We start from the raw sequence: 72,089 nt of genomic DNA, 5'->3' as shown, positions 1-72,089 counted from the left end.
GAAGCTTACAGAACACCAAGTAGACTGGACTCCCTCCCCCCAAAAAAGTCCCCTCGCCTCATATTAATCAAAACAGTAAACATACAGAATAAAGAAAGAATATTAAGAGCTTCAAAGGAAAAAGGCCAAGTAACATATAAAGGCAGACCTATCAGAATTACACCTGACTTCTCAATGGAAACTCTGAAAGTCAGATGTACTGCAGACACTAAGAGACCACAAATGCTAGCCTAGACTACTATACCCAGCAAAACTTTCAATCACCATAGTCAGAAAAAACAAGATATTTCATGACAAAACCATATTTAAACAATGCCTATCCAAAAATCCAGCCCTACAGAAAATTCTAGAAGGGCTATTCTTTTATTTTTTGCACTTTTTTATTAACTATTTTTTTCATTTATTTTACGTCATGACCACAGTTTCTCCTCCCCTTCTCTCCAAATGGACTATTCTTGAAATATTGAGTTATGCAATCCTCCTGTTTCTGCCTTCCATGTAGCTGGGCCATAGCTATCTGCCATAGAACCTAGCTTGGAGCTTATGATGATTTTTTTTGTAAGTGCTGTATTAGGCAAGGATCTCTAGATTAACAGAATTTAAAGAGTGTGCATATGTTATAAAAGGGAATTTACTAGAATGGCCTTATATTATTAGGGGCTGGACACTCATTAACAATGACTACATGTGATCTGGAGACCCCAAGAACCCCAGCCTCTGCTCAGTTCATGAATCTCAATGCCTCAGCAGTTCTAGTCTGGTTCTGAAGACCTTGAAGATTCCTAGAGAGTTGCTGGTCTTTGTCCCACATTGAAGGCTGAGGGCAGAAACAGCAACAAAGAAGGACACTCTGAAAAATGTAGGTAGACTTGAAACATTGCTTTTTCCTTATACCTCCTTATGTCTAGGACCCAGTCAAAAGGTGCCATGTACTATGGAGGAAGTTCTCCTCCCCTCATGTCATACTTCCTGGAAATGTCCACTGAGACCCACTCAGAGGTGTGTCTCTTAGTTGATGTCAGATATTATCAAGTTGACAACCAAGATTAAACATCACAGAAGCTCACAGTTACTAAGAGCTGAGAGCAATACAATCTTATTGGTCAGTGTAAATGTCAGAAAACATGGGACTCACTGAGCAGTAGACATGGAAATTTGACACCCACCTGCAGTGTGATCACCAATCCCCAAAACAGCTGCTTTGAGAAGGTCTGGGCCTTGGAGAAGAGGAGAAAAGGACAGGAAGAAGATGAGGTGACAGAGGGAGGAAGGGGCACAGGTCCAGTAGGGTGGAGAGAAAAGTTGGCATCCATTGGGTCTCACACATACACATTGTCATGGATGCGTTGAGGTGTGAAACAAGTCAGGGTCCAGGCAGGGTGGGAACAAGAGCCAAACAGGGGTTCTCAGAAGTGTTGGGTGAATAGACTGATGAAGAATGAATGCCTGGATGCTTGAAAAATATAGCTAGTCTTGTCTCTTCAGAGCGTGTTTGGGCACTGAAGGCTGACCCCCTTTGGCCTCAGTACACCCCCAAAACAGACATAGCATGCTATAGCTCCATGTGGTTGTCCTCAGCCATCTTTAGCTCCAGGATGTTCTAGCTCAGGGTCTGAGTCCAGAACTCCATCCAGCAGGCTTTCAGAGCATGACCCACAGCTGGTTGGATGTCCAACTGCAGGCACTGTGCATCTTGGACAAACAAGGACCATTGAGGCAGCCTTTACTTTGGGGATTCCTGTAGATATAGACTCCCAGCACAGTGAGGCATTGGTCATTTTGAGTCCTACTGAGCCCAAGCCTCATTTCCTGATTTGGGTCAGGATAGTGTGTAGCTAGAGTTTTCCTGCCTGGCCCACAGTCAGAACAAATCTCTCTCACCTGCCAGTCCCACAGCCGCTCAGACCCAACCAAGGAAACACAGAGACTTATATTGGTTACAAACTGTATGGCCGTGGCAGGCTTCTTGCTAACTTTTCTTACAGCTTAAATTAATCCATTTTCATTAATCTATACCTTGCCATATGGCTCGTGGCTTACCGGCATCTTCACATGCTCTTTGTCATTGTGGCGGCTGGCAGTGTCTCTCTGACTCAGCCTTTCACTTCCCAGCTTTATTCTCCTCCTTGTCCCGCCTACATTTCCTGCCTAGCCAATGGCCAATCAGTGTTTTATTTATTGACTAATTAGCAACACATTTGCCATACAGAACATCCCACAGCAATAGTGAGTAGAGCATTATAGCGGGGTAGAGGCTTGGAGGTGGAGGTGTCCTGATGTAAGGAGTTCCCACCAGTGTCTGCTCTGTGTGTGGCAGAGTCATCTGGACTGTTTGTCCCTTCTTTTAAAGGTAGGCTTATATAGACAAAATGACAAAATGTTACCTACCTGCCAGAAAATGGGGAGATGATCAGTGACCAGCACCTACAAGAGACTCCTGTCTGAATGAGCTCTGGCATTGTGGAGAAGGTTTCCATGTGATGAAGAACCAACCCATGCATGTTGATGAGATCACTACAGATAAGGGGAGACCTGGATGGGAATCCCTTGACCAGGGAGGTTGAGTAGAACTCAAGAAATCTCACTGTCATTGCTGCTGGGCACTTCAGAGCAGCCTGTGGGTTCCCTCCAGTTCTTTCCTTTATGGTGTGAACAAAGTCTGTGATCTGGGAGGCCAGGGAAAGCCTTGCATGTGTGGTGGATTGAACCTGGACCAATGAATCTCTGAGTTCCTGCCACCCACTGGATGAGTTCTCAGGCTTAAAGAAGCACATCTTATCATGTGATGAGGGGATGGCGAAGCCTTACTCACTAACATTGACACCAATGATGCTCGGGAGGGGGTGAAAATCAGCAAAGACCAGCAGCTCCTGGGGTTCATGGGTAGGAAATCCTCACCCACCACACCAGGGGGGATATGGAAATGTGAAAGGCATTCAAGATCAGTGTGCGAAGGTCAAACAGGAACATATTTCCATGCACTCAGGTTCCTCAACTCTTGCTAATTCATTCCAGTACTAATTAAGTTAATTAAAACAGAGTTACACGTTTCCTCTCTGTTTCCTCTCTCCTAAGCCTCTCATGTAACATTGCCCAAATTCGTGACCTCCTCTTCTTTAACTATTATTAAGTATACATATAAATGAATAAAGATATAAATCCAACCTGCCAAGTCTGTTCACTGTGGCCTGCTGTGTTCTCCAGACCAGCCAGCAACTGAAGAGCCTTCTACCTCCTCTACCTTACCCACAGTGCTATGTTTACAAGTTTGTGACACCACCCCCAGATTAAACTTCTCTTTTTTGATATTTATTTATTTTTAATTTTTATTATTCATTGTGAATTTCACATCATGTATTTGGATCCCACTTATCTCCCCATTCCCTTCCATCCCCTTGCAACCTCCTCCCCTCAAACAAAACCAAATTTAAAAGAAAACCCCAAAACCAAACCAAACCAAACAAAACAAAACAAAATGGAAACAAAACCAAAATAGAATAAAATAAAAACAACCCCCCAAAACAAAAAACAACAAAAAGCAAAACAAAACAAACAAACAAAACAAAAAAAGAGAGAAGAATCTCGTCATAGAAGCTATAGTGTGGCCTGTTGAGTCACACAGGTTTTTTTTTTTGGTTTTTCGAGACAGGGTTTCTCTGTGTAGCTTTGCGCCTTTCCTAGGACTCACTTGGTAGCCCAGGCTGGCCTCGAACTCACAGAGATCCGCCTGGCTCTGCCTCCCGAGTGCTGGGATTAAAGGCGTGCGCCACCACCGCCCGGCTGAGTCACACAGTTTTTACCCTTTAGTCCATTCATCTTTGCTTGCAAGTGTTCATTGACAAGTCAGTCTACAGGTAGCTAAGGGCTAAGGGGGAAGGGTATCTTTTCCTCACTCAGGCCACTGCAAGGCAGACAAGAGGGGGCGGGGTCAGCTCTGTTGCTCTCAAGTCCTCAGGGCTGGCTGGCCTGTATCCCAGACACCCACCAGGGTCAACTCTAGTGTGCTGTGCAGATGGGGTGCAGAGCCTGCTCTTTCCTATGCTGCAGCCAGTGAAGGTCAGGGCTAGCTCTCCCACTCTTATGATCCCGGGGCCAGCTCTCTCACCTGCCCCGGGTGGTAATGGGTGAGGAGGGTAGGGCATCTTTCACTCTGCCACCACATGGCAGACAAGTGAGGGGGCAGGGTCAACTCTCCTGCTCTCAGGGTTGGCTTACCAGTCTCCCTGACCACAGGCTCAGCTCTAGTGTGCTGCCCAGGTGAGATGCATGCCTGTGGTGAGGGGTGGGGCTTTCCTGAGTCCGGGGGTGGGTTGGGGTGGGGTGGGGTGGGAGGTAGGGGGTTGGAGTGGGAGTGGGGAGACAGCGCTCCCCTGAGGGGAGGGGCTAGCGGTTCTGTTGCAGTATCTAGCAAGGGGTATGGCCAGCTATTCCAGGGCCAGTGAAGAGCAGGGCTGGCTCAGCACAGCATTAAATCTTTCTTTTTAAATAATCCTGGGCATTGTGTGTAATACCCCGCCACTCTGACATCCTTGTGGATGAGCTGGGTCTAAATGGATTCAAGTGTTTGGGACACAATTCTGTCTTCTTTCAGTTGTGGTGGTTCTGAACCCAGAAATCTGAGCAAAGAGTGTTCACAACAGCTGCCATGAGTAGCTGGGTAGATTCTCCTGCCTAGAAGTCCCTAGTGACCTTTCAGAACCATGACGAAAGCAGGTAAGAGACAAAGTAAGTGTGGCCTCCTTAGACAAGATCGGATCAGGAAGGTTCAACAAGAAGCCATCAGAGTTCACACTTCAGTGACTTGAAATGAGAGCCATCGAGGCTGCACACACACTCTGGGCACAGTACTGTCCTGGGACACCTTCTGATAAGGACCTGCAGATTCTATGGCAAGCCCAGAGTACATGACCTGTTCTGAGGAAGCCAGAGTGTGTCTTTGTTCAAGGTCAGGTACATGGGTAAAGGAAGCGGTAACCTCTCAGATCTGCAGTGTGTTGTGAGACTGGGGGGCTTCTGTGTGTCCCAAGACCAGGAAACTGGCCCAGGATCCTTATCTGGGCAAAAGGTGACACACTTCTTTACTTTTTATAATTATTACTTTTATTAATATCCAAGGGTCAGTAGCAGCTACAGCCATTGTCATGACCACAGCTACATAAAGAGGAGGTAAATGTCCCACAGTCCCTCTGTCCCTGTGCTTGATACCTCTGACTTACATGTCCAACACGCTTAAAGGCCCATCACACTGGGCTGGCTCTCCAGTGTTGAATGTCTTCAGGCATCATTGGCCCACTATGCTACAGGGACCACCCTGCAGGCTTTGGTCGAGGTAGTGCAGGTTCCTACAATGCCATCTATTATTTCATCTATGTGCATCTCCCTCCCTGGTCCCTTTACACCTGTCTTCCCAGTTTCCAGATCTCCAGAATCTGGTAGCTCTGATCCCACTCCTCATCTTTACCTCACAGAGGTAAAGATGTCTGCTCTGCCCACAGAGGAGGAAAAGCAGGCCCCTGTAGGCTTCAGCACTAGGTAGAAAGGAAATTGACTCAGGGGCATAATAACTTCCCGGGCCTGAGTTTGTGCTGCCATGGGATGCTGTTTGACCACAGGAAGCATGAATTGCCAGTCTAGCCCAGGCATGATTTGTACCCATAGGTGTGTGTGACTGAGGAGCCTGGGGGCAGGGGCAGGATGAAGTAGTTGTCAAAGGAGAACTGCAGTGACAGGCAGAGGTGACAGGAGCCTGTGCTTGTGATGCTGGGCAAAGCCTCCTCAGCTAGTTTTGGCCTTTTTAGCCCCCTGGAATCTGTACAGCATGGCCTCTGAAGCCTTTGTGGATACCAATCGCTCTCAACCCAAACCTGGAATTACCATGGTTACTGTCCTAGTCACAGGCTCAGTGTGGGTAGAGGGATGGAGAGAAGGAAGCAGAAATCTGTACCTGGAGGCTCTGTCTTCTCTAAGGAGGTACATGCTGAAGATTCAACAGAAGGAGGATGGGACAGACATTTGCTTTTTTTTTATTTTATGTTTGTGTGTATGAATGCTTTGCTCACAAGTATCATGTGCATGCCTGGTGACCACAGATTCCAAAAGAGGGCATTGAATCACCTGGAACTGGATCTATGGATGGTTGTTAGCTGCCATGCAGGTGCTGGGAACTGAACCCTGCTCCTCTGTAAGAACAAATGCTCTTAATTGATGAGCCATTTCTTTGGCCTGACTTTTTTTAAATTTAGTTATTTATAGCTTAGGACTACTTTGAGTAGGTCCCATGGGTTTTGGTATGTTTACCTTCACATTTGATTCTAGGAATTAAAAATTTTTCTTGCCCTGCCCAATTACACATCCATCATTCAACAGCATATTGTTTAGTCTCCATGAGACTGTGTGTTTTCTATGGTTTCTCTTGCTATGGGCTGGGAGTTTTATTCTATTGTGATCAAATAAGAGGAATTATTCCATTAAAATATTTGTTACAACTTGTGTTGCGCTCCAATATATGATTTATTTTGTAGAAAATATGGTGTTCTTCTGAGAAGAATGTGCATTCTTTTAATGTTTGAATAGAAGGTTCTGCAAATATCAAGTCCATTAGATCTATGATATAATTGAATACAGAGGTTTCTCTGTTTATTGTTCATGTGGTTCTTCTTAAGTGCCCATCCACTGTTCGTCTTGTCTCCATACTACTTCTGCACTGGTGGCAAGTCTCTACTGTGATCAAGTTCATACTCATTTAGATATATTTGACAGACATTTAACAGGCCCCTGCTGATTCCAACACTGGGACTCTCTGGGCTCTCAGAGCCTATGATAAAGCTGGGGACACAGTCCCGGGAATAGTAGTTTCAGAATCCTAGAGAACCCTGCCAGTACACATCACAGAGTACAGACCAGGATCTCCTACCTAGCCTAACCTGAATTCCTGAAGGAAATGATATGTGGATCAACTTCAGACAGCCTTCAGTGCCACCTGAGGACTGACTTTGGCTCTTTCTTTCCAGCTCTCAATATCCTAGAACACCCACAGGCCAGCACATCAGGCCTTCCTCCTTAGTGTTTTATTTATTAATTTTTTTCTAGCATGGCACAGCTATGGCATCTCCACCCTCCCCCTAGTTCTTCAGGTGTGTTATACATTTAGAGAGGCATTGGTGTCTACAGAACGGTCTTTATAATCACTGTTGGCAAAGACATGAGCCACTGGCATGCTCACACACGCATGGCTGGAGGAGACACAAAGTGGTTTCGTCATGTTGAAAGACAGGTTGACCTCTTCTTCAAAAGGTAAACACACTTGTGCTGGGACTCAGCAAATCTACTACTGTTGTAGCCTACTTGATAAAACCTACTTGAGTTACCAGGTGTCTCTTTATGCCTTTTCCTGTCTCGATGTAACCTTGTCCTTTGCTGCTATGGTATCTATTATCAAGTCAACTCAAACCTGCACTCTATAGTGAGGATATTAAGATTTTGACCCCTTAGAAAGCCCAAGTTATGGCCATCATTATTTATTCCACCTGCATAGGACTTATAGGACTGTGAGTGTTATCAATATTGCTTCTCACAAAAATAGAGCTAGTTGAGCTGAGAAGCCAAGTAGGGTTCTGTATTTATTTTGAGATGATGTATGAAAATGTAGTCATGATGGCCTAGGACTCTGACACACTTGCCTCAGCCTCTGGATGCTGGGATTACAGGTGTGCTCACCAGACCTTTTAATCAAACCCTTACAGGTAACTTCAAGCATAACTTTGTGTGCCCACATGCTTTAGATTCCTTTGGATAAAATTGTAAGCAAGGAACTGCAGGGTTTGTGACAAACCTGTGCTTGTTAACTTAGAAAGACTGTGCCAATCTGTCTTCTAAAATGACTGCATCATTTCTTACCCTCTCTAACCATGTGTGCACTGCCAGCTGCTTCACATCCTCACCTCTACTGGGACTTCCAGATCTTCAGTGTGATTGCATTGGATGGCCATCTGCTTATGTAGGAAGATGGTAAATGTGACTTCAACCTGGGCTATATAGTGAGGCCTTGTCTCAAAAAGCATGACCTCTCCCCACGAAAGAAGAGTCTGAACATGGGAGTGATACAGACATGCAGCTGCTGAAAGGAGAAAAGGAACTGAGGGTATACATGGAATGGACTCTATAATAACAGAAAGGAATCTCAAGGATATTGTGCTAGACATCAATGGTCCTCTTACAGAACATGACAGGAAGAGCTACAGTGTTCCTAAACCATATGCAGGTGCAAGATAAAGCAACAGAAAACAGTGCATGAGGGCCTGGAGGGATTCTTGAGATGGGACATGGTACCCATGAGTTCAGTCACTGAGCCTCTGCTTAGCATTCCCCTCATCTGTGCCCTGGTGTCCAGGACAGACAACACAGGAGTCTTGACTTTCATGCAAAGGTCATTGTGCCTGATGGCTGGTGTTCATCAATGAATGAAACAAGGGGACTTTGCCCTGGAAAAAGTAGTGAACAAAGAGGACAAAGTTGCCAGAGATAAAGGGATGGGGAGGTGCCAGGGTCTAAAGAACACAAGACTCACCCTCTTAATGACTGAGAAAATGCTTTGGGGAAACAAAAGGCATATTAAAGACAATTTGGCATCATTGCAAATGACAAGATACAAGACACTTTGAATTGATTGATATGAGAAGTTTAAGTACAACACTAACCAAGAGAGGTCTAAGAGTTGAAATTAAATGAGAATGAATCACATGGAACATAGAGAAGAGTCACTATGGTTCAGGAGGATTTGTTGTAAACAGGAGGACACTTCCACACATGGAGAAGGTATTAGTTAGGATACCAGAGACAGGCATATCTTCTGCTAGACATGTCTGCACATTCCTACCTCTCCCATCTCACATCCGTGATACACATCAGAGTAAAAGATCTTCACAGATATCATATGCTCACACAAATGTGGGCTTCACAGTGTCTGCAAATACACACTGGGAATAAGAGCAAATTTATTGTTAGAGGAAGCACAACTGAGCTTGCTGGTCAACCCCCACTCATGGCCCAGCTTGAGGTATTTGTGAGAATGTCAAATCAGGTTCTCATAAAAGTGGACCAATTGCAAATTGGGAAGGGAATAGATGAGATTCTCTCTATAGAGACAATATGCAGAGTCTTTCAGAGGCTGGCATGCTCAGTGGCTGATGCCAGAGAGGTCTAGGAGCTGAGTTCTGAAAGCCTGTGTGGCTTAAATTCATTTGCAGAAACCTAATTCCTAATGTGTTGATGTTAAGAGCTGAGACCCTTAGAAGGCCCAGAGTTCCATAGTCTGTACATTCTACCAGGAAAGGACACAGGGTATAATCTTTGGGCCAAATAGCTAGTCCTTGCCTCACAGTAGATGTGCTGGTAACCTGACCCTGTATTTCTTGGTTCACAGAACTCTGAATACATTTCTGCTGTTTAAAAATCACACAGCTTATGATTGTTTTTGTTTATGAGATGTAAGTCTTGCTCTGTAGTCCAAGATGGTCTGGAACTCCTAGGTTCATGCAATATTCCTGTCTCAGGTTCTGAGTAGCTGGGACCACAGATATGTATCACAAGACCTGCTGGTAGTTAGTGATCTATTTGGCACAGCAGACTGAGCTTGTGAAGATTATGGGATTTGGGGGCTCATGCATCCACATTCCACATTGTTACAAGAGGTTTTATTGAGTGGATCTAACAGAAGATTAGCAGTGTTTTGTGAAGGAGCAACATGTAGAGAGCTTGTCATACAAACTGGTAAAATAAATGAGTGTATAGGTTAGGAATGGTTATGTGAATTATAGGATCAAAAGGCTCTACAAAACTCAGACAAAACCCACCCTCCATGAAGCCCATATGCCTTTCTTCACACAGGGCACTAAAACTCTTTGTGCTTCTCCTGAGCCCCCTGTATCTCCTGGATCTTCTGGGGCAGAATCTTGGTCCAAAACTGCAGCCTTCTGGCCTTCAGGGCTCGGCCCACAGCAGGCTTGATGTCCAGCTGCAGGTACTGCTCATCATGGTCCAACATGGGCCAGTAGGGTAGACCCTCACTGTTGGGGTTCCTGTGGATATGCCAGTCAGTGGGAAAGGGTGAGGTCACTCTGATCCAAAGTCTGACCCCCTGATTTGGGTCAGCACAGTGGAAAGATTAGGACAGTGGTTAATGGGACTGATGGTTCAGGTGTCTTGATATAGGGATACAAGTTTCACCAACTAGTTTCTACTCCATGTGGGGGAAAGACTACCTCACTTGTTTTATGATTCCCTCTGAGAGGCAAGATCTAAAGAACAGTACCATAGCACTTATGAGTCAGGTCACTGTGAGGTGACCAGTAACCGATAACTACAAAGTATCTGTATAAATGTGCTATGGGGTAGAGAAGACTTTATCATGTGATGAAATGTCCATGCATGATAAGAAGGCCACCATCCAAAAAGGGAGTCCTAGATAGGGACCCACACCTGGAAGGTTGAAAGAGAGAGAGAGAGGTGTGTTCTCACCCATGTCTTGCAAAGTTGGCCCAGTACTTCATCATCCTCCTGTTCAGTAGCTCTTCCTCCTCAGTGAGGTCAACTGGAGTCATTAGAAAGACAAATGTCCAAATACATGCCACATCAGGCAACTCATGCTTCAGACTCACAATCCCAGCTGTTGTCTGATCCCAAACTATTGACTTTGCTACCTCCCTTCTTCACCATGTACAGTATCCAAGATCCATGCAAGCTTCTAGTTGAATACTTGCCCCAATGTACTGACATCTCCCCCATTACTGGCTAGACTGGGAAGGGTCCAGATATTATACTATATTTATATCATCTATTTCTATATAATCTATATCTATATATCTATATATACAGTTTTCTTCAAATGGACTGAGAGCTCAGGAGTCATTCAGAGAGCCATCTGGGACCTCACTCAGCTCAAGGGAAATTAGGAAGACTTACATTTCACTCCCCAGAAGCAGGACCCAAGGACAAAATTGACCTCATCAGTATGGTCAGCCTTCACATATGGTGGCCTGATATCCTTGAAGAAGCTGGGTGGATGTTGGAACTCATAGAAGTAGACAGGAGCATGGGAACCTGGATGTAAAGACATGTGGTGACATGCCAGCACTTTGCCTAGAACTGTTCTGACACACATTTGGTGACAACAGAACTTGGTATCAAGTTATCTGGAATCACAACAGTTGAATGTGGAGCTGCAGCATGGAACATCAGCTGTGGGAAAGCCCCCTGTTAAATAATGACTCTGCCCTCCACAGGTGAGTAGTTTCGTCAAGACACAGAGTATCACTGAGCTATTTTTTTCATCTGTACCTGGATAAGATGACACTCTCTCACACTCAACAGAAGGATTTACTAGAAACAAGACTCTCAGTTGTGAACCAACAATCAGGGAACCTGAATGGGTCTAACCTAGGCATTTTGCATATATGTCATAATTGCTTAGTTTGGTGTTTCTGCAGAACTCCTAACAGAGGGAGTGGGGACTACCTCCGACTCTGTTGCCTGCTTTTGGGACCCTTTTCCTCCTACGGGGTTCGTCATCCAGATTTAATAAGAGGAGAGGTGCCTAGTCTTATTGCAACTTGATATGCTATGTTTGGTTGATATCCCTGGGAAGCCTGCTCTTTTCTGAAGGAAAACAGAGGAGTAGTGGATGGGGCAGGGGTAGAGGGACTGGGAGGAGAGGAGGGAGGGAAAACTGTGCTTGTAGAGTAATATATGAGAGAATAAATTAATAAAAATAAGACTGAGTTGTCTGGAACCAGAGATCTGATCCAGACACGGGTCAAGCCTGGACACTGCAGAGCTCCCCTATGACCCACAGCTCTGAGCTTCCTTCCTCGACCTTGTCATAGATGTACTCACGCTGAAAATGTGCTACTTGGAGTGTAGGGATCACAAACATGAAGTCCCCCATCATCTCTGAGAACTGTATTTGGAGGGTCTGGGCATCTTCAGTGTCCCCCATGTACTCTTCCATTATCAGGTCACCACATTCAGGAGGCAGCTTCTACACCAAGGGGATTGGAAGAATGGGGTGACATAGAAACTAGGAAATGCAAAGGTGTGGTATGGGGAAAGCTTGGAGTGACCTCAGATAAACAGGTCTAAACACACACACACACACACACACACACACACACACACACACACACACACACACACACTTATTCCTGGGGATGCTCCTTGCAAGGGTTAGACAGGGGTACTTGCAGTTGTGACAATGCCCTGAGATTCTCACCATCTGTGCTGCTGTGCTCTTCAAAACAGCAGGCAGGGTCTTTCTGGTTATTTCCTTTATTTTCTGAGCAGAGCCTGTGGTCTGGGGTATGGAGAATGGTTTTAAGTGTGCCATGACATGGATATGGATCAATGAATCTCTGAGTTCCCATTGCCCACCCTATGAGCCCCCAGGCTCCCAGAAGGTTACAACCGAGTCTCACCATAGGGAGAAGCCAGCCATACTCATCATTGTTGACACCAATGATGCTGGGGACAGGGTGAAAATCAGCAGAGGCCAACAGCTCCTCAGGGTGCTTAGGAAAGAACTCCCCATCTACCACAGCAGAGATGGCCTTGAAGACCTGAGGGGCATTAAAATTCAATAGTGAGGGTCAATGAAATACATATGCCAATGTTAACTGAGTTACCTCCATCCCTTCTCCACTTCTAATTCATCTCAGGATGGTTTTTCCTCACCACACCTCTCCGATCTCACCCCTGAAGAGATCCTATACTTAGAATAGTCTATGTTGGTATTGATTTTACATCCAGGACTAAAAAGATACTAAACTATAGAGATTAGGTAATTTGTTCATAGTAATGAGCACTACCTATAACACAACTTGCTATCTGCCATCTTCCCAGCCACATAATTGTGCAAACCTTATTAATAGCCAGAATCTCTGCTTCACTCTTGCCTCGTAGGCAGAGCACCAGGGTCTCTGTGTCCACAGCTCCACAATCAGATAGATTGGCCACAATCTGTAAAGGGAAGAGGATGAGGATGCCTTGTCTTCCAGGCAGACAAGTTTTCCCAGTCTCAGAGGGTGCCATTGGCTCTAAATATCACAACATGCTGTATAATGTATGTGGACTGTAGTAAGAACAAAATTCTTGCCATTTTCCTTTTGCTCAATGGCAATACGCACCCTTCCCTTCCTCCCTCCCTCCTTTCCTCCCTCCTCCCCCCTCCCACCTTCCACCCAATTTGAGAAATACTCTCTTGTTCTGCTGCAGCCTATACCAGTCTAGCTGGTCTGTAACCTTCCAGGGATTATCTTGTCCCTGCCTCCAATCTCACCATAGGAAAACCTGGATTAAAGACAAGAAAAACCATACCTGGACATATATGTGTTCTGGGGAATTGAACTCAGATCCTTACTTTCACACAGCAAGCTCTCTTGCCTCATCTCCCAAACCCATACATACTTGATTTGCCAATGATGGAAGCTGCTAGGTACAGCTTTGCTGAACATACAACATATGCACCTTGTATAAAGCACTGTGGGGTGGGGTAGGGTGAGGGCTCTAAACTTGAGTCTTTAAGAAAGTACTGAAGAGAAGTTAGTTCCCATGGTTCTCATTTTCTCTACTGTACACAGTAGCAGAGTACTAGAGCTGGAGGGTTAGAGTGCACTCACTGTGTAAACCTCCTCAGAGAAGTTGGAGATGAGATCAGGCACCACGACCACTCCACTCTCCATGATGGCACCGTGGAAGAGTCCTTTGGACATGGGGGACACAACATGTGAAGACACACTTGCACCACCTGCTGACTCGCCGAAAATGGTGACCTGGTCAGGGTTGCCTCCAAAGTGGGCGATGTTCTGCTGGACCCAGCGTAGGGCAGCCACTTGGTCCAGGTAGCCCCAGTTGCCTCTGGCATGCTGGTCTCCAGTGCTGAGAAATGGAAGGGACATGGATCAAAGGGCTGTCTAGGTTCTTCTCAGATGCTACTGCCCAGCCATTACCTCACCTGAAGAAGCCCAGGACACCTAGACGGTACTGGATAGTGACCACCACCACATCCTCAGTGGCTGACAGCATGGATCCATCATACATGGAAGCTGCACCCATAACCAGAGCACCACCATGGATCCACACCATCACCTGGAGAAGTCAAGAGAGATGCCAGGAGGCTTCTATTGGGCACAAGCTCAGGTGGGACTGCCTCCTAGATTATGGACTGCTTCCTATCTGTGCAGCTAAACACACCAGGACTCCTCAGCATCTTAGACCCAGGCCACAGATGATGAACACAGTCTCATCAGCATATTTCCAAGTCCCACTGTTTTTTTTTTAAATCAAAAATCTCAGCTTGGATTAAGGGATTTAAGTCACTATTACTCTCAGACTCCTCAAAAGTGCAAAAGGATGTCTCTATATGAGTTTTTCCTGATTATGAATCAAAAGGGTCAGCAAATCTCATTAGCACAACCTATATCCCCAAGCTGGAAATTTGGCTTTTCTCAATGTTAATCCCTCAGACACCTGATTAGGTCTCTAGGGATCAAGTTTGTTGAGAAAGTCCTGAGTTAGTCCAGGAAACACAACCCCTGACCTCTCAGACCTCCAGTGCTTAGTGTTCCATATCCAGGGTTTAACTGCCCACCCTGACTGAGAAGACTTTTGTGGGCATGTTAGGAAAGGCTTCTCATCAGGGCCTATACTGCAGTGGAACTCAGTTAGCCTTATGCTTTATAATCTTCCTGAGAAAGAAATCTCCACCCACACCCAGTTGACCCAACTCTTACAGGCAGGTTAGAGCCTTCATGGGCATGGGTTGGTGTATAGATGTTGAGATACAAGCAGTCCTCAGACATAGAGATGGGAGACCTGATGAGTTTCAGCATCTTCAGACCCTCTGCATTCATCGTATCGTCATTTTGTAGACACCTGGTGACATTGGCAGACAGTTACTACAAGAGACTTTTGGTTGTCAAGACCGAGTTTTAGTACAGATTTTCTCTCAGCCACTTTCAACCACTTTTCTCCAGGATGCCCTGCTCAAGCATGATTCCTCTCTAAAGCCCTTTCCTACCAAGGTAAAGGCTATAGACTCAATGAAATCTGGGATGGAACCAAATTTCCAGAAAGGCCAGTACTTGGATGAGGGAATATATTTTGTTCTTTCTGATCTGGGATCTAGAGAAGTCTTGGGAGCTCAATGAGAATGACTTCCTGCATGCACTGACAATCACCACTTCTCTTTGTACTCTTTAATTCCTATTGAGATGGTTAGTTTTGATTTTCTACTTGAAACAACATAGAATCACTCAGGGATATCGTCTCAATGAAGGATTGTCTAGATCAGCATAGCCTATGGGGATTTTCTTGATTCTGTTAATAGAGGTGGGAATATTTCCAACCATGAGTGGCACCATTCCCTAGAAGGGGCTTCTGAACTGTATAAGCAGAGAAGGCCAACTGACCATTAGCAGGTATGCATGCATTCTTTGATCTCTGATCCCAGTTAAAAATGTGATGTGATGCAGTCCCTTATGTTTCCCCCTCGTAATGGATAGTATTATGGAAGGAACTGTGACCCATAATAAACGGTTCCTGCCTTAACCTGAATTTACCACAGCAACAAGAGATGAAGATACTTGGATAATGTGGTGCTATGTCTACACAGGTATTAATGAAGTCAGTGGACAACAATGTCCCAAAGTGTATCGGGATGGTCTTCATCCTATGTCCAGAAACTAAGGGTAGCTCGACTTCCCGTGTAATATCCAAGAAGCTTTTACACATGTCTTTTAATCATGGCACTCGTCTCTGTGGATTGTCTCAGTGAGTGTAGAGGATGGAATTGCCAAGGACATATCACTGATGTCCTCCTGAGAAACTTACAGAATGTCACTAGACCCTGGGCTTTTTCTGGTTAATGTGCTTATATTGACCCTTGTCCATAGATAGACCTCTTGCATGGTGGCAGAGATCACTTGGCACAATCTGAATCTGGGAACGGTTTTTTATCTGTTTCTCACTGCCAAACTGAGAGCTAACTCCCTATAGGAACTGAACTCTGACCCAGGACACTGGCAAAGTTGATCTACTAGAAGCCTTAGTCATGTATCTGAAAATGCATGGCAGACTACACATCACAGACAGAGAACTTCTATGGGGTTGGGATGAAGGAAGCACCTCATTCTGGCCCAGAGCTCAGAGCACATTCTCACCTCAGGGCTGTAAGGCCTCTGGGTCCCATAACTTACATGGCTGGGTAGGAGGTCCCATCTCTCACACCACTCCATGGCTCAGGGGCCTCAGGAGGTGCAAACCGCAGAGGTCCTACAGGTGGCTTGGCAAAGGGAATTCCCAGGAAAGTGTGGACACCAGCTGTGGTGCTCTTCACATGGACCAGGCTTCCTCTAACCTGGCCTGTGTGTGTGTTCCTGATGGGGCTGGCTGAGTCCTGGCCTGTGAGTGGAGAGATGCCCTCAGGGTTAGTTCTGTCCAGGCAGCTGCCACCACACTGTTGTTTCACACCTCATTTTCACTAGGGTACTTCAGAAAGGGGACCCAGGATGTCTGGGTTCAAATATGAGATGTGGGGGGTAGGAGTTTCTTTATTTCCCTCATTTCCAGGAATATTGCTCATGCTTCTTTTGAGTGGTGGCTGTTCATATCACTGGCCAGCAAGAAGACTACTCAGAGCCACTGGTAGCAGGAATGCGTTATTTTCATTATTATCCAGAGTTCTGTAGCAGCTGCAGTCTCACACAGATGTAGTAAGTGTCCCCTTTGCTCTCTTTCCCTTAATCTGCAAGCCCAGTTTACTCAGACTCCTGACGGTGGAATGGCTTTTTGGTTATGGGGTGTCCTTAGGCCATGCTAGCCTTTTATGTGCCACAGGACTCACTATGTGGGTTTTGGAGGTCCAGAATTACCACCCTTTTATCTGCCTTCTTTACCAGTTCTTCCCTGTTAGTTCCTTTCCTCCAGCAAGATAAGCTCCTGCCTCTGCAGAACTTGGACAGCTCTGACCCTGGTCCTCACTGGTAATTTAAGGAGTCTCACCTTGCACGGGTAGGAAGAGAAGCAGGAGCCCACAGGTCACAGCATTCAGCCAGCCAGGAAGTCTTTCCAGTGTCATGGTCGGCTCCTAGTCTGAGTCTGTGTGCCGAGTCTGTGTTGCTGCAGGATAGCTGTGTGTCCTGGACAGGAAAGAATAGATGTGGGACTTGTGTAAGCAGGAATTTGGACCTAAAATAAAGTAGGTGGAAACCCAGCAGGGTGAGGCAAAGTTCTTCTTGGCCAGGAGGTGCAGACTAGCCAGTAGCAAAGCAATCTTTGTTCCTGCTCTTTGGCCTCCTAGAAAGGGATATCATGGCATCTTAAGTCCTTCTGCACTACCAGAAATCCTGTATGCAAACTTAAATAAATTCAAACCATGATAGCTGTCCTTGTACTCACTGGTCATCGGTCAGTGTTGTGGAGGTCAGGGAACAGAATGCTATAATAGGAGAAGCCAGAGGGGCTTCTCTGAGTAGGTGAATACTAAAGATACCACAGATGAAGAGATCTGAGAGCTGTGACCATTACAGTGATCTTAGGATCTACTTGGACCCCATGCACAGGTCATGGCTTTTTCACTTAAACACTGCAAATTCTTTATTGACTTGAGAAACACTTTTAATTTCCCTACACATTTCTTTATTGTGTAAAATGTTTACATGTATGTGTGAATGCCATGGCACACATGTGGCAAACAACTCCTGCCAGTCAGATCTGTCTCTCCTTTCACTATGTGGGTATGGGGATTCATCTTACATCCTCCAGCCTTCTAGAAAGTTCCTCTACTCATCAAGTCAGCCTCCAGTTAAATTCTTAATGGGGCCCTGCTCATGCCCAACACTGAGGACAGTTTGGGCTCTCAGAGTCTACAATCAAGCTGAAGATACAGGTCTGTATTGGGAGTTTAACAATTTCAAAGAATCCTGGCAGAACAGATTGAAGAGCTCCCACAAGCTCCCAGTTGATCACTTGGAGAAAGTAATACAGGGATCAAAGTCAGCCTGTAGGGCCATCAGAGAATTTACCTTTGCTCTGTTTTTCCAGACCCTCATAATCTATGAACCCATGGCTTAACACTGCAGAACTTCTTCCTTGGTGTTTCTCTGTTTTTCTGCCATGACACAGCCAAGCCTTTCCCGACAAACTTGCTATTGTTTCAATGTAGTGGCACCAATGCACCCCTGTCCAATTTGGGGTCCTACACCTTAAGGGCTGCTGCTCTGTCTACTCTCAATTCCTTGACCAAAGGTGATAGGTTGTTTGGTTGAGAGGCCTTTAGGGTCAAACAATCAGCTTCTTCATGTATCCTTGACTTCCTGTTGCTGCTTCTTGATGTAAGACTTTTTCTCAGCTCAACTGGTATGCTGGTTTGAATGTGAATGGCCTCTGTAGACTCATATATTTGAATGTTTGGTTTCCAGCATAGGATGGATTAGGAGGTGTGGTCTTGTTGGAGAAAGTTTGTGTCACTGGGGGTGATGTTTGAAGTTCCAAAATCCCAGTCTATCTCTCTGACTCCTGCTTGTGGGATCAGGGTGTAAGCTCTCTGCTGCTGCTCCAACATTGTGCCTGCCTGCCTGTGGCTGTGCTGCCCACCCAGATGGCAGTCATGGACTCATCCTCTCAAACTTCAGGGAAGCCCCAGTTAAACGCTTTCTTTTACTAATTGTCTTGGTCATGGTGTCTCTTCATAGCAATAGAACAGTGATTAAGACAGTTAGGGAGAGGAGTGAAATCCATGTGCTTTGTTATTCACTGCACCTTTATTCAAGACCCTTTGTTGGTAATTGCCAAGGTCATAGCAGATATGTGGAATGAAGATGCTCAGGTGCATTTCTATAAAAAGAATCAGGGATTGAGTACAGGTGTAAGTGGGAGGGGAGGCAGAGGCTCAAATTCCATCACAACAACTGCAATGAGACAGTCCTTCACACCCATTCAATACAATTCAATATGATTCAGACTTATGAATCATAAGGCCAAGTGGTCACAAAGATATGGAGTCATTAGCACCCTCAGACATGTCTGGAAGAGATGCAAAATGATACAGTCATAGAAGACAGTTTGTCACTTTCATTAAAAGTTAAACACACTTGTGTTATATGATTCAGCAATTTTGCTCTAGGATCTTTAGCCCAATGGGAAAAAACTTTGATCTCAAAAATCCATGTTTGAGTTGTTCATAAGAGCTGGATTAAAAGTAATCAAAATTTGATCATTCAGTTGTGCATCAACTGGAAAGTGGGTAAAATGTGTTATCTGCATATATGGAATGACATTGTTAACCAAGGGACAACACTCTTGAATAACTTGTACCTAGTAGCAGGACCAGTCACAAACGATTCCTTTTCTAGAATAGGATAGCCAGCGCTTTGATGTTTTTAAATTTTATGGAGTTTTCAAACTGTTTAATCATAGAGCATTCAAGGGGTTGCAGGGAGCAGAGATAGGCAATGATTAACATAAAGAATCACAAGCTAAATTTTTCTAATGAAAGAATTATTCTCATCCTTGAAGTGTGGGTTGTTGCTTATCTCATACCCTAATGCAAATTTACCCAGTTATGCTGGTGAAAGGTAAATTTGATTGCATAGAAATCATTTGATGATAAAGCTTTCCAATGATAAGAAGGCTACATAGTAGCTCAAAATCCCTTGGCAAAGTGTCTTGTCCATCAGAAGAAGTGCATACTTCCACAGAGGTGTGTTTACAGCAAGAGCTCAGTGAAGTATGATCCTACTTAGTCTTACCAATAAAAATCAGGAGTCAGCTATCAGGGTAAAAGCTGAAAGATCAGAGAAGCAGAGCAGCAGCCACCAGATACATCTTATCTCTCTGAATCCTCAGACCAAAAAGGGCCAAAATCCTGTCTCTGCTCTGCCTTTTCACTTCCTGTCTCTGCCCAGCCTTATCACTTCCTGTCTTGTGTCTGTACAGACCTCCAGACCTCTATGGTTAATTACTGGTAGGTCTGCCTGCTGATCTCCAGGCAAATTTTATTTGTCAGAACACAAACAAAATATCACAAAACATTTCCTACTTTTTGTCTAAACAAAAAGTGAAGGTTTAGACTAACATAGAAAAAGTATATACAATAGTACAATAACTATATACAAATATATACAGGCAATAATTACATTAACAATGTCTAATTCAATAGCATTTGCAAAATCAGAGAAAATATTCCATTATCTGACCTATCATGGTGAGTCCAAAGTGTTGTACCTAATTAACTTTTTATCCTAACTGGCATTACCAACCAAAAACTATCTTTTGATGTCTCTCAAACTTATACACTTTACATCTCTTTGGTGAGTTTCTTTTCTGAGTCTGGTAACAAGGAAAACTATAAGTATCTAGTCTTCAACTCCATCAGAGACCTGAGAAGGATATAATATTACCTGAGTAAACAGGAAGTGCAGAACAAACAACTTCCAAAAACAAGAAATGACAAACAGTGAGGCAGTGGTGGCACATGCCTTTAATCCCAGTACTTGGGAGGCAGAGGCAGTCAGATGGCAAGTCTGGTCTACAGAGTGAGTTCCAAGAAAGCTAGAACTGTTTCACAGAGAACCTGTCTCAAAACCAAAAAAACCAACAAACAAAACCAAGAAGGGGGGGGGGGGGGTACAGAAACAGCTGGCTACCTGGACACTCACAAAGGCTTCTCTGCAATGTTGGGGCATCCATATTCAGCCTGCAGGCCTAGAATATCTGACAAACTTTTTTGTGAAGCAGAATTTTTGAAGGACTGTCCCACTTTGTCTTGGAAAAGTTTGGCACTTTCTTTTCTGTCCTGCTTGTCTAATTTGGACAGTATACTGTCAGCAGCTGAGGCAAGGGGAGTTTCTTACCCAGTAGCTAACTTTTACTACACAATAAACTCTGTATGGAGTTTCTTTGATGCCCATCATCTTCTTTGAAGTAGATTGGTGCTGCCAGGAGCTGACATATCTCATTGTCATAAAAAAAGAACCTATGTTATTAAAACATCTTAACTACCACATTTTATAGATCTCTGAAGTGTCTGAAGACCATCTGTCTATCTAAAATATATCTCTGTTTGACCTTGAAAACATACCTTACATGACTACAAGTTTGAATGCAATAGGTGACTAACTACTACCCTGCATTTTTATAATCCTAAATAGTTCTTAATAATAACTTTCAAGGACTAGAAATTTACATTATATTGTTAAATGAGTTGTATAGGTACAGTAGCTTGAACAAGAGTAGAAACAAAGCCGGGCGGTGGTGGCACACGCCTTTAATCCCAGCACTCGGGAGGCAGAGCCAGGCGGATCTCTGTGAGTTCGAGGCCAGCCTGGGCTACCAAGTGAGTCCCAGGAAAGGCGCAAAGCTGCACAGAGAAACCCTGTCTCGAAAAACCAAAAAAAAAAAAAAAAAAAAAAAAAAAAAAGAGTAGAAACAAATGTACAGTATGTTCTAACCAAAATAACCTTAAATTTGAATCAATATAAAAAATCCTATCAATGCAAAATATATAAGACTAGTAGCTGCCATTTTGGGTTAAAAGTAGATTCAATAATCTACCTTTCTATCCTATCATTTCTATAACATATATACAGTATATCAAAAATAACATCAAATTTTTATCGATATACAAAAATATAAGCCAAAATAAAACATTTAAGACTAGTAGGTTTTGGTTTAAAGTGAATTCAATAATCTAATCTTTTATCTTATTTCTATATTCCCCCTTTTCTTTTTATAATGAGATCCCTGAATCTAATCTCCTTTTTTCAGCTTTTTTTCCTGACCATTACCAAACCAACTTGGAATCAATCACCTAAATGATGACAAATATCCATAACTCACTGAATGACCAAAGACCACTCATCCCACTTCTTGGGAATGTGGGTGTCATATTCTTAAAACTACTTCCTGCTGTCTGGGGGGGGGGGGTGACAGGAACTTTAGGGGATCCTGAAAAAAACTGGGATAATTGTCAAGTCCTGGGAGAGCTAGCTATATCATTTGTTGTCCAGTCTCTGTGTAATGGGAAAGTGCAGGGCTTATGTCAAGTTCTGGCTAGAGTAGTCTGTGAGGCTGGACCATCTCAGCTAGCCATCTGAAAATTATCCTGAGCAGTTTATAACCCAAAGTCAATCTTTAGGTGGTGTTTGTCAGGTTAGTGGCATTACCATCGTCCAGATGGAATCATCATTGTGGGGCCTCATCCTCCTTTTGGAAACTTCAAAGGTCACTGTTAGGCAAGGTCATGGTTCACTGCAGAAAACTTAAACATTTTTAATGTCATATGCAGCAGATCTCAAAGGGATTAAAGGACCATAATTTGTTATATAAATCCAGAGTACAAAAACTTAATTCCTAGTTCCTGAATAAAGACTCAAACCTGAAATCATGCACAGAAAGCTAGATGAAGCCTTTTTCTAGAATTAGTGTTTTATATGTCCATTAATATCATGACAAAAAGTTTAAAAGAAATATATATTAATCCTAGAAATTTTGATATAATATTCATACCTTAATAAAAGTTTTAAAAAGTCAAAATAAAACCAAAGGATCATGAGATTAGTAGCAATAGAATAGTCTCTTAATTTTGGTTTTTCTTCTGTCCCATATCAGGTGGCTCTTTGGATATGAGACAGAGGTTTTTGATATTACTTTAACAAGCTTGTTTTGGTTTAGAGAAGGAGAGAGCCACGCTTCAACTCCAAAACCAGCTTTAGTTTTTAATTGATTTGGAAATACAAAAAGACCATTTGCAGTATGTGTTTGTGGGGAACAGCAGAAACAAACAATTGGGAGGATTTAGGAAATTTTATTCTGTTGAAAATGTGATATATCAATAGGCCAATTACTCCTTTTCTTAGGAAATTTTCTCTGGATGATTCATCTTTTTTCTTTGGATGTCTCATTTGTCCAGTGTTCTTTAGATTCTTTATCTGGTTGGCTTCATTATTCTGGAAACACAAAAACAAAGCCCTGTCCTAACCCTAAATTTGTGGAGTTTCCCATTAGGCAAATTATATCTGATCAAAGGAAAAACATTTGTTAGTCTTATAAATTAGTTTAGATTGAATCATCATGTTGGTTGATGAACTATCACTTCTTCTAATCAAGAGGTCTCTCTTTTTCAAATCTAATCTTTATCAATTTTGATGGTATCTATAGCTTTTCTTCTCCTGAGGAAACAAAAGCAAAACCTCTTCCCCAATGTAACACATATCTTTGTTTCCATTCTGAGGTCAACACACCTTTAAAGTGTACAGGCTGACTTAATTCAGTAGTTTTTTCTATTATCCAATGTCTCTATGCAGCTACCATTCCTTTCTCATTAGCATTTGGAAAATTTAAAGTTAATAAAGCATTATGCAATCTATCTCTGGGGGTCTTTATTACCCCTTTCTGTTTATTAAACATATCTTTTAGAGTTGAATTAGATCTTCCTATAACTACTTGTCCTGTAGGATTGTGTGGTATACCCATAATATACTTTATGTTGTAACACACAAAAAACTGTTTCATTTTACTATAGACATATGTTGGAGCATTGTCAGTCTCAATTTGTACAGGTATATACATTATGATTATGACTTCTAATAGATATATAATTACAGAATCAGCCTTTCCAAAACTCAAAACAGTTGCCCATTGAAATCCTGAATATGTATCTATAATGTGGTATATATATTTTAATTTTCCAAACTCTGCAAAATGAAACATGGCCATTTGCCAAATTTCATTTCTTTGAGTACCCTTTGAGTAATTTCCAGCAAGTAGTGGAGTTTAGTTATATAAGGATCAAGTAGGACATTTTCTTATAATTTCCTTGGCTTGTTGCCAAGTGACAAAAAAATCTTTTTTCAAACCCTTGCTATTGACATAGTGTTTTTTTTATATAAAATTCTGAGGCTTTTAGCACATTTCCTACTAATAACTGATCAATTTCATCATTACCTTGTGCTAGAGGGCCTGGCAGACCCATATGGGATCTGATATGTGTTTATATATATGTGATGACTCCTATTCCTGACTAGTTCCTGTACTCATATAAATAACAAAACTAATTCTGATTCATCAGGAATAAGTTCAATGGTTTCAATGTGTAAAACAACTCTTTTTGCATATTGAGAGTCAGTAACTATATTAAGGTTCTGTAAAATCCATTAATAGTATGAGAATAGCATATAATTCTGGCATTTGGACAGAATCATAAGGGGTTTGAGCCACTTTACTTAAATTTCCTCTTTTATAACCTACTTTTCCTGATTTATTTATATCATTATAGAATGTAGGGGTTCCAGTTATTGGTGTTCCCTGTACAATGTGAGGAAGGACCCAATTGGTTCTCTTTATGAATTGAAGTCTCTTGCTTTTGGGATATCTGTTGTTAATCTTTCCCAAAAAGTTATTGCAAGCTGTTTGTCAATGTTCATTTTCTGCCCATAAAGAGGAAATTTCAGCATTAGTAAAAGGTACTACAATTTCTGTTGGGTTCATATCTGTCAATTGATGAAGTCTTAATTTTCCTTTTAGAATTAACTCAGAAACCTTTTCCACATATGTCTTTAATTTTTTACTCTGTGTGTAAAAAGTATCCATTCTAAGATAATATCTTCCCTTTGCATTAAAATCCCTGTAGAGAAATGCATAGAGGGTAAAATAACCAGGATGCAATCAAGCTCTGGATCCAAATGATCCACATGTGCATCCTGTAATTTCTTTTCCACCAAAGCCAATTCTTCCTCATCTTCAGCTGATAATTCTCATGGACTATTTAAGTCCTTGTCACCTTTTAAAGTTTGAATCAAATTGTTCAGTTCTTGAGTTGTTACTCCAATAGTGGGTCATAGATAGGTAATATCTCCCAGCAATGTTTGAAAGTCACTAAGAGTCCACAATTGCGTTCTCCTGATTTGTGCCTTTTAGGGTTGAATTTTTTGTAAACCTATTTTATATTCTAGGTAATTAATAGAAGCTCCTCATTGTATTTTTTCAGGAGCAATTTGCAATCCCCAGTGAGGCAAAATTTTCTTTACTTCTTCATACATTTTCACTTAAGTATCTACATTTGAATCAGCTTGTAAGATATTGTCCATGTAATGGTAAATTATAGATTGAGGAAACTGTATACAAATCATTTTCAATGGCTGTTGTACAAAATATTGGTACAGGGTGAGGCTGTTTAACATCCCTCTTGGGAGAACCTTCCAGAGATATCTTTTATTATTATTAGTAGGCACTGTGAAGGCAAATTTTTCTGTATCCTTGTTTTGTAAAGGTATAGTGAAGAAACAGTCTTTTAAATCAATAACTATAATAGACCATCCTTTAGGTAAGAGAGAATTCAGGGGAATTCTAGGCTGTAAAGAACCCATTGGCTGAATCACCTTATTAATAGCTCTTAGATCTGTTATCATTCTCCATTCTCCACATTTCTTTTTAATAACAAATAGAGGAGAATTCCAAGGACTGGTCAATTCCTTAATATGTTGATCATTAGCTTCTCCTGTACTAGCTGTTCTAAGGCCTATAATTTTTCTGAAGAATTCTCATCCGGTAGGAGTAGATGGCAAGAAGTTACCAAACTGAGGGCTGAAATTAATAATATAGAAACAGACAAAAAGTAATACAAAGTATCAATGAAACAAAGAGTTAATTCTTTGAGAAAAATCAATAATATTGATGAATCCTTATTGAAAACAAAAAGTAATAGGTAGAGACCAAATATCCGAATTAACAAACTAGAAACGAAAAGCAACAGACAACAAATAAATCCAGAGAATCATAAGAACATACTCTAAAAACTTGAACTCTGTCAAATTGAAAAAAACTAAAAGAAATGGATATACCATATACCAATGATGGTGAGACATTGTATGAGAAGGAACATACCAAGGACATCATACACCAATTGTACAAAAAGGATTACGCTACGGAATAATTCTATTTATTGTATCAGAAGTATTTTTCTTTGCAGGATTCTTCTGAGCTTTTTATCATTCTAGTTTAGCACCAACCCATGACCTAGGAGGCTGCTGACCACCCACAGGAATTACCCCTTTAAACCCACTTGAAGTCCCTTTATTAAATACATCAGTACTACTAGCATCCAGAGTATCTATTACATGAGCTCACCATAGCCTAATAGAAGGTAAATGCAACAATATAAATCAAGCCCTGTTTATTATAATTTTACTTGGAATTTACTTCACTATTCTTCAAGCCTCAGAATATTTCGAAACCCCATTCTCTATCTCAGATGGTATCTACGGATCCACATTCTTCATAGCAACAGGATTTCATGGACTACACGTTATCATCGGCTCTACATTCCTAATAGTATGTCTCCTACGACAACTTAAATTCCACTTTACATCAAAACATCACTTTGGCTTCGAAGCAGCAGCATGATACTGACATTTTGTAGACATAGTATGACTTTTCCTGTACGTATCTATCTATTGATGAGGATCTTACTTTCTTAGTATTAGTACAACTGACTTCCAATCAGTTAGATCTAGAAATTAACCTAGAAGATAGTAATAAATATACTTTTAGTCTTATCAGTAAATATTATTTTATCCTTATCCTTAATTATAACTGCTTTCTGATTACCCCAACTTAATCTATATAACGAAAAAGCAAATCCCTATGAATGTAGATTTGACCCAATAGGTTCAGCTCGCCTTCCATTTTCAATAAAATTTTTCCTAGTAGCAATCACCTTCTTATTATTCGACCTAGAAATTGCACTACTACTTCCACTACCATGAGCTATCCAAACATCTAACATTAATATAATAACACTAACAGCCTTTATCCTAATTTCCATCTTAGCTCTAGGATTAGCCTACGAATGAGTACAAAAAGGACTAGAATGAACTGAATAAACTGGTAATTAGTTTAAACAAAACAAATGATTTCGACTCATTAAATATGACCTATATCATAATTACCAAGAATGCCATCTATAACCTTCAACATTATATTAGCACTCACCTTTTCATTCATAGGGACACTTGTATTCCGCTCCCACCTTATATCAACATTATTATGCCTAGAAGGTATAATACTATCACTATTTATTATTACAGCAATTACATCACTTAACTCTCACTCAATAAATATATATTCAATTCCCATCGTCATCCTAGTATTCGCAGCATGCGAAGCAGCTATTAGCCTAGCTCTACTAGCAAAAGTATCAAACTCATACGGAACAGATTATGTACAAAATCTCAACCTATTACAATGTTAAAAATTATTTTTCCTTCTATTATACTTCTACCACTCACCTGATTATCAAACAATAAAAATTTATGAACCAATACAACCTCTCATAGCTTTATGATTAGCTTTCTCTCAGCCATCTTCCTATGGCAAAACGATATAGACAACCTAAAGTTCTCAATACTATTTTCAACTGACCCTTTATCATCCCCCCTCATCATTTTAACAACATGATTATTGCCCCTAATAATACTAGCCAGTCAAAATCATATAAAAAAGAAACAGAACTAAATAAAAAAACATATATCTCAATATTAATTATTTTACAAATCCTTTTAATTATAACATTCTCTGCAAACGAACTAATCATATTCTACATTCTATTTGAAGCAACACTAATTCCTACACTCATTATTATTACCCGATGGGGGAATCAAACAGAACGATTAAATGCAGGATTATATTTCCTATTCTATACCTTAATTGGATCTATCCCCCTACTCATTGCCCTAATCTATATTCAAAATCTAATAGGAACATTAAACTTCCTACTGTTTCCAATAACCTTCTTAACCCTCGACCCAATATGATCTAGCAACATTATATGACTAGCATGTATAATAGCATTTCTGATTAAAATACCATTATATGGAGTTCATTTATGACTTCCTAAAGCACATGTAGAGGCTCCAATTGCAGGATCAATAATTCTAGCAGCCATCTTACTAAAATTAGGAGGATATGGCATAATACGAATCTCTATAATTCTTGACCCTATAACTAAATCTATAGCTTATCCATTTATCATTTTATCATTATGAGAAATAATTATAACAAGTTCTATTTGCTTACGACAAACAGACCTAAAATCTTTAATTACATATTCCTCAGTCAGCCATATAGCCCTAGTTATTGCAGCTATCATAATCCAAACACCATGAAGCTTTATAGGAGCAACAACACTAATAATTGCCCACGGTTTAACATCATCCTTACTATTCTGCCTAGCAAATACTAACTATGAACGAATTCACAGTCGAACCATAATTATAACTCGTGGCCTACAAACCATCTTTCCCTTAATAGCTACCTGATGAATCCTAGCAAGTCTAGCAAATTTAGCTCTCCCACCCTCAATTAACCTCATCGGAGAACTATTAATTATAACTTCCCTATTTTCATGATCTAACCCATCAATCCTATTACTAGGAAGCAATATACTAATTACTTCATTATACTCAATATACATAATTATTACTACCCAACAAGGTAATCTAACAAACCATATAATTAATCTACAACCATCGCATACACGAGAATTAACACTAATAGTATTACATATTTTACCTCTCATCATATTAACAATTAACCCTCAATTAATTACAGGACCCACAATATGTAAATATTGTTTATACTAAAACTCCAGACTGTGAATCTGGAAATAGGAAATTAAATTCCTTATTTACCAAGAAAGAATGCAAGAACTGCTAATTCATGCCACCATGTATAAACACATGGCTTTCTTACTTTTATAGGATAACAGTAATCCGTTGGTCTTAGGAACCAAAAACTTGGTGCAACTCCAAATAAAAGTAATAAATACTATCACTTCTTCCATTCTACTAATACTATTTATACTTATTTTCCCAATTATATTATCACTAACTAATTACGCTAAATCAATCAACTTTCCTAACTACGTAACTCAATCAATCAAGTACGCTTTCCTATTAAGCTTAGTACCATTAACTATATTTTTCTCATCCAACACCGAACTACTAATTACTAATTGACATTGAATTACCATCAATACTATAAAACTATCAATTAGCCTAAAACTTGATTTCTTCTGCATTATTTTTCTATCAGTAGCTCTATTTGTAACATGATCAATTATAGAGTTTTCATCATGATACATACACTCAGACCCACATCTAAATCGCTTCATTAAATATTTACTCCTATTCCTCATTACCATAATTATTCTAACCTCAGATAATAATCTATTCCAACTATTTATTGGATGGGAAGGAGTAGGAATTGTATCCTTCCTCCTAATCGGATGATGATATGGTCGAACTGACGCAAACACTGCAGCCTTACAAGCCATCCTATATAATTGCATTGGAGATATCGGATTTATTCTAGCTATAATATGATTCTGCCTAAACTCTAACTCATGAGAACTTCAACAAATTTTTATAATAAACAACTCAACAAACATTATTCCCCTTATAGGATTACTAATTGCAGCCACAGGAAAATCAACACAATTTGGACTTCACCCCTGACTACCTTCAGCCATAGAAGGTCCCACTCCAGTATCAGCTTTACTCCACTCCAGCACTATAGTAGTAGCAGGAATTTTTCTTATAGTAAGATTTCACCCAATTACATCAAATAACAACTTTATTTTAACTATAATATTATGTCTAGGATCAATCACAACACTATTTACAGCTATCTGCGCACTAACACAAAATGATATTAAAAAAATCGTAGCATTTTTCACATCAAGTCAACTAGGACTAATAATAGTAACACTAGGAATCAACCAACCTCATTTAGCTTTTCTACACATCTGCACCCATGCATTTTTTAAAGCAATACTATTTATATGCTCAGGGTCTATCATCCACAGCCTAAATGACGAACAAGACATTCGAAAAATAGGTAACCTAATAAAACCCCTTCCATTCACAACATCATGCTTAATAATTGGCAGCTTAGCTCTTAACGGAATACCCTTCCTCACAGGCTTCTACTCAAAAGACCTAATCATCGAAGCCTCAAACACGTGCTATACCAACGCCTGAGCCCTATTAATCACATTAATTGCCACCTCTTTAACAGCTGTTTACAGCATACGAATTATTTATTTCGTCTCAATAACCAAACCACGATTCCCCCCAATAATTATTATTAATGAAAATAACCCAAAATTAATTAATCCAATTAAACGACTAGCATTAGGCAGCATCATAGCAGGCTTCTTCATTTCACATAATATCCCACCTACTACTACTCAAATCATAACTATACCCTGATACCTAAAAACTACAGCTATAATCGTAACAATTACAGGATTTATAATTGCATTAGAACTCAACAATTTCACTTCAAATTTAACACTAAACAAACCAACCATAACCTCATCATTCTCTACATCTCTTGGTTACTTCCCACTTATTATACATCGATTTATACCTCTAAAAATCTTGTCAAAAAGTTTAAACACGTCTCTACATCTACTAGATTTAATCTGACTAGAAAAATCTATCCCAAAAACCACCGCAACCTTACAACTAACTGCCTCAAAAAATCTAACCAGTCAAAAAGGTTTAATCAAACTCTACTTCTTATCATTTCTCATTACATTTATTTCAGCACCCATCCTATTAATCACCTAATTCATACGAACAACCTCAATAATAATTAATACACCCATTAACAAAGTCCATCCAGACACCACCATTAACCATGCAGAACAACTATATAAAGCAGCTACCCCTGCACCACCCTCCCCTATTAACCCCAATTCATCACTATCATAAACCACTCAACCACCCATATCAGTATTATATACTACCACTAAATCCACTAGATTATAATTATCAGAAGCATAAACCATACCCACCTCTATAAAGATACTCATTACTAAAACACCAAACACTAATCAACTTGACACTCAAGTCTCAGGATATTCTTCCGCAGACATAGCAGTTGTATACCCAAAAACAACCAACATTTCACCTAAATAAATTAAAAATACCATAACACCTAAAAATGATCCACCAAACCCCAATACAGCTAAACAACCAGAACACACACTAACAATTAAACATAAATCCCCATAAATAGGTGAAGGCTTCAACGATACGCCTAAACAACCTAACCCGATAAATGAACTTAAAATAAGAATATATTCTGTCATAATTTCCACATAGACTCTAACTATGACTAATGACATGAAAAATCATCATTGTAATTCAACTATAGAAACATTTAATGACAAACATTCGAAAAAAACATCCACTACTCAAAATGATCAATAATTCATTCATTGACCTTCCAACCCCATCAAAAATTTCATCATGATGAAACTTCGGATCTCTACTCAGTATTGACTTTTGGATGAAAATGACAATAATTATCTCTGTGAGTTCGAGGCCAACCTAGTCTTCAGAGTAAGTTCCAGGACAGCTGGATCTACACAAAGAAACCTTATCTCCCCCCTCCCCCGCAAAGAAAGACAATAATCATAAATTCATGTGGCCAAGTGGCTATGAGTGTGTGACATCTTTGGCCAGAGAAATGCTCTGACACCATTCAAAGGGGCAATAGGAAAGATTCCTGGCACCAAGAGATAGGGAAGCTCCCACACTCACACCCCACAGCTGAACTAGGAGGTCCTGGGTTCCCTGCCTGTGTGCCCTGGTAACAATGAGGTGTGAACTCCCAAAATCTGTGGGAGCTGATTGCACAAAGCTAACCTTGATGGCATCTCTCCACCCAGGTCAAGACTCATCAGAGGCCAGCCCCATCAGAAACACACACAGGCCAGGTCCGTGGCAGCCTCATCCAAGTGAATGACACCAAAGTTGGTGTCCACAGATTCCTGGGAATTCCCTTTGCCAAGCCACCTACAGGACTACTGCGCTTTGCACCCCCTGAAGCCCCTGAACCAAGGAGTGGTGTGAGAGATGGGACCTCATATACAGCCATGTAAGTTCTGGATGCAGAGGATGTCTGGCCCTGGGGTGAACAGTTGTTCTGAGCTATGAGCCATGCTGAAATCTTTCCTCCATCTCACCTCCATAGCGGTATTCTCTCATTGTGGAGAAGCCTGCCATGCATTTTTCTGAGGCATGTGCTAAGGTTGAGTAGAATGACCTTGCCAGTCTCCTGGGTCAGATTTTGGCACCCACAGGGAGTTAGATGCAGGTACTATAGAAAGGAACAAAGATAAAATTGTTCACAGATTCAAATTGAGTCCAGTGTTCTATGCCAAGATGGGAGGGATCTCTAGGCATGAGTTATGTGACATATTAAATAGAGAGTGCCCCTGAATCCAATAGCATACACTTCAAGTCCTATGATGGATGCTTGCTAACCCCACCCTCACAGTCACTGTGACAACCTATAGGGCCAGGCACCATTGATCAAGGAACATGGATATGTAACTAATTCCTTCTGGAGACACTGTAGGAAAAAGAAGTTCCCTGAGAGTCTGTACATGGGATAAAGAATTTCTCACCATCATTTGGGGCAGTATTAGCCACTGATTCCTCTAGTACCTGTGGATACAACACTCCAATATTGCAATCTTAGTTTGTTTTCTGTTGCTGTAATAAAATACCAACAAAAGCAACTTAGGGGAGAAAGCTACTATTTTAGGCTGCAGATTACAGTTCATCATGTGGGGGAATTCACAGTGAAAGAGAATTACAAGAGCTGGTCACATCACATCCACAGCCAGGAACAGAGAGTAAAAAAAGCTTGCATGCAGCTAGCTAATGCATAGTTCACTTTTTTATTCTTATACAATTCAGTGAATGTGACCACATACAGCCAGTCATTCCATAGAGATACCTGAAAGTCTCTATATCTCAGACTCAGAAAGAATAACATCCAGGCCCTACTCAAATGGAGCACTGATGTATAAATCTAATTAATCTTATCAATAAAAACCAGGAGCCAGATATTGGGGTAAAAACCTGAAAGATCAGAGAATCGGGGGAGCAGCCACCAGTGACTTCCTGTCTCTTCCGTTCCTCTGACCAAAAGGACCGAGATCCTGTCTCAGTGCCTCCTTACCATATCCTTTCCTTCTTACTACAATCCTCCAAACTGGACTCCATCCCAGCTTTCAAGGAGTCTGTGGCCATTACATGGTGGGGAGGGACTTTAAAGGGGGAATATGTTTTAACAGGGCATCATGAGGAGCAAGAGCTGAAGGTGGCTGAGAAACGGTCCAGACTCACATTTGGTTTTGACCACCATACATCTCTTGGAATAACTGTCTCCCCTTTTCACCAGTTGTCTGCAAAATGTCGGTATGATGAATGCAGAGGGCCTGAAGACGCTCAAAATGACCCTGCCTCCCGTCTCTATGTCTGAGGACTGCCTACATCTCAACATCTACACTCCAGCTCATGCCCATGAGGGCTCTAACCTGCCTGTGAGTGTCAGGCCATGGTCAGCTTGGGAACAGGGCATGTTTTTATAGATGATTAGAAGGGGCAAAAGCAACCTGAGCTCCATTGCACTGTGGACTCTGTTGAAAAGCCTTACCCTATTTGGGTCAAAAGAGACCTTCACAGCCACACTATGCAGCTGAAACCTGGGTAAGGGACACAAAGCACTGGAGCACTGAGTGATCAAAGGCTCCGGCTCTTTGATAAAACCGAGACTCATTCTCCAAACTGAGCCCTGCAGAACCACTTGGCTGCTCAAGACCAAAATGTTGAGGTCACCCATTTACACTTTTAGATTATCTGTTGTGCCAATGAGAGTTGATGATCCTTTTCTTTTTCAATCTGAAGAAATATCCATGGAGACATTCCTCTTTCTTCCACTATGAAGAGCCTGAGTAATGATGACATTACTCTATACATAGAGTCATTCATTTAAACTGAGATACATGGTGGGGATGGGGGCTACAAGCAACCTGATGGGGCTACTGGAAGACCCTGGCCATGACCAAGGCCCTGGAGTGCTGAGGATTTGTATGTATTTGTGTAGCTGCACAGAGGCACAGAAGTTGATACTCTAGTAAGCAGTTCTGCAGAGCTTGGGCTGGCTAGCAGCTTCCTGGCATCTCTCTTGACTTCTCCAGGTGATGGTGTGGCTCCATGGTGGTGCACTAGTTGTAGGAATGGCTTCCATGTATGATGGATCCATGCTGACAGCCACTGAGGATGTGGTGGTGATCACTATCCAGTACTGCCTGGGTGTCCTGGGCTTCTTCAGGTGAGCCTAGGGCTGGGCAGTGCAATGGCAGCTGAGAAGAACCTAGACAGCCCTGTGATCCATGTTCCTTCCACTTCTCAGCACTGGAGACCAGCACGCCAGAGGCAACTGGGGCTACCTGGACCAAGTGGCTGCCCTATGCTGGGTCCAGCAGAACATCGCCCACTTTGGAGGAAACCCTGATGTTGTCACCATCTTTGGTGAGTCAGCAGGTGGCACAAGTGTGTCTTCACTTGTTGTGTCCCCCATGTCCAAAGGACTCTTCCACAGAGCCATCATGGAGAGTGGAGTAGCTGTGTTGCCTGGTCTCATCTCCAGCTCCTCTGAGGTGGTTTATCAAGTGAGTGCCCCCAACTACTTCAGCCCTGTATCTACTGCCACAGCACTATCCTCTGGCACTGTGGGGTAAACAAGGATCTAGGGAAAGGACCTATCTTCATTTTTTTCTGAAAGATTCAAGGGTTAGAATCCACACCTCTGCATTCTACAGGCCGAGGATGTTATGTGGACAGCAAAGCTTCCCCTAGAAGCTTCAATCACTGAGAAAATTGAGTATGCAAGGGCTAGGGAGATGGTTCGGTGGGTTCTCTTAAAGTGCTCAGAGTACAAGCTGAGGGCCTAAGTTCAAATCCTCAGAACCTACAAAAGGCTGGAGATAGTAACATGTATCTGTAATTCCAATGTTCCTGTGGTCAAGTAGAAGGCAAAGACCAGAGAATCCCTGGATGTCCACAGAGCAGCTCAGCCAGTGCAGGCAGCAGCAAAACAAGAAGACATCCTGTCCCAATTACAGGGAATGGTGAAGTCTGAGACTTTGTCCTCGAACCTTCACATACAAACTTTGGTAAACTTGCTCCTTCTCTCATACATGAAGCACAGAAAGATGAGTGGAGGAAAAAAAAATTACCCTAAAGAAAAAGAGCAAGTATGCAACTATAAAGGATAGTGCTTGCTATCTGCCACCTATGAGCAATAGGACTTGGGAAAATTTTCAGATTTATTCCAATCCACACACAACACACACTATAGTGTGGTATTTGGGGGCGATGGCATGGAATTGGAGTTGAGAAAACTCTTCTCCCTGCTTTTTCCCTTCATAGACGGTTGCCAACCTATCTGGATGTAAAGCCATGAACTCCAAGGTCCTGGTGCACTGTCTGAGAGGCAAAAGTGAAGCAGAGATTCTGGTCATTAACAAGGTTGGGAGAATTGTGTGTCTGGAAGGACCTGGTCAACAGGATGTGGGACTCTGAACCAAATACCTCATCTCTATGACTTTGTGTTCTTTTAGTTCTGTGTGCTGTATGAACACAAAGATAGGCTAATCTAAGTGTAGGTTCTCTTCCAGAATGAGCAGAGCACCGTGAGGCTAGTAAGAAATGAGAAAATGGTGAAAGTAACACAGTGGATCAGCATGTGTATTTCAATGACCCTCAGGTCTTCCAGGTCATCCCTGCTGTGGTGGATGGGGAGTTCCTACCCAGGCATCCCCAAGAGTTGTTGGCTTCTGTGGATTTTCACCCTGTCCCCAGCATCATAGGTGTCAACAATGATGAGTATGGTTGGATCATACCTATGGTGAGGCTCACTTCCAATATTCTGGGAGCCTGGAGACTCATATGTTAAGCATGGGAATTCAATACATCTTTAATCCAAGTCCATCAGATCCCACACTTCTGCCTCCCAGGTCATAGGCTCTGCTCAGACAATAAAGGAAATAACGAGAGAGAACCTGCAGAATGTTCTGAAGAATACAGCAGCACAAATGGTGAGATACTTCTGGTCTTGTCCATATAGAGAGTTCCCTCATATTTCCTCCTCAGACAACAGCCCTGTTCATAAAGGACCACATATATGTGTGATTCTGTGTAGTGTCACCTTGGAGTGTAGCAGGCTTTTTCTTTTTCGGAGACACCGACCAGCTCCCAAATCATGACATGAAGACTTCTTATTAGTTATGAATGCTAGGGCTTATCTTATGCTTGTCTCACTAGCTCTTATAGTATAACTTAACCTGTTTCTTATAACTTAATCTGTTTCTGTTCATCTCTGTTTTGCCTCAGGGCTTTTGACCTTTCTTTCCTTCTGTATGTCTTTCACTGCTCCTCATGTCTGTCTGGTGTCTGGCTGGCTTCTGGCCCCTGGCGTGTCCCTCTCTTTCTCCTCACTCTCTTCTCCTTCTTCTCTTCTTCTTCCTGAGCCTAATTTCTCCTCCTACTTATTCTCTCTGCCCACCAGCCCTGCCTATCCCTCTCCTGCCTAGCTATTGTCCACTCAGCTTTTTATTAGACCAATCAGAAGCCTTAGGCAGTCAAGGTGAAACAGCAACACATCTTTATACAAATGAGGCATAAACAAATGTAACACATCTTGACATCCTTAACAAGGGCAGCAGAAACAAATGTAACACATCTTTACACAGTTAAAGTAATATTCCACAGCATAAACAAATGTAACACATCTTTTCCCAATTAAAGTAATATTCTACAAGATTGGAAGTTGAACCTTTTTGAACCGAGAACATGCCTAACCTCATTCTTCCTGATCTCCTTGGTGTAGATGCTGCCTCCTGAGTGTAGTGACCTGCTCATGGAAGAGTACATGGGGAACACTGAGGATCCCCAAGCCCTCCAAATACAGTTCACAGAGATGATGGGAGACTTCATGTTTGTGATCCCTGCACTCCAAGTAGCACATTTTCAGCGTAAGTACCTCTGTAACAAGGCTTAGGGGAACATCTCAGAGAAGTGGGTCACAGGTGAGCACTGTGGAACAATGTGGTATCCAGGTCTCCTCATGTCTAGTTTAATAGAGTAATATCTAAGTACAGAGGGAAAGTGAGTTGCTAATAACTCTATTGACTTGACAAAACCACTCATCTAGGAAGGCCATAGACACTGTTTAACCATGGGCTTTTCCACAGCTAGAGCTCCAGCCTGAAGCTCCCTCCGCCACTTAACTTTTATGATTCCAAGTAACATTTCATCAAGGTTTCATCAGAGTAAAATGTTGGGAAAACATTCCAATCAAATGATCCTAAGAATCAAGATGGTGTAGCTATCCTAATATGCAACAAAATATACTTCAAATTAAAATCAATCAAAAGAGATGGAGAAGGACATTTTATATTCTTCATAGGAACAACCCATCAAGATGAAGTCTCAAATCTGGGCATCTATGCCCCAAATACAATTGCACTCACATTTGTAAAAGAAACATTACTAAAGCTTAAATCACACATCAAACCCCACACACTAATAGTGGGAGACTTCAACAGCCCACTCTCACCACTGGATAGGTCTGCCAGACAGAAATTTAACAGAAAAATAAAGGAACTAACAAATTTTATGACTCAAATGGACTTAACAGACATCTAAAGAACATTTAACCCTAACACAAAAGAATATACCTTCTTCTCAGCACCTCATGGAATCTTTTCTAAAATTGACTAAATACTCATTAACAAAGAAAACAGGAACAGATACAAAAAAAAACTGGAATAACCCCCTGTATCTGGTCAGATCATCGTGGCTTAAAGTTAGAATTCAACAACAACACTAATGACAGAAAGCCTACAAACTCATGGGAATTAAACAATGTTCAACTGAATGACCACAGGTTCAAAAAAGAAATAAAGAAAGGAATTAAAAATGTCCTATAATACAATGAAAATTAATGCACAACATACCCAAACTTATGGGACACTATGAAAGCAGTGCTAAGAGTAAAGTTCATAGCACTAAGTGCCTACATAAAGAACGTGGAGAGATCTCACACTAGCCAACTTAACAGCACATTTGAAAACTCTAGAACAAAAAAAAGCAAACTCACTCAGGAGGAATAGATGACAGGAAATAATCAAATTGAGGGCTGAAATCAATAAAATAGAAACAAAGAATGCAATACAAAGAATCAATGAAACGAAGAGTTGGTTTTTCAAGAAAATCAACAAGATAGATGACAAACCCTTGTCTAAACTAACTAAAAGCAGAGAGAGAATATGCAAATTAACAAAATCAGAAATGAAAAAGGGGACATAATAACAGACACTGAGGAAATTCAGAGAGAAAAAAGCATGATCAGTTCATTAGATGTTGAAAAAGCCTTCAACAAAATCCAACACTCGTTTGTTATAAAGGTCTTAGAGAGATCAGGGATACAAAAAACATACCTAAACATAATAAAAGCAATATACAGCAAGCCAACAGCCAACACCAAACTAAATGGAGAGAAATTCAAACCAATTCCACTAAAATCAGGAATAAGACAAGGCTGTCCACTCTCCCCATATCTATTCAATATAGTACTTGAAGTTCTATCTAGAGCAATAAAACAACAAAAGGAGGTCAAGAGGATAGAAATTGGAAAGGAAGAAGTCAAATGTTTACTATTTGCAGATGATATGATAGTATACATAAGTGACAACAAAAATTCTACCAAGGAACTCCTACAGCTGATAAATACCTTCAGTAATGTGGCAGGATACAAGATTAACTAAAAAAAATCAGTAGCTCTCCTATATACAAATGATAAATGGGCTGAGAAAGAAATCAGAGAAACGTCACCCTTTGCAATAGCAACAAACAACATAAAATATCTTGGAGTAACTCTAATCAAGCAAGTGAAAGACCTGTATGACAAGAACTCTAAGTCTTTGAAGAAAGAAATTGAAGAAGATATCAGAAAATGGAAAGATCTCCCATGCTCTTGGATAAGTAGAACCAACATAGTAAAAATGGCAATCTTACCAAAAGCAATCTACAGATTCAATGCAATGCCCATCAAAATCCCAACACACTTCTTCACAGACCTCAAAAGAACAATACTCAACTTCATATGGGAAAACAAAAAAAAAACCAGGATAGATAAAACAATCCTTTACAATAAAGCAACTTCCGAAGGCATCACCATCCCTGACTTCAAGCTCTACTATAGAGCTATAGTAATAAAAAACAGCTTTGGTATTGGCATAAAAACAGACACATGGATCAATGGAATCAAAGACCCTGACATTAATCCATATACCTATGAACACTTGATTTTTGACAAAGAAGCCAAAATTGTACAATGGAAAAAAGAAAGCATCTTCAACAAATGGTGCTGGCATAACTGGATGTTGACATGTAGAAGAATGCAAATAGATCCATATCTATCACCATGTACAACACTCAAGTCCAAGTGGATCAAAGACCTCAACATAAACCCAGATATACTGAAGCTGATTGAAGAGAAAGTAGGAAGTAGCCCTGAACACATTGGATCTGGATCGGCGGCCCGCACGTCCCTTGGCCCCGCCTTGTAGGCGTGACAGTTGCCGAAGTCTCAATGGGGGTTGGAACTTCCAGATCAAAGCTGGAATGGCTACCCACTACAGACAACCTGTCTTGGAAGGATTGGTCATCCTGGCTTTCTTCAATTTGCTGGTCCCCATCTTCTCATTGATAGTTCATATGCATGACTTTCATTCTTACCTAATTGTTGTCACTGTATTCTTTTGACCTAACTAATAAATGTCCTGTCTTGTACTTGATATCATTGTCTGACGGTGCAAAATTGTGCTCAACCTGTATTCCTCTACAGAGAATTTTGTGTGTGTTAATGAAACAATGAGTCCTTCATCCTTGACATCGAGATAGCCCCACACTTCTACTTCTGACCTCAAGGAGAAATTTTTGTAGATTAACAAGCTTTTCATTTTTAGTCCACTGTATTGAAGGCCAACCACAGGACAGCATGGCCTCTGGGGTTATGTGTCTAACAGGGTGCAGGTCATCCTCCATTCTCAAAATACAGTCAACTGCTCCTTGTCCAAGAGTGTCTTGGTGCAAGTCACAGTCTGGAACAGCACTCAACAGTGCACACCTGAGGGAGTCTTGTTTTTAAACTACTTTTAATTAAGCAGTTATGAGCATTTCAAGCATAAGTGTCTGTGATATACTTTCATATCCTTAACCTAGAAGCCTGAGAGTAGATTTATTGAATCTAAGCCCAAATATGTGTTTAACTTTTGAAGAAATTGCCAACCTCACTTTCAACACAACTATACCATTTTGAATCTTTTCCAGCCATGTGTGAGGCTCCAATGGCATCATGTCTTTGCCAACACTGATTATCAGGGTGTGTAGAAGTGGTATCCATTTACAAGTGATTCTGTGAACTTTTATTTCCATATATGCACTTTTTTATTGAGGAGCCAATTTCAACTTTTTAACTTTGTTTTCTTTTTAAAATTTCTTTTTCCCCTTTTATTGAAAATAGAGCCAGGCGGTGGTGGCGCACGCCTTTAATCCCAGCACTCGGGAGGCAGAGCCAGGCGGATCTCTGTGAGTTCGAGGCCAGCCTGGTCTACAGCGCGAGATCCAGGAAAGGCGCAAAGCTACACAGAGAAACCCTGTCTCGAAAAACCAAAAAAAAAAAAAAAAAAAAAAAAAAAAAGAAAATAGATTCTTTTCTCACTTAATATATCCTGGTTATGGTTCCCCACACACACTCCTCCCAGTTCCTCCCCCTCTTCCCTCCCATTTGGATCCACTCCCTTTCTTCTCTCATTAGAAAAGAACAGACTTCTGAGCCGGGCGTTGGTGGCGCACGCCTTTAATCCCAGCACTCGGGAGGCAGAGCCAGGCGGATCTCTGTGAGTTCAAGGCCAGCCTGGGCTACCAAGTGAGTTCCAGGAAAAGGCGCAAAGCTACACAGAGAAACCCTGTCTCGAAAAACCAAAAAAAAAAAAAAAAAAAAAGAAAAGAACAGACTTCTAAGAGATAATATTTAAATATAACAAAATAAAATATAATATGGTAAATCAAAAACTATCACATCAGCGCTGGACAGAACAAACCAATCAAGAAAAAGAACCCAAGAGAAGGCACTAGAATCAAATCTACTCACTCACACACTCAGAAATCCCATAAAAACACTAAACTTGAAGCCATAATGTATACTGAGAGGACCTGGTACAGACCTCTGCAGGCTGCTTTGGTCTCTGTGAGTTCATGTGAGCTTTGTTTTCATGGTGTCCTCCATTCCCTCTGGCTCTTACAGTCTTTCTGCCTCCTCTTCTGCAGGGTTCCCTGAGCTCTGAGGGGAGAATTTGATGGAGACACCCCATTTAGGACTGAGTGTTCTGAGGTCTGTCATCATCTGTGCAATGTCTGCTTGTGGATCCTTGCATTTGTTCATAGCTGCAGTAGGAGGCCATTTCTCTGGTGATGACTAAGCAAGACACTGACTTATGAGTATAGCAGAATATTATTAGGAGTCATTTAATCACTACTCTTTGTCTTTGTCTTTTTACTTTTCCAGACCAGTAGTACTTGGTTTTACCCTAGCGCCCTTGGATATCTGGTCTCTGGTTCTTGGTCACCCAAGCAGTGTTGATCATAGATTCCATCTCATGGAGTGTGCCTTAAGTCAAACCAGATATTGGTTGGTTACTCCCACAAGCTTTGTTCCACTATTTCCCTAGTATATCTTGCAGGTAGGACATCATTGCAGATCAAAAGGGCTTGTGGCTGGTTTGCTGTTTATATTTCTTGTTTTGTTGCACCTAGAGTACCTTCCTGTACCAAAGACACTAGAATGTAGGAGTGAAGGATCTATGTAGGCACCAGCTGGACTCCTGCATGTTCATGGGTTGTGTAGGTGTTGTCTTCAGCAGTGGGGACTTGCTAGTTTGTGGAGAGTAACCTATAGTATTGGCATCAACCTGGTTTCTTTTTTTTTAATTTTTATTTTTCAATACAATTCAGTTCTACGTATCAGCCACGGATTCCCTTGTTCTCCCCCCTCCCGCCCCCCTCACTTTCCCCCCATCCCACCCTCCATTCCCACCTCCTCCAGGGCAAAGCCTCCCCCGAGGACTGAGATCAACCTGGTAGACTCAGTCCAGGCAGGTCCAGTCCCCTCCTCCCAGGCCGAGCCAAGCGACCCTGCATAGGCCCCAGGTTTCAAACAGCCAACTCATGCAATGAGCACAGGACCCGCTCCCACTGCCTGGATGCCTCCCAAACAGATCAAGCCAATCAACTGTCTCACCCTTTCAGAGGGCCTGATCCAGTTGGGGACCCCTCAGCCATTGGTTCATAGTTCATGTGTTTCCATTTGTTTGGCTATTTGTCCCTGTGCTTTATCCAACCTTGGTCTCAACAATTCTCACTCATATAAACCCTCCTCATTCTCGCTAATTACACTCCCAGAGATCCACCCGGTGCCTAGCCATGGATCTCTGCATCCAGATCCCTCAGTAGTTGGATGGGGTTTCTAGCACGACAATTAGGGTGTTTGGCCATTCTATCACCAGAGTAGGTCAGTTCGGGCTGTCTCTCGACCATTGCCAGCAGTCTGTTGTGTGGGTATCTTTGTGGATTTCTGTGGGCCTCTCTAGCACTCTGCTTCCTCCTATTCTCATGTGGTCTTCATTTACCATGGTCTCCTATTCCTTGTTCTCCCTCTCTGTTGTTGATCCAGCTGGGATCTCCCGCTGCCCCAAGCTCTCTTTCCCTCGACCCTCGCCCTTCATTACCCCCACTCATGTCCAGGCTCTTCATGTAGATCTCTTCCATTTCTCCGTCATTGTGTGATCCCCGTGTCTTTCTCGGGGTCCTGTTTTCCAGGTAGCCTCCCTGGTGATGTGAGTAGCAGTCCAGTCATCCTTGTTCCACATCTAGTATCCTCCTATGAGTGAGTACATACCATGTTTGTCTTTCTGAGTCTGGGTTACCTCACTCAGGATGATTTTTTCTAGATCCATCCATTTACAACCTGGTTTCTTTAGGGATTCCCATGGGACTTTTTTGGCCAACAACACTATTAGTCATAACCTTATCCTGGTACCTGAAGCTTCATTTCATGAAAAAGGAAGGCCAATTGGAACTTTGTCTTCCCCATATTTTGGCAATTTCTTTAAATTACTTTCATGCATGAAATATATTTGAAATTATATGTATAAATAGATATATGAAATATATATTAGGGAGTATCTACTCTATTAGACTAACTTACTACCCCTCAAATGCCCCTAAGTTTCAGCTGTCTCTTCCCATATTCACTCCCCAAACCCCCTCCAATCACTCTCACCACTTGAACCTCCCATTCCAGCCCTCATCCATCCATCCATCCATCCATCCACCCATAATTATCTATTATATTTCCCTTTCCTAATGAGATCAAACTGTTCCCTCTAGTCCCTTGCTCTATATCTTCTTTCTGTGGTGCCACAGATTGTAGCTTGGTTATCACTGACTCACAGCTAATGTCCATGTATAAACAAATACATACAATATTTGCCTTTCTGTGTCTAGGATACCATACTCAGGGTGATTTATTTCTAGTTCCATCCATTTGCCTACAAATTTCATGATATCATATTTTTAACAACTGAGTAATACTTCATTATGTAAATGTACCACAGTTTCTTTATCCATTCATCTGTTGAGGGACATCTGGGTTGTTTCCAATTTCTGACTATTATAACTTGAGCAGCAATGAAGATGGTGTCTCTGTGCTAGGATGAAGCATCTTTGGGTATATGCCTAGTAGTGGTATAGCTGGATCTTGAGGCAGACCTATTGCCATCTTCCCGAGGAGCTGCCACACTGATCTCCATAGTGGCTGTACAAGTTTGCACTCCCACCAGCAATGGATGAGTCTTCCTCTTACTTCACATCTTGACCAGCATGAGCTGTCACTTGTTTTGTTGATCTTAGTCTTTCTCACAGGTGTAAGATGAAATCTCAAAGTAGTTTTGATTTGCATTTCCCTGATGGCTAAGGTGTTGCACAATTTAAAGTGTTTCTCAGGCATTTGAGTTTCCTCTATTGAGAATTATCTGTTTTAGATCAGAACCCCATTTTTAGCTTATTTGTTTTCTTAATATCTAGTTTCTTAAGTTCTTTAAGTATTTTGAATATTAGCTCCCTATCAGATGTGAAGTTGGTTAAAAAAAAATTGTCCCATTCTGTAGGCTGCCACTTTGTAAGACTGATGGTGTCTTTTGCCTTACAGAAGTTCATGAGGTCCTATTTACTTATTGTTGATCTTAGGGCCTGTGCTAATAGGGTTCTCTTCAAAAAAGCCTTTTCCTGTATTAATGAGTTCAAAGCCACTTTCTCTTCTATCAGGTTCAGTGTATTTAATTTTAAATCAAGGTCTTTGATCCATTGGGTGTTGAATTTTATTCAGGGTAATAAGCGTGTATCTATTTGGAGTCTTCTACATGAAGCCATCTAGTTTGACCAGCACCATTTGTTGAAGATGCTGTCTTTTTTCAGTGTGTGCTTCTGGCCCCTTTGTCAGAAATCAGATATTCATAGATGTGTGGACTTATGTCTGGGTCTTCAACTTGATTTTATTGGTCAATATGTCTGTTTTTGTACCAATACCATGCTATTTTTATTACTATAACTCTGGAGTACAACTTGAAATGGTGATACCTCCAACTGTTCTTTTATTATTCAGGATTGTTTTAGCTATTTTTGATTTTTTAATTAATAAATCAATTAATTAATTTTTCCCAGCATTATCACAGTTTCTCCTCCCTCCCTCCTCTTCTCTCAGTCCCTCCTCCCAATCTCTCTTCTTTCCCCTATCCACTCACTCTCTCTTCCCTTAAGAAAAGTGCAGGCCTTCCTAGTATATCAGCCATCCATGGGATATCAAGTTGCAATAACACTAGGTACCTCCTCTCCTATTAAGGCTGGATGAGGCAACCCAACAGGAGGAAAGGGTCCTAAGAGCAGGCAACAGAGTCAAAGACAGGCCCCACTCCCTCTGCCAGGGGTCCCACTAGAAGACCAAGCCATCCAACTACAACACATGTGCAGATTGTCCAGGTCAGCCCCATGGTTATCTTAGGGGTGTGTGTGTGTGTGTGTGTGTGTGTGTGTGTGTGTGTGTGTGTGTGAGAGAGTTTCCACATGAGGTTGGAAATTGTCCTTTGCAATTCTATGCAGAATTGCCTTGGAGTCTGGTGAAAGTTGCATTGAATCTATAGATTCCTTTTCATGGGATGGTCATTTTTCTATGTTAATCCTAGTGAACCATGATCTTTCCCTCTTCTGATATATTCCTCAATTTCTTTCTTCAATGACTTGAAGCTTTTATCATAAAAGTCTTTCACTTGCTTGATTAGAATTACTTCAAGATATTTTATATTATTTGAGGTTGTTAAGGAAGAGATTTCCCTGATTTATTTCTCAGTCCTTTTGTCCCTTGTATATAGGAGGGTGACTGATTTCTGTGAGTTAATTTTATATCCCCCTACTTTGTTGAAAGTGCTTGTCAGTTGCAGGGCTTTCCTGGTAGAATTTTTTCAGGTCACTTATGCATACTGTCATAACATCTGCAAATACAAGTACTTTGACTCCTTCCTTTCCAATTTAAACCTCCTTGATTTTCTTCAGGTGTTATTATTATTGTTCTAGCTTAGAATTCAAGTGCTACATTAAATATGTATGGAGATAGTGGACAATTTTGTCTTGCTTTTTATTTTAGTAAAATAGCTTTGATTTTTTTTCCATTTAAGTTGATGTTGTCTATGGCCTTGCTGTGAAGTGCCTTTACTATTTTGAGGTATGCTCCTAATCTCCTCAGGACTTTTATCATGAAGGGGTGTTGGATTTTGACAAAGGCCTTTTCTATATCTAATGAGATGATAATGAGGATTTTTTTCTTTCAATTAGTTCATATGGTGGGTTACATTTGTCAATTTACCAATGTTGAATCATCCCTGCATCTCTGTGATAAAGCCTACTTGATCATGGTAGATGATCTTTTTATATATTCTTGGATTTAGTTTGCATGTAATTTATTGAGAATTTTTACATCTATGCTTATGAGAAAAATTGGTTTGTAATTATCTTTCTTTGTTGAATCTTTAGGTAGTTTGGGTCCCAGGTAACTGGTTTTATAAAATGAATTAGACAACATTCCTTCTATTTCTCTTTTGTGGAATAATTTGAGGAGTACTGGTATTATCTCTTCTTGAAGGTCTGGTAGAATTCTACACTAAAACCATCTGGCCCTGGTCTTCTTTTGGTTGGAAGGCTTTTAATGACAGCTTCTGTTTCACTAGGGATTATAAGTCTGTTGAAATTGCTTATCTGACCTTAATTTAACTTTGGTAAGTGCTATATATTGAGAAAACTATCCATTTCTTTTAGTTTTTTTCTTTTTTTTTTGTTTTGTTTTTTGTTTTTCGAGACAGGGTTTCTCTGTGTAGCTTTGCGCCTTTCCTGGGACTCACTTGGTAGCCCAGGCTGGCCTCGAACTCACAGAGATCCGCCTGCCTCTGCCTCCCGAGTGCTGGGATTAAAGGCGTGCGCCACCACCGCCCGGCCTTTTAGTTTTTTTCAATTTGACAGAGTTCAAGTTTTTAGAGTATGTTCTTATAATTCTCTGGATTTATTTGTTGTCTGTTGCTTTTCGTTTCTAGTTTTGTTAATTTGGATCTTTGGTCTCTACCTATTACTTTTTGTTTTCAATAAGGATTCATCAATATTATTGACTTTTCTCAAAGAACTAACTCTTTGTTTCATTGATACTTTTTATTACTTTTTGTCTGTTTCTATATTATTAATTTCAGCCCTCAGTTTGGTTACTTCTTGCCATCTACTCCTACCGGATGAGATTTCTTCTTTTTATTATAATATAGATTTCACATGGGCTGCTGAGTTACCAGTGTGAGATCATTCCATTTTGTTGTATAGATATTTTGTGTTACGAAGTTGCCGTCGTTTTCCATAAGTTTGGATGTGTTGTGTATTCATTTTCATTCAATTTAGAAAATCTGCAATTTCTTTGTAAATTCTGGCTTGACCCATTTTTCATTAAGTAGAGAGTTATTCAGTTTCCATGGGTTTCTGCTGATTCTGTTGTTGTTGATATCTGGCTTTAATCCATGGTGGTCAGATAGGATTCAAGGTGTTATCTCAATGTTTTTTGTATTTGTTGAGACTTGCTTTGTGTCTGAGTATGTGGTCAGTTTTGGAGAAAGGTCCTTGAGATGCTGAGAATCCATTCCCCTTTGCCTTACACCAGTGGAGTGTTCTCCTTGGTCAGCAAATTGTACATATGATCCCCATTGTCTTTAGAATCATGTGAGGAGGTGGGATGGTTCCTATAACTGTCACTTTTCAGCATGGGGAAGTGGGAACAGTTTCATACTGGCCACAATGCACACAGTGTACACTGTGAGATTTGCAGTGCCTGCACACTCAGTTGAAAATGTTGAAATTTTTCTTCTCCCTTCCTAGAAGAATGAGCCAGTCCTCCCTGCCTAATATATGCTCCAATATGTCTGGATGTGAACAGACAGACCTGTGTTTTCTGGATACTGCCTGGGTGGCAAGAGGGAAGAGGGAATTCTGACTTTTATTGAATAGTGATTTTGTGTAGAAATGGGGTCAGTGGGTATGGAGTACAAAAGCATAACTACTCTGAACCAATTACCTCATCTCCATGACCTTTGGGCCTTAAAGTCTTCAAAACAAAATAGAAACCAAAGTCAGCTACACTAAGTGTGAAATCTCTTGAGATAGGTGTGAGCATTGGGGGATGAATTAATAAGTGTGAGGGATGAATTAATTTTGGGGTATCAGAAAATGTCTGTGACCTAAACTTATCCCCTCACCTTGAATAGCCTCAGGTCTTCAAGGTCATCCCTGAGTTTGGTGATCTGCTGATAGAGGAGGCTGTGAGGCACTACAGACCCCCTGACCTTCCAACTATAGTTCTATGAAACAATGGCAGAATTCACCTTTCTAATCCCTGCCCTGCAAGATGCATATGTCCAGGTGTGGGAAGCATCTCAAGGAAGGATGGGACTGGATGTGCACTGTTTTACAGCTCCAAAGCTACTGTGGAGTTAGAATTCAAGGCCCTCCACCTCAGCCTGTGCTCCCTCCTGTATTCACCCCAAGTGAGCACAGTACCAAACATAGGGTCAGTTGGGAATGCCTTTTGTTAGTTATTTTGAGAAAGGGTCTCAATATGTCAGACTAATTATCCTAAAATTCACTTCACAGCCCAAGATGGCCTGAAACATAATATAGTCCTCTTGTCTAGGGGCCTGAGATTACAGGGGTGTGCAACTACTCCCTGACATAGAAAAGCTGGTACCCAGGCCTTCTTTCATTTGCTGTTTTAAACCAATAGAACATCATCATCAACATGATGATTCATACAATGTCCTCTCCAAATACCAGGAGGCAAGAGAGCCATGAGAATACTCTTTTGCCTGGACTATATAGCTGGGCAGAGAGAAGAGCCCTTCTATTGAGTACAGATGAGCTGGGCCTAAAGGCATTACTGAGCTGTTGTGCGATATTTTGTTTGTATTCTGACAAAAAAAAAAGCTTGCCTGGAGATCAGAGGGCAAAGCTACCACTACTTAACCATAGAAGTCTGGTGATCTGTACAGACAGGAGACAGGAAGTGATAAGGTAGGCAGAGACAGGATCTTGGCTCTTTTTGGTATGAGGATTTGAAGAGGTAAGAAGTATCTGGTAGCTACTGCTCTGCTTCTCTGATCTTTCAGCTTTTACCCCAATATCTGACTCCTGGCTTTTATTGATAAGGCTAATCAGGATCATGCTTCATCTTGCATCCAACTTTTGGGTCAAAGATTCATAAAAAAGCCACTTGACCCTGGCTTTGCAACTACCGGCACATGCTGGAGCTGCACATGGGTCCTCGGAAGGAGTCACTGCCCTATGGCCTAGGTTTTTCTTTTGTTCCCCCAAGCCCTCTGGGAGAGTTTGGAATTTTTCTGTTGCAGCCTCTGCAGTTAACTCCACAGGCAGTTGGTTTCCAAATGCTGCTGGAGTTAACCCCTCATCACTGGCCAGCTCTGCCTTCAGGCAGCTTCCACCACTCATGCTTCTTCCCCATGATCCCCATTTATTCAAACAGCTGGCTCCTTCTACCAGTGGGCTGTGAGATTTTGCTGGATCCCACACTGGAGCTGCTGCCACACTAGGTAGCTACCTTGACATCCACTCGGGCTTCTACTGTTCTATGCAGCAGCAGTCAGCCTCACACTTCACCGTCATCTTCACCATTAGCAGCAGCAAACTTGGTGAGACAATTGGGAATTCTTAAAGGGGGCAATTAGTTAAAAAAAGAGAGAGAGAGAGAATTTTTCACATTAAAAAATGGGAAACACTACTACAATTGAGGGAATTAGGTCTCTGTATGATTACACAATGGATGGTTTAAAAATGGAACAATTAAATGAAGGGATAATCAACTGAGACTGACATAATGTTAATAATCATTTTGATAATTCTTGTTTTATCCCTAAAAATGTTGGTTGATATGAGTGCCAAGATACAAGCCTTAGAAAAACTTATTAAAACAGATCATAGAGATATTCAGAACCAGATAGATAAATTTAAAGGAAAACTAACCTTATCATTACATTATAAAATTAGAGAGGAACAGTCCAAGGTTATCAAACAACCAACTTTAATTCATCCAGTCACCTTACAAGACCAACTGCCAAGTGACAGGTATGCCCAAGGCTATGCAAGAGCTGACTGGACTCCTGTGGAAATGTTAGATTTGAGGAGACTTAAGGAAGTGATAGCCTCATATGGTATGCATTCACCTTTTGTGAAGCAGATGTTAAATTCATGGTCAACTAGTAACAGAATTGCCCCCACAAGACTGGAAAGATTTAGCTACAGCAATATTGGAAGTTGTTCCTCAATTACAGTGGAGGGCATGGTGGAAAGATGAGGCTAGAACCATTGAACAATGAAGGCTATAGGTATTGAAATCTCCCAAGTCCAGCTTCTTAGAGAGGATGATTATGTTGATGTATAGACAGTCTCTATATAATGACCACACCCTGGCTGTATGCCATGCAGAAATTTTGAATAATTGGGACATAATTGAAGAAGTTGGAAAGAGAACTGAGTCATTTACTGAAGTTATACAGGGCTGAAAAAAACTGATTTCTTACAAAGATTGACTTCAACTATAAATAGAATGATACCAAGCTGAGAAACTAGACAAACAATAATTGAATCTTTGGCTTTTGAAAATGCTAATTCACAATGCAAAGGGGTAATTAGGCCTTTAAAGGCAAGATCAGCACCCAAAGATGAATGGATCCGAGATACAATCAATATTCAATCTCATAATTATGATAGTTCTTGGTTAGGAGAGGTGATTTCCAGAGGCTTGAAGAAAAATCAAAATATCAGATGTTTTAATTGTGGCAAATAAGGTTGTCTAAAAAGGGATTGTAGACAGGGCATTCCTAGAAACAATCTTTTTTCTAGGAATAATCGAAACAGAAGGCCCATCCTTCTGAAGTATGCCAACATTGGATCAATGAATGTAGATCAACAAGGACAGACAGGATAACCCTTTGCCATCAAGAAACACCTTGGAAGGCCCTGGCAGGCCCTCATGTCAAATTTGGTTCAGTCATTCCCTGTCACCATAGAGGAAACTCCTCCCCAGAGAAATTAAAGAACCTAATACATATTGTAAAAAATCATACTGCTCTGGATGATAAAACAGCTTTAGAAGATAAAACAAAAATTTCAGGAGAAAGTATAAAGCAAATATTTTGGCAGATTTCTATAAATGATAAAGACCAAAGCTAAAGGTATGAATAAATGACATTGTAATTGAAGGTCTTATAGACACAGGGGCATATGTAACAATAATTGTCCCAGAATCATGGCAACCAAATTGGCCTCTTCAGGAGATAAATATTCAACTTTTATGAATCAGAACTTTATCTCATGTAAAACAAAACATGAGATGGGTCGAATGTACAAGGCCAGAAGGACAAAGAGAAAAAATAAAGCCATATATGGCTAATATAGTGATGAATTTATGGGGACATGATTTGTTACAACAATGGAATGCCCAGATAAACATGCCTCCAATCTCAGAAACAAATCATAACCTAATGTATATTTCTGTGAAAAATATTAAAAGGTGTTATACAGAATAATCACCAACCATACAGGTTGTACAGAAACAGGGCACAGCAGCTGTTGATATTTCAAAGGTACCAACAGCCCTACCTTTAAAATGTTTGACTGACAAACCTGTCTGGATGGAACAATGACCTTTGATATCAGAAAAATTATAGGCCTTAGAACAGCTGGTACAGGAGAAGCTAATGATCAACATATTAAGGAATTGACCAGTCCTTGGAATTCTCCTCTATTTGTTATTAAAAAGAAATGTGGAGAATGGAGAATGATAACAGATCTAAGAGCTATTAATAAGGTGATTCAGCCAATGGGTTCTTTACAGCCTAGAATTCCCCTGATTTCTCTCTTACCTAAAGGATGGTCTATTATAGTTATTGATTTAAAAGACTGTTTCTTCACTATACCTTTACAAGACAAGGATACAGAAAAATTTGCCTTCACAGTGCCTACTAATAATAATTCTTAGCCTGTTAAAAGATATCTCTGGAAGGTTCTCCCAAGAGGGATGTTAAACAGCCTCACCCTGTACCAATATTTTGTACAACAGCCATTGGAAATGATTTGTATACAGTTTCCTCAATCTATAATTTACCATTACATGGACAATATCTTACAAGCTGATTCAAATGTAGATACTTAAGTGAAAATGTATGAAGAAGTAAAGAAAATTTTGCCTCACTGGGGATTGCAAATTGCTCCTGAAAAAATACAATGAGGAGATTCTATTAATTACCTAGAATATAAAATAGGTTTACAAAAAATTCAACCCTAAAAGGTACAAATCAGGAGAGAGCAATTGTGGACTCTTAGTGACTTTCAAACATTGCTGGGAGACATTACCTATCTATGACCCACTATTGGAGTAACAACTCAAGAACTGAACAATTTGATTCAAACTTTAAAAGGTGACAAGGACTTAAATAGTCCATGAGAATTATCAGCTGAAGATGAGGAAGAATTGGCTTTGGTGGAAAAGAAATTACAGGATGCACATGTGGATCATTTGGATCCAGAGCTTGATTGCATCCTGGTTATTTTACCCTCTATGCATTTCTCTACAGGGATTTTAATGCAAAGGGAAGATATTATCTTAGAATGGATACTTTTTACACACAGAGTAAAAAATTAAAGACATATGTGGAAAAGGTTTCTGAGTTAATTCTAAAAGGAAAATTAAGACTTCATCAATTGACAGATATGAACCCAACAGAAATTGTAGTACCTTTTACTAATGCTGAAATTTCCTCTTTATGGACAGAAAAGGAACATTGACAAACAGCTTGCAATAACTTTTTGGGAAAGATTAACAACAGATATCCCAAAAGCAAGAGACTTCAATTCATAAAGAGAACCAATTGGGTCCTTCCTCACATTGTACAGGGAACACCAATAACTGGAACCCCTACATTCTATAATGATATAAATAAATCAGGAAAAGTAGGTTATAAAAGAGGAAATTTAAGTAAAGTGGCTCAAACCCCTTATGATTCTGTCCAAATGCCAGAATTATATGCTATTCTCATACTATTAATGGATTTTACAGAACCTCAATATAGTTACTGACTCTCAATATGCAAAAAGAGTTGTTTTACACATTGAAACCATTGAACTTATTCCTGATGAATCAGAATTAGTTTTGTTATTTATATGAGTACAGGAACTAGTCAGGAATAGGAGTCATCACATATATATAAACACATATCAGATCCCATATGGGTCTGCCAGGCCCTCTAGCACAAGGTAATGATGAAATTGATCAGTTATTAGTAGGAAATGTGCTAAAAGCCTCAGAATTTTATATAAAAAAAACACTATGTCAATAGCAAGGGTTTGAAAAAAGATTTTTTTGTCACTTGGCAACAAGCCAAGGAAATTATAAGAAAATGTCCTACTTGATCCTTATATAACTAAACTCCACTACTTGCTGGAAATTACTCAAAGGGTACTCAAAGAAATGAAATTTGGCAAATGGCCATGTTTCATTTTGCAGAGTTTGGAAAATTAAAATATATATACCACATTATAGATACATATTCAGGATTTCAATGGGCAACTGTTTGGGTTTTGGAAAGGCTGATTCTGTAATTATATATCTATTAGAAGTCATAATCATAATGTATATACCTGTACAAATTGAGACTGACAATGCTCCAACATATGTCTATAGTAAAATGAAACAGTTTTTTGTGTGTTACAACATAAAGTATATTATGGGTATACCACACAATCCTACAGGACAAGTAGTTATAGGAAGATCTAATTCAACTCTAAAAGATATGTTTAATAAACAGAAAGGGGTAATAAAGACCCCCAGAGATAGATTGCATAATGCTTTATTAACTTTAAATTTTCCAAATGCTAATGAGAAAGGAATGGTAGCTGCATAGAGACATTGGATAATAGAAAAAACTACTGAATTAAGTCAGCCTGTACACTTTAAAGGTGTGTTGACCTCAGAATGGAAACAAAGATATGTGTTACATTGGGGAAGAGGTTTTGCTTTTGTTTCCTCAGGAGAAGAAAAGCTATAGATACCATCAAAATTGATAAAGATTAGATTTGAAAAAGAGAGACCTCTTGATTAGAAGAAGTGATAGTTCATCAACCAACATGATGATTCAATCTAAACTAATTTATAAGACTAACAAATGTTTTTCCTTTGATCAGATATAATTTGCCTAATGGGAAAATCCACAAATTTAGGGTTAGGACAGGGCTTTGTTTTTGTGTTTCCAGAATAATGAAGCCAACCAGATAAAGAATCTAAAGAACACTGGACAAATGAGACATCCAAAGAAAAAAGATGAATCATCCAGAGAAAATTTCCTAAGAAAAGGAGTAACTGGCCTATTGATATATCATATTTTCAACAGAATAAAATTTCCTAAATCCTCCCAATTGTTTGTTTCTGCTGTTCCCCACAAACACATACTGCAAATGGTCTTTTTGTATTTCCAAATCAATTAAAAACTAAAGCTGGTTTTGGAGTTGAAGCGTGGCTCTCTCCTTCTCTAAACCAAAACAAGCTTGTTAAAGTAATATCAAAAACCTCTGTCTCATATCCAAAGAGCCACCTGATATGGGACAGAAGAAAAACCAAAATTAAGAGACTATTCTATTGCTACTAATCTCATGATCCTTTGGTTTTATTTTGACTTCTTAAAACTTTTATTAAGGTATGAATATTATATCAAAATTTCTAGGATTAATATATATTTCTTTTAAACTTTTTGTCATGATATTAATGGACATATAAAACACTAATTCTAGAAAAAGGCTTCATCTAGCTTTCTGTGCATGATTTCAGGTTTGAGTCTTTATTCAGGAACTAGGAATTAAGTTTTTGTACTCTGGATTTATATAACAAATTATGGTCCTTTAATCCCTTTGAGATCTGCTGCATATGACATTAAAAATGTTTAAGTTTTCTGCAGTGAACCATGACCTTGCCTAACAGTGACCTTTGAAGTTTCCAAAAGGAGGATGAGGCCCCACAATGATGATTCCATCTGGACGATGGTAATGCCACTAACCTGACAAACACCACCTAAAGATTGACTTTGGGTTATAAACTGCTCAGGATAATTTTCAGATGGCTAGCTGAGATGGTCCAGCCTCACAGACTACTCTAGCCAGAACTTGACATAAGCCCTGCACTTTCCCATTACACAGAGACTGGACAACAAATGATATAGCTAGCTCTCCCAGGACTTGACAATTATCCCAGTTATTTTCAAGATCCCCTAAAGTTCCTGTCACCCCCCCCAGACAGCAGGAAGTAGTTTTAAGAATATGACACCCACATTCCCAAGAAGTGGGATGAGTGGTCTTTGGTCATTCAGTGAGTTATGGATATTTGTCATCATTTAGGTGATTGATTCCAAGTTGGTTTGGTAATGGTCAGGAAAAAAAGCTGAAAAAAGGAGATTAGATTCAGGGATCTCATTATAAAAAGAAAAGGGGGAATATAGAAATAAGATAAAAGATTAGATTATTGAATTCACTTTAAACCAAAACCTACTAGTCTTAAATGTTTTATTTTGGCTTATATTTTTGTATATCGATAAAAATTTGATGTTATTTTTGATATACTGTATATATGTTATAGAAATGATAGGATAGAAAGGTAGATTATTGAATCTACTTTTAACCCAAAATGGCAGCTACTAGTCTTATATATTTTGCATTGATAGGATTTTTTATATTGATTCAAATTTAAGGTTATTTTGGTTAGAACATACTGTACATTTGTTTCTACTCTTTTTTTTTTTTTTTTTTTTTTTTTGGTTTTTCGAGACAGGGTTTCTCTGTGCAGCTTTGAGCCTTTCCTGGGACTCACTTGGTAGCCCAGGCTGGCCTCGAACTCACAGAGATCCGCCTGGCTCTGCCTCCCGAGTGCTGGGATTAAAGGCGTGTGCCACCACCGCCCGGCTTTGTTTCTACTCTTGTTCAAGCTACTGTACCTATACAACTCATTTAACAATATAATGTAAATTTCTAGTCCTTGAAAGTTATTATTAAGAACTATTTAGGATTATAAAAATGCAGGGTAGTAGTTAGTCACCTATTGCATTCAAACTTGTAGTCATGTAAGGTATGTTTTCAAGGTCAAACAGAGATATATTTTAGATAGACAGATGGTCTTCAGACACTTCAGAGATCTATAAAATGTGGTAGTTAAGATGTTTTAATAACATAGGTTCTTTTTTTATGACAATGAGATATGTCAGCTCCTGGCAGCACCAATCTACTTCAAAGAAGATGATGGGCATCAAAGAAACTCCATACAGAGTTTATTTTGTAGTAAAAGTTAGCTACTGGGTAAGAAACTCCCCTTGCCTCAGCTGCTGACAGTATACTGTCCAAATTAGACAAGCAGGACAGAAAAGAAAGTGCCAAACTTTTCCAAGACAAAGTGGGACAGTCCTTCAAAAATTCTGCTTCACAAAAAAGTTTGTCAGATATTCTAGGCCTGCAGGCTGAATATGGATGCCCCAACATTGCAGAGAAGCCTTTGTGAGTGTCCAGGTAGCCAGCTGTTTCTGTACCCCCCCCCTTCTTGGTTTTGTTTGTTGGTTTTTTTGGTTTTGAGACAGGTTCTCTGTGAAACAGTTCTAGCTTTCTTGGAACTCACTCTGTAGACCAGACTTGCCATCTGACTGCCTCTGCCTCCCAAGTACTGGGATTAAAGGTATGTGCCACCACTGCCTCACTGTTTGTCATTTCTTGTTTTTGGAAGTTGTTTGTTCTGCACTTCCTGTTTACTCAGGTAATATTATATCCTTCTCAGGTCTCTGATGGAGTTGAAGACTAGATACTTATAGTTTTCCTTGTTACCAGACTCAGAAAAGAAACTCACCAAAGAGATGTAAAGTGTATAAGTTTGAGAGACATCAAAAGATAGTGTTTGGTTGGTAATGCCAGTTAGGATAAAAAGTTAATTAGGTACAACACTTTGGACTCACCATGATAGGTCAGATAATGGAATATTTTCTCTGATTTTGCAAATGCTAATGAATTAGACATTGTTAATGTAATTATTGCCTGTATATATTTGTATATAGTTATTGTACTATTGTATATACTTTTTCTATGTTAGTCTAAACCTTCACTTTTTGTTTAGTCAAAAAGTAGGAAATGTTTTGTGATATTTTGTTTGTGTTCTGACAAATAAAATTTGCCTGGAGATCAGCAGGCAGACCTACCACTAATTAACCATAGAGGTCTGGAGGTCTGTACAGACACAAGACAGGAAGTGATAAGGCTGGGCAGAGACAGGAAGTGAAAAGGCAGAGCAGAGACAGGATTTTGGCCCTTTTTGGTCTGAGGATTCAGAGAGATAAGATGTATCTGGTGGCTGCTGCTCTGCTTCTCTGATCTTTCAGCTTTTACCCTGATAGCTGACTCCTGATTTTTATTGGTAAGACTAAGTAGGATCATACTTCACTGAGCTCTTGCTGTAAACACACCTCTGTGGAAGTATGCACTTCTTCTGATGGACAAGACACTTTGCCAAGGGATTTTGAGCTACTATGTAGCCTTCTTATCATTGGAAAGCTTTATCATCAAATGATTTCTATGCAATCAAATTTACCTTTCACCAGCATAACTGGGTAAATTTGCATTAGGGTATGAGATAAGCAACAACCCACACTTCAAGGATGAGAATAATTCTTTCATTAGAAAAATTTAGCTTGTGATTCTTTATGTTAATCATTGCCTATCTCTGCTCCCTGCAACCCCTTGAATGCTCTATGATTAAACAGTTTGAAAACTCCATAAAATTTAAAAACATCAAAGTGCTGGCTATCCTATTCTAGAAAAGGAATCGTTTGTGACTGGTCCTGCTACTAGGTACAAGTTATTCAAGAGTGTTGTCCCTTGGTTAACAATGTCATTCCATATATGCAGATAACACATTTTACCCACTTTCCAGTTGATGCACAACTGAATGATGAAATTTTGATTACTTTTAATCCAGCTCTTATGAACAACTCAAACATGGATTTTTGAGATCAAAGTTTTTTCCTATTGGGCTAAAGATCCTAGAGCAAAATTGCTGAATCATATAACACAAGTGTGTTTAACTTTTAATGAAAGTGACAAACTGTCTTCTATGACTGTATCATTTTGCATCTCTTCCAGACATGTCTGAGGGTGCTAATGACTCCATATCTTTGTGACCACTTGGCCTTATGATTCATAAGTCTGAATCATATTGAATTGTATTGAATGGGTGTGAAGGACTGTCTCATTGCAGTTGTTGTGATGGAATTTGAGCCTCTGCCTCCCCTCCCACTTACACCTGTACTCAATCCCTGATTCTTTTTATAGAAATGCACCTGAGCATCTTCATTCCACATTTCTGCTATGACCTTGGCAATTACCAACAAAGGGTCTCTGAATAAAGGTGCAGTGAATAACAAAGCACATGGATTTCACTCCTCTCCCTAACTGTCTTAATCACTGTTCTATTGCTATGAAGAGACACCATGACCAAGACAATTAGTAAAAGAAAGCGTTTAACTGGGGCTTCCCTGAAGTTTGAGAGGATGAGTCCATGACCGCCATCTGGGTGGGCAGCACAGCCACAGGCAGGCAGGCACAATGTTGGAGCAGCAGCAGAGAGCTTACACCCTGATCCCACAAGCAGGAGTCAGAGAGATAGACTGGGATTTTGGAACTTCAAACATCACCCCCAGTGACACAAACTTTCTCCAACAAGACCACACCTCCTAATCCATCCTATGCTGGAAACCAAACATTCAAATATATGAGTCTACAGAGGCCATTCACATTCAAACCAGCATACCAGTTGAGCTGAGAAAAAGTCTTACATCAAGAAGCAGCAACAGGAAGTCAAGGATACATGAAGAAGCTGATTGTTTGACCCTAAAGGCCTCTCAACCAAACAACCTATCACCTTTGGTCAAGGAATTGAGAGTAGACAGAGCAGCAGCCCTTAAGGTGTAGGACCCCAAATTGGACAGGGGTGCATTGGTGCCACTACATTGAAACAATAGCAAGTTTGTCGGGAAAGGCTTGGCTGTGTCATGGCAGAAAAACAGAGAAACACCAAGGAAGAAGTTCTGCAGTGTTAAGACATGGGTCCATAGATTATGAGGGTCTGGAAAAACAGAGCAAAGGTAAATTCTCTGATGGCCCTACAGGCTGACTTTGATCCCTGTATTACTTTCTCCAAGTGATCAACTGGGAGCTTGTGGGAGCTCTTCAATCTGTTCTGCCAGGATTCTTTGAAATTGTTAAACTCCCAATACAGACCTGTATCTTCAGCTTGATTGTAGACTCTGAGAGCCCAAACTGTCCTCAGTGTTGGCATGAGCAGGGCCCCATTAAGAATTTAACTGGAGCCGGGCGGTGGTGGCGCACGCCTTTAATCCCAGCACTCAGGAGGCAGAGCCAGGCGGATCTCTGTGAGTTCGAGGCCAGCCTGGGCTACCAAGTGAGTCCCAGGAGAGGCGCAAAGCTACACAGAGAAACCCTGTCTCGAAAAACCAAAAAAAAAAAAGAATTTAACTGGAGGCTGACTTGATGAGTAGAGGAACTTTCTAGAAGGCTGGAGGATGTAAGATGAATCCCCATACCCACATAGTGAAAGGAGAGACAGATCTGACTGGCAGGAGTTGTTTGCCACATGTGTGCCATGGCATTCACACATACATGTAAACATTTTACACAATAAAGAAATGTGTAGGGAAATTAAAAGTGTTTCTCAAGTCAATAAAGAATTTGCAGTGTTTAAGTGAAAAAGCCATGATCTGTGCATGGGGTCCAAGTAGATCCTAAGATCACTGTAATGGTCACAGCTCTCAGATCTCTTCATCTGTGGTATCTTTAGTATTCACCTACTCAGAGAAGCCCCTCTGGCTTCTCCTATTATAGCATTCTGTTCCCTGACCTCCACAACATTGACCGATGACCAGTGAGTACAAGGACAGCTATCATGGTTTGAATTTATTTAAGTTTGCATACAGGATTTCTGGTAGTGCAGAAGGACTTAAGATGCCATGATATCCCTTTCTAGGAGGCCAAAGAGCAGGAACAAAGATTGCTTTGCTACCGGCTAGTCTGCACCTCCTGGACAAGAAGAACTTTGCCTCACCCTGCTGGGTTTCCACCTACTTTATTTTAGGTCCAAATTCCTGCTTACACAAGTCCCACATCTATTCTTTCCTGTCCAGAACACACAGCTATCCTGCAGCAACACAGACTCGGCACACAGACTCAGACTAGGAGCCGACCATGACACTGGAAAGACTTCCTGGCTGGCTGAATGCTGTGACCTGTGGGCTCCTGCTTCTCTTCCTACCCGTGCAAGGTGAGACTCCTTAAATTACCAGTGAGGACCAGGGTCAGAGCTGTCCAAGTTCTGCAGAGGCAGGAGCTAATCTTGCTGGAGGAAAGGAACTAACAGGGAAGAACTGGTAAAGAAGGCAGATAAAAGGGTGGTAATTCTGGACCTCCAAAACCCACATAGTGAGTCCTGTGGCACATAAAAGGCTAGCATGGCCTAAGGACACCCCATAACCAAAAAGCCATTCCACTGTAAGGAGTCTGAGTATACTGGGCTTGCAGATTAAGGGAAAGAGAGCAAAGGGGACACTTACTACATCTGTGTGAGACTGCAGCTGCTACAGAACTCTGGATAATAATGAAAATAACGCATTCCTGCTACCAGTGGCTCTGAGTAGTCTCCTTGCTGGCCAGTGATATGAACAGCCACCACTCAAAAGAAGCATGAGCAATATTCCTGGAAATGAGGGAAATAAAGAAACTCCTACCTCCCACATCTCATATTTGAACCCAGACATCCTGGGTCCCCTTTCTGAAGTACCCTAGTGAAAATGAGGTGGGAAATAACAGTGTGGTGGCAGCTGCCTGGACAGAACTAACCCTGAGGGCATCTCTCCACTCACAGGCCAGGACTCAGCCAGCCCCATCAGGAACACACACACAGGCCAGGTTAGAGGAAGCCTGGTCCATGTGAAGGGCACCACAACTGGTATCCATACTTTCCTGGGAATTCCCTTTGCCAAGCCACCTGTAGGACCTCTGCGATTTGCACCTCCTGAGGCCCCTGAGCCATGGAGTGGTGTGAGAGATGGAACCTCCTACCCAGCCATGTAAGTTCTGGGACCCAGAGGCCTTACAGCCCTGAGGTGAGAATGTGCTCTGAGCTCTGGGCCAGAATGAGGTGCTTCCTTCATCCCAACCCCATAGAAGTTCTCTGTGATGTGTAGTCTGCCATGTATTTTCAGATACATGACTAAGGTTTCTAGTAGATCAACTTTGCCAGTGTCCTGGGTCAGAGTTCAGTTCCTATAGGGAGTTAGCTCTCAGTTTGGCAGTGAGAAACAGATAAAAAACCGTTCCCAGATTCAGATTGTGCCAAGTGATCTCTGCCACCATGCAAGAAGTCTATCTATGGACAAGGGTCAATATAAACACATTAACCAGAAAAAGCCCAGGGTCTAGTGGCATTCTGTAAGTTTCTCAGGAGGACATCAGTGATATGTCCTTGGCAACTCCATTCTCTGCACTCACTGAGACAATCCACAGAGATGAGTGCCATGATTAAAAGAAATGTGTAAAAGCTTCTTGGATATTACACGGGAAGTTGAGCTACCCTAAGTTTCTGGACATAGGATGAAGACCATCCCGATACACTTTGGGACATTGTTGTCCACTGATTTCATTAATACCTGTGTAGACATAGCACCACATTATCCAGGTATCTTCATTTCTTGTTGCTGTGGTAAATTCAGGTTAAGGCAGGAACCGTTTATTATGGGTCACAGTTCCTTCCATATTACTATCCATTACGAGGGGAAACATAAAGGACTGCATCACATCACATCTTTAACTGGGATCAGAGATCAAAGAATGCATGCATACCTGCTAATGGTCAGTTGGCCTTCTCTGCTTAGACAGTTCAGAAGCCCCTTCTAGGGAATGGTGCCACTCATGGTTGGAAATATTCCCACCTCTATTAACAGAATCAAGAAAATCCCCATAGGCTATGCTGATCTAGACAATCCTTCATTGAGACGATATCCCTGAGTGATTCTATGTTGTTTCCAGTAGAAAATCAAAACTAACCATCTCAATAGGAATTAAAGAGTACAAAGAGAAGTGGTGATTGTCAGTGCATGCAGGAAGTCATTCTTATTGAGCCCCCAAGACTTCTCTAGATCCCAGATCAGAAAGAACAAAATATATTCCCTCATCCAAGTACTGGCCTTTCTGGAAATTTGGTTCCATCCCAGATTTCATTGAGCTTGCAGCCTTTACCTTGTTAGGAAAGGGCTTTAGAGAGGAATCATGCTTGAGCAGGACATCCTGGAGAAAAGTGGTTGAAAGTGGCTGAGAGAAAATCTGTACTAAAACTCGGTCTTGACAACCAAAAGTCTCTTGTAGTAACTGTCTGCCAATGTCACCAGGTGTCTACAAAATGACGATACGATGAATTCAGAGGGTCTGAAGATGCTGAAACTCATCAGGTCTCCCATCTCTATGTCTGAGGACTGCTTGTATCTCAACATCTATACACCAACCCATGCCCATGAAGGCTCTAACCTGCCTGTAAGAGTTGGGTCAACTGTGTGTGGGTGGAGATTTCTTTCTCAGGAAGATTATAAAGCATAAGGCTAACTGAGTTCCACTGCAGTATAGGCCCTGATGAGAAGCCTTTCCTAACATGCCCACAAAAGTCTTCTCAGTCAGGGTGGGCAGTTAAACCCTGGATATGGAACACTGAGCACTGGAGGTCTGAGAGGTCAGGGGTTGTGTTTCCTGGACTAACTCAGGACTTTCTCAACAAACTTGATCCCTAGAGACCTAATCAGGTGTCTGAGGGATTAACATTGAGAAAAGCCAAATTTCCAGCTTGGGGATATAGGTTGTGCTAATGAGATTTGCTGACCCTTTTGATTCATAATCAGGAAAAACTCATATAGAGACATCCTTTTGCACTTTTGAGGAGTCTGAGAGTAATAGTGACTTAAATCCCTTAATCCAAGCTGAGATTTTTGATTTAAAAAAAAAACAGTGGGACTTGGAAATATGCTGATGAGACTGTGTTCATCATCTGTGGCCTGGGTCTAAGATGCTGAGGAGTCCTGGTGTGTTTAGCTGCACAGATAGGAAGCAGTCCATAATCTAGGAGGCAGTCCCACCTGAGCTTGTGCCCAATAGAAGCCTCCTGGCATCTCTCTTGACTTCTCCAGGTGATGGTGTGGATCCATGGTGGTGCTCTGGTTATGGGTGCAGCTTCCATGTATGATGGATCCATGCTGTCAGCCACTGAGGATGTGGTGGTGGTCACTATCCAGTACCGTCTAGGTGTCCTGGGCTTCTTCAGGTGAGGTAATGGCTGGGCAGTAGCATCTGAGAAGAACCTAGACAGCCCTTTGATCCATGTCCCTTCCATTTCTCAGCACTGGAGACCAGCATGCCAGAGGCAACTGGGGCTACCTGGACCAAGTGGCTGCCCTACGCTGGGTCCAGCAGAACATCGCCCACTTTGGAGGCAACCCTGACCAGGTCACCATTTTCGGCGAGTCAGCAGGTGGTGCAAGTGTGTCTTCACATGTTGTGTCCCCCATGTCCAAAGGACTCTTCCACGGTGCCATCATGGAGAGTGGAGTGGTCGTGGTGCCTGATCTCATCTCCAACTTCTCTGAGGAGGTTTACACAGTGAGTGCACTCTAACCCTCCAGCTCTAGTACTCTGCTACTGTGTACAGTAGAGAAAATGAGAACCATGGGAACTAACTTCTCTTCAGTACTTTCTTAAAGACTCAAGTTTAGAGCCCTCACCCTACCCCACCCCACAGTGCTTTATACAAGGTGCATATGTTGTATGTTCAGCAAAGCTGTACCTAGCAGCTTCCATCATTGGCAAATCAAGTATGTATGGGTTTGGGAGATGAGGCAAGAGAGCTTGCTGTGTGAAAGTAAGGATCTGAGTTCAATTCCCCAGAACACATATATGTCCAGGTATGGTTTTTCTTGTCTTTAATCCAGGTTTTCCTATGGTGAGATTGGAGGCAGGGACAAGATAATCCCTGGAAGGTTACAGACCAGCTAGACTGGTATAGGCTGCAGCAGAACAAGAGAGTATTTCTCAAATTGGGTGGAAGGTGGGAGGGGGGAGGAGGGAGGAAAGGAGGGAGGGAGGAAGGGAAGGGTGCGTATTGCCATTGAGCAACAGGAAAATGGCAAGAATTTTGTTCTTACTACAGTCCACATACATTATACAGCATGTTGTGATATTTAGAGCCAATGGCACCCTCTGAGACTGGGAAAACTTGTCTGCCTGGAAGACAAGGCATCCTCATCCTCTTCCCTTTACAGATTGTGGCCAATCTATCTGATTGTGGAGCTGTGGACACAGAGACCCTGGTGCGCTGCCTACGAGGCAAGAGTGAAGCAGAGATTCTGGCTATTAATAAGGTTTGCACAATTATGTGGCTGGGAAGATGGCAGATAGCAAGTTGTGTTATAGGTAGTGCTCATTACTATGAACAAATTACCTAATCTCTATAGCTTAGTATCTTTTTAGTCCTGGATGTAAAATCAATACCAACATAGACTATTCTAAGTATAGGATCTCTTCAGGGGTGAGATCGGAGAGGTGTGGTGAGGAAAAACCATCCTGAGATGAATTAGAAGTGGAGAAGGGATGGAGGTAACTCAGTTAACATTGGCATATGTATTTCATTGACCCTCACTATTGAATTTTAATGCCCCTCAGGTCTTCAAGGCCATCTCTGCTGTGGTAGATGGGGAGTTCTTTCCTAAGCACCCTGAGGAGCTGTTGGCCTCTGCTGATTTTCACCCTGTCCCCAGCATCATTGGTGTCAACAATGATGAGTATGGCTGGCTTCTCCCTATGGTGAGACTCGGTTGTAACCTTCTGGGAGCCTGGGGGCTCATAGGGTGGGCAATGGGAACTCAGAGATTCATTGATCCATATCCATGTCATGGCACACTTAAAACCATTCTCCATACCCCAGACCACAGGCTCTGCTCAGAAAATAAAGGAAATAACCAGAAAGACCCTGCCTGCTGTTTTGAAGAGCACAGCAGCACAGATGGTGAGAATCTCAGGGCATTGTCACAACTGCAAGTACCCCTGTCTACCCCTTGCAAGGAGCATCCCCAGGAATAAGTGTGTGTGTGTGTGTGCGTGTGTGTGTGTGTGTGTGTGTGTGTGTGTGTGTGTGTGTGTGTGTGTGTGTGTTTTGGACCTGTTTATCTGAGGTCACTCCAAGCTTTCCCCATACCACACCTTTGCATTTCCCCACCCTGAGGCTATTGCCTACACATCCTAGTTCCTATGTCACCCCATTCTTCCAATCCCCTTGGTGTAGAAGCTGCCTCCTGAATGTGGTGACCTGATAATGGAAGAGTACATGGGGGACACTGAAGATGCCCAGACCCTCCAAATACAGTTCACAGAGATGATGGGGGACTTCATGTTTGTGATCCCTGCACTCCAAGTAGCACATTTTCAGCGTGAGTACATCTATGACAAGGTCGAGGAAGGAAGCTCAGAGCTGTGGGTCATAGGGGAGCTCTGCAGTGTCCAGGCTTGTCCCGTGTCTGGATCAGATCTCTGGTTCCAGAAACTCAGTCTTATTTTTATTAATTTATTCTCTCATATATTACTCTACAAGCACAGTTTTCCCTCCCTCCTCTCCTCCCAGTCCCTCTACCCCTGCCCCATCCACTACTCCTCTGTTTTCCTTCAGAAAAGAGCAGGCTTCCCAGGGATATCAACCAAACATAGCATATCAAGTTGCAATAAGACTAGGCACCTCTCCTCTTATTAAATCTGGATGACGAACCCAGTAGGAGGAAAAGGGTCCCAAAAGCAGGCAACAGAGTCGGAGGTAGTCCCCACTCCCTCTGTTAGGAGTTCTGCAGAAACACCAAACTAAGCAATTATGACATATATGCAAAATGCCTAGGTTAGACCCATTCAGGTTCCCTGATTGTTGGTTCACAACTGAGAGTCTTGTTTCTAGTAAATCCTTCTGTTGAATGTGAGAGAGTGTCATCTTATCCAGGTACAGATGAAAAAAATAGCTCAGTGATACTCTGTGTCTTTACCAAACTACTCACCTGTGGAGGGCAGAGTCATTATTTAACAGGGGGCTTTTCCACAGCTGATGTTCCATGCTGCAGCTCCACATTCAACTGTTGTGATTCCAGATAACTTGATACCAAGTTCTGTTGTCACCAAATGTGTGTCAGAACAGTTCTAGGCAAAGTGCTGGCATGTCACCACATGTCCTTACATCCAGGTTCCCATGCTCCTGTCTACTTCTATGAGTTCCAACATCCACCCAGCTTCTTCAAGGATATCAGGCCACCATATGTGAAGGCTGACCATACTGATGAGGTCAATTTTGTCCTTGGGTCCTGCTTCTGGGGAGTGAAATGTAAGTCTTCCTAATTTCCCTTGAGCTGAGTGAGGTCCCAGATGGCTCTCTGAATGACTCCTGAGCTCTCAGTCCATTTGAAGAAAACTGTATATATAGATATATAGATATAGATTATATAGAAATAGATGATATAGATATAGCATAAAATCTGGACCCTTCCCAGTCTAGCCAGTAATGGGGGAGATGTCAGTACATTGGGGCAAGTATTCAACTAGAAGCTTGCATGGATCTTGGATACTGTATATGGTGAAGAAGGGAGGTAGCAAAGTCAATAGTTTGGGATCAGACAACAGCTGGGATTGTGAGTCTGAAGCATGAGTTGGCAGATGCATGATGTGGCATTTGTCTTTCTAATGACTCCAGTTGACCTCACTGAGGAGGAAGAGCTACTGAACAGGAGGATGATGAAGTACTGGGCCAACTTTGCAAGACATGGGTGAGAACACACCTCTCTTTCAACCTTCCAGGTTTGGGTCCCTATCTAGGACTCCCTTTTTGGATGGTGGCCTTCTTATCATGCATGGACATTTCATCACATGATAAAGTCTTCTCTACCCCATAGCACATTTATACAGATACTTTGTAGATATCGGTTACTAGTCACCTCACAGTGACCTGGCTCATAAGTGCTATGGTACTGTCATTTAGATCTTGCCTCTCAGAGGGAATCATAAAACAAGTGAGGTAGTCTTTCCCCCACATGGAGTAGAAACTAGTTGGTGAAACTTGTATCCCTATATCAAGACACCTGAACCATCAGTCCCATTAACCACTGTCCTAATCTTTCCACTGTGCTGACCCAAATCAGAGGGTCAGACTTTGGATCAGAGTGACCTCACCCTTTCCCATTGACTGGCATATCCACAGGAACCCCAACAGTGAGGGTCTACCCTACTGGCCCATGTTGGACCATGATGAGCAGTACCTGCAGCTGGACATCAAGCCTGCTGTGGGCCGAGCCCTGAAGGCCAGAAGGCTGCAGTTTTGGACCAAGATTCTGCCCCAGAAGATCCAGGAGATACAGGGGGCTCAGGAGAAGCACAAAGAGTTTTAGTGCCCTGTGTGAAGAAAGGCATATGGGCTTCATGGAGGGTGGGTTTTGTCTGAGTTTTGTAGAGCCTTTTGATCCTATAATTCACATAACCATTCCTAACCTATACACTCATTTATTTTACCAGTTTGTATGACAAGCTCTCTACATGTTGCTCCTTCACAAAACACTGCTAATCTTCTGTTAGATCCACTCAATAAAACCTCTTGTAACAATGTGGAATGTGGATGCATGAGCCCCCAAATCCCATAATCTTCACAAGCTCAGTCTGCTGTGCCAAATAGATCACTAACTACCAGCAGGTCTTGTGATACATATCTGTGGTCCCAGCTACTCAGAACCTGAGACAGGAATATTGCATGAACCTAGGAGTTCCAGACCATCTTGGACTACAGAGCAAGACTTACATCTCATAAACAAAAACAATCATAAGCTGTGTGATTTTTAAACAGCAGAAATGTATTCAGAGTTCTGTGAACCAAGAAATACAGGGTCAGGTTACCAGCACATCTACTGTGAGGCAAGGACTAGCTATTTGGCCCAAAGATTATACCCTGTGTCCTTTCCTGGTAGAATGTACAGACTATGGAACTCTGGGCCTTCTAAGGGTCTCAGCTCTTAACATCAACACATTAGGAATTAGGTTTCTGCAAATGAATTTAAGCCACACAGGCTTTCAGAACTCAGCTCCTAGACCTCTCTGGCATCAGCCACTGAGCATGCCAGCCTCTGAAAGACTCTGCATATTGTCTCTATAGAGAGAATCTCATCTATTCCCTTCCCAATTTGCAATTGGTCCACTTTTATGAGAACCTGATTTGACATTCTCACAAATACCTCAAGCTGGGCCATGAGTGGGGGTTGACCAGCAAGCTCAGTTGTGCTTCCTCTAACAATAAATTTGCTCTTATTCCCAGTGTGTATTTGCAGACACTGTGAAGCCCACATTTGTGTGAGCATATGATATCTGTGAAGATCTTTTACTCTGATGTGTATCACGGATGTGAGATGGGAGAGGTAGGAATGTGCAGACATGTCTAGCAGAAGATATGCCTGTCTCTGGTATCCTAACTAATACCTTCTCCATGTGTGGAAGTGTCCTCCTGTTTACAACAAATCCTCCTGAACCATAGTGACTCTTCTCTATGTTCCATGTGATTCATTTTCATTTAATTTCAACTCTTAGACCTCTCTTGGTTAGTGTTGTACTTAAACTTCTCATATCAATCAATTCAAAGTGTCTTGTATCTTGTCATTTGCAATGATGCCAAATTGTCTTTAATATGCCTTTTGTTTCCCCAAAGCATTTTCTCAGTCATTAAGAGGGTGAGTCTTGTGTTCTTTAGATCCTGGCACCTCCCCATCCCTTTATCTCTGGCAACTTTGTCCTCTTTGTTCACTACTTTTTCCAGGGCAAAGTCCCCTTGTTTCATTCATTGATGAACACCAGCCATCAGGCACAATGACCTTTGCATGAAAGTCAAGACTCCTGTGTTGTCTGTCCTGGACACCAGGGCACAGATGAGGGGAATGCTAAGCAGAGTCTCAGTGACTGAACTCATGGGTACCATGTCCCATCTCAAGAATCCCTCCAGGCCCTCATGCACTGTTTTCTGTTGCTTTATCTTGCACCTGCATATGGTTTAGGAACACTGTAGCTCTTCCTGTCATGTTCTGTAAGAGGACCATTGATGTCTAGCACAATATCCTTGAGATTCCTTTCTGTTATTATAGAGTCCATTCCATGTATACCCTCAGTTCCTTTTCTCCTTTCAGCAGCTGCATGTCTGTATCACTCCCATGTTCAGACTCTTCTTTCGTGGGGAGAGGTCATGCTTTTTGAGACAAGGCCTCACTATATAGCCCAGGCTGAAGTCACATTTACCATCTTCCTACATAAGCAGATGGCCATCCAATGCAATTACACTGAAGATCTGTAAGTCCCAGTAGAGGTGAGGATGTGAAGCAGCTGGCAGTGCACACATGGTTAGAGAGGGTAAGAAATGATGCAGTCATTTTAGAAGACAGATTGGCACAGTCTTTCTAAGTTAACAAGCACAGGTTTGTCACAAACCCTGCAGTTCCTTGCTTACAATTTTATCCAAAGGAATCTAAAGCATGTGGGCACACAAAGTTATGCTTGAAGTTACCTGTAAGGGTTTGATTAAAAGGTCTGGTGAGCACACCTGTAATCCCAGCATCCAGAGGCTGAGGCAAGTGTGTCAGAGTCCTAGGCCATCATGACTACATTTTCATACATCATCTCAAAATAAATACAGAACCCTACTTGGCTTCTCAGCTCAACTAGCTCTATTTTTGTGAGAAGCAATATTGGTAACACTCACAGTCCTATAAGTCCTATGCAGGTGGAATAAATAATGATGCCCATAACTTGGGCTTTCTAAGGGGCCAAAATCTTAATATCCTCACTATAGAGTGCAGGTTTGAGTTGACTTGATAATAGATACCATAGCAGCAAAGGACAAGGTTACATCGAGACAGGAAAAGGCATAAAGAGACACCTGGTAACTCAAGTAGGTTATATCAAGTAGGCTACAACAGTAGTAGATTTGCTGAGTCCCAGCACAAGTGTGTTCACCTTTTGAAGAAGAGGTCAACCTGTCTTTCAACATGACGAAACCACTTTGTGTCTCCTCCAGCCATGCGTGTGTGAGCATGCCAGTGGCTCATGTCTTTGCCAACAGTGATTATAAAGACCGTTCTGTAGACACCAATGCCTCTCTAAATGTATAACACACCTGAAGAACTAGGGGGAGGGTGGAGATGCCATAGCTGTGCCATGCTAGAAAAAAATTAATAAATAAAACACTAAGGAGGAAGGCCTGATGTGCTGGCCTGTGGGTGTTCTAGGATATTGAGAGCTGGAAAGAAAGAGCCAAAGTCAGTCCTCAGGTGGCACTGAAGGCTGTCTGAAGTTGATCCACATATCATTTCCTTCAGGAATTCAGGTTAGGCTAGGTAGGAGATCCTGGTCTGTACTCTGTGATGTGTACTGGCAGGGTTCTTTAGGATTCTGAAACTACTATTCCCGGGACTGTGTCCCCAGCTTTATCATAGGCTCTGAGAGCCCAGAGAGTCCCAGTGTTGGAATCAGCAGGGGCCTGTTAAATGTCTGTCAAATATATCTAAATGAGTATGAACTTGATCACAGTAGAGACTTGCCACCAGTGCAGAAGTAGTATGGAGACAAGACGAACAGTGGATGGGCACTTAAGAAGAACCACATGAACAATAAACAGAGAAACCTCTGTATTCAATTATATCATAGATCTAATGGACTTGATATTTGCAGAACCTTCTATTCAAACATTAAAAGAATGCACATTCTTCTCAGAAGAACACCATATTTTCTACAAAATAAATCATATATTAGAGCGCAACACAAGTTGTAACAAATATTTTAATGGAATCATTCCTCTTATTTGATCACAATAGAATAAAACTCCCAGCCCATAGCAAGAGAAACCATAGAAAACACACAGTCTCATGGAGACTAAACAATATGCTGTTGAATGATGGATGTGTAATTGGGCTGGGAAAGAAAAAATTTTAATTCCTAGAATCAAATGTGAAGGTAAACATACCAAAACCCATGGAACCTACTCAAAGTAGTCCTAAGCTATAAATAACTAAATTTAAAAAAAGTCAGGCCAAAGAAATGGCTCATCAATTAAGAGCATTTGTTCTTACAGAGGAGCAGGGTTCAGTTCCCAGCACCTGCATGGCAGCTAACAACCATCCATAGTTCCAGTCCAGGTGATTCAATGCCCTCTTTTGGAATCTGTGGTCACCAGGCATGCACATGATACTTGTGAGCAAAGCATTCATACACACAAACATAAAATAAAAAAAGCAAATGTCTGTCCCATCCTCCTTCTGTTGAATCTTCAGCATGTACCTCCTTAGAGAAGACAGAGCCTCCAGGTACAGATTTCTGCTTCCTTCTCTCCATCCCTCTACCCACACTGAGCCTGTGACTAGGACAGTAACCATGGTAATTCCAGGTTTGGGTTGAGAGCGATTGGTATCCACAAAGGCTTCAGAGGCCATGCTGTACAGATTCCAGGGGGCTAAAAAGGACAAAACTAGCTGAGGAGGCTTTGCCCAGCATCACAAGCACAGGCTCCTGTCACCTCTGCCTGTCACTGCAGTTCTCCTTTGACAACTACTTCATCCTGCCCCTGCCCCCAGGCTCCTCAGTCACACACCTATGGGTACAAATCATGCCTGGGCTAGACTGGCAATTCATGCTTCCTGTGGTCAAACAGCATCCCATGGCAGCACAAACTCAGGCCCGGGAAGTTATTATGCCCCTGAGTCAATTTCCTTTCTACCTAGTGCTGAAGCCTACAGGGGCCTGCTTTTCCTCCTCTGTGGGCAGAGCAGACATCTTTACCTCTGTGAGGTAAAGATGAGGAGTGGGATCAGAGCTACCAGATTCTGGAGATCTGGAAACTGGGAAGACAGGTGTAAAGGGACCAGGGAGGGAGATGCACATAGATGAAATAATAGATGGCATTGTAGGAACCTGCACTACCTCGACCAAAGCCTGCAGGGTGGTCCCTGTAGCATAGTGGGCCAATGATGCCTGAAGACATTCAACACTGGAGAGCCAGCCCAGTGTGATGGGCCTTTAAGCATGTTGGACATGTAAGTCAGAGGTATCAAGCACAGGGACAGAGGGACTGTGGGACATTTACCTCCTCTTTATGTAGCTGTGGTCATGACAATGGCTGTAGCTGCTACTGACCCTTGGATATTAATAAAAGTAATAATTATAAAAAGTAAAGAAGTGTGTCACCTTTTGCCCAGATAAGGATCCTGGGCCAGTTTCCTGGTCTTGGGACACACA

General features: G+C 41.4%; 2 protein-coding genes and 1 pseudogene across 2 annotated transcripts; 2 read left to right on the top strand and 1 right to left on the bottom strand.

Moving 5' to 3' along the window:
* Window positions 1-9,889: 9,889 nt before the first annotated feature.
* LOC128104568 (pyrethroid hydrolase Ces2e-like) lies at window positions 9,890-17,125 on the bottom strand. The gene is made up of 12 exons (XM_052729510.1): window positions 17,050-17,125; window positions 16,245-16,449; window positions 14,781-14,922; window positions 14,003-14,136; window positions 13,668-13,926; window positions 12,910-13,008; window positions 12,468-12,608; window positions 12,266-12,346; window positions 11,890-12,034; window positions 10,960-11,097; window positions 10,516-10,588; window positions 9,890-10,076 (listed from the first exon to the last, which is right to left on the bottom strand). The coding sequence occupies exons 1-12, from the start codon at window positions 17,123-17,125 to the stop codon at window positions 9,890-9,892; spliced, it is 1,680 nt and encodes a 559-aa protein (XP_052585470.1).
* A 14,585-nt stretch (window positions 17,126-31,710) lies between these two features.
* Window positions 31,711-49,335, top strand: LOC128104567 (acylcarnitine hydrolase-like; annotated as a pseudogene).
* A 10,622-nt stretch (window positions 49,336-59,957) lies between these two features.
* LOC128104566 (pyrethroid hydrolase Ces2e-like) lies at window positions 59,958-67,219 on the top strand. Its single transcript, XM_052729509.1, has 12 exons — window positions 59,958-60,033; window positions 60,634-60,838; window positions 62,156-62,297; window positions 62,942-63,075; window positions 63,152-63,410; window positions 64,070-64,168; window positions 64,470-64,610; window positions 64,732-64,812; window positions 65,089-65,233; window positions 66,025-66,162; window positions 66,529-66,601; window positions 67,033-67,219. The coding sequence occupies exons 1-12, from the start codon at window positions 59,958-59,960 to the stop codon at window positions 67,217-67,219; spliced, it is 1,680 nt and encodes a 559-aa protein (XP_052585469.1).
* The last annotated feature ends 4,870 nt before the right edge of the window (window positions 67,220-72,089 follow it).

This window comes from Peromyscus californicus, unplaced genomic scaffold, assembly GCF_007827085.1.
Source record: "Peromyscus californicus insignis strain IS unplaced genomic scaffold, ASM782708v3 Scaffold_8__1_contigs__length_139910024, whole genome shotgun sequence".
NCBI lineage: Eukaryota > Metazoa > Chordata > Mammalia > Rodentia > Cricetidae > Peromyscus > Peromyscus californicus.
Note: the sequence above shows the minus strand (reverse complement) of the source record. Positions and strands in the feature narration are given on the sequence as shown.

Bases quoted from the DNA above. Each gene is read 5' to 3' on its own strand.
- LOC128104566 (XM_052729509.1), top strand. From the start codon at position 59,958: ATGACACTGGAAAGACTTCCTGGCTGGCTGAATGCTGTGACCTGTGGG. The intron at 63,076-63,151 runs GTGAGGTAATGG...TCCATTTCTCAG, and splicing joins GGTGTCCTGGGCTTCTTCAG to CACTGGAGACCAGCATGCCA. The intron at 63,411-64,069 runs GTGAGTGCACTC...TTCCCTTTACAG, and splicing joins TCTCTGAGGAGGTTTACACA to ATTGTGGCCAATCTATCTGA.
- LOC128104568 (XM_052729510.1), bottom strand. From the start codon at position 17,125: ATGACACTGGAAAGACTTCCTGGCTGGCTGAATGCTGTGACCTGTGGG. The intron at 12,347-12,467 runs GTGAGACTCGGT...TCCATACCCCAG, and splicing joins ATGGCTGGCTTCTCCCTATG to ACCACAGGCTCTGCTCAGAA. The intron at 10,589-10,959 runs GTAAGTCTTCCT...TAATGACTCCAG, and splicing joins CTGCTTCTGGGGAGTGAAAT to TTGACCTCACTGAGGAGGAA.